The sequence below is a fragment of the Pinus tabuliformis genome, chromosome 8 (assembly GCF_031772625.1).
Source record: "Pinus tabuliformis cultivar Carrire ecotype Pingquan chromosome 8, CPIR1, whole genome shotgun sequence".
In the NCBI taxonomy this organism is placed as follows: Eukaryota; Viridiplantae; Streptophyta; class Pinopsida; order Pinales; family Pinaceae; genus Pinus; species Pinus tabuliformis.
Genome location: NC_142294.1, coordinates 738944595 through 739016683, shown reverse-complemented (window position 1 = coordinate 739016683; position 72089 = coordinate 738944595).

Genomic DNA, 72089 nt, shown 5'->3' with positions numbered 1-72089 from the left:
TAAACCCTCATAAAACCCATGTTTTACCCCTTATGCCAAAGTCCTGAGCGTAAATACATTAACCCGCCCGTTTTTAACCCCCAAACCCACATAAACCAAAGTTTACCCCCCCCCGCCGCGCCGTATTAAAATTGGAATACTCCATAGATCCCCGTCCTTTATCCCGCCCCCGCCTCGTCCTTGCCGCCAACCGTTGGATCACCCGCCCCACAGATCTACGGTGGGCGGGCCTTCCCGTTTCCCAACGCGCCTGAAGGTTAGCGTCCGAGAGATGGGCGGTATTGCCGCCGTACTCCCGCCACGCGTCACCTCCTGGGTTGTGGCGAAGCCCCCTCCCCCGAAACCACCTCTATCCAAAGGTGGTGCGCCCCAAAACCGGAAACCGCCTCCTGCCCAGTGACGTCACCCGCTTGCGTCACCCCCCCTGCCCAGTCACCATGACACGTCATCCGCCTGCGTGGCCTCTTGCCACTGTACCGCCTAGTCACCCTGCCACGTGTCCTGCCACCGAGTCACCCTGCCGTACTGCCACGTCACCTCCATACATGATGACGTCATCATGCTGACGTCATCCCACCACGTCATCATGCTGACATCATCGCTGACGTCACCTGCTGTACGAGGTCCCACTTGCTGACGTCATCATCAGTTTTTGGCGCGAAGGGCGAAAATCGCACTCTCGAAGCCCCGAAATCAGTTTTTTGAGGCAGTTTTTGATGCGCGATTTGCTCATCGCTGGATAAATTAGGCCAAAATGGGGAATCTTTAGGGAATATTTTCGTCACGCAGCCCCTAGCAAGCTCGAAAGGCGCCGAATGACCCGTTTTCCTTCGCGAAGCATTCATGAGGGAGCCGAAGACAATTTTAAGGAAGACGAAGAGCCGAACAATGACCATTAAATGTTGATTTAACGCACAACACATCAAAGCAGCAACCTAGTTTATTGTCAAAGAGTATCAAAGGAAGAAGAAGAGCCAAAGAGTATCAGTCAAGATTTTTTAGGGGCTCGAAGCACCTGAACATTGATGAGCCCCCCCAGAAAGTCAAATCAAGAGGCGTAAGCCCATCCTTTCCCTCAAATCACAGTTAAAGCTTTAAATGCAGGCAGACAGCAAAGAAGCAAAAAACCCATACACATTTATTTCAGAAAACACTGCACCAAGCCACGGAGGACAACATCATTTACTCAGTTTTGATACGACCGCCGTCAGCACAACCCGAGATATTTTCATGCATTTATTTCTGATAGAGTTAGGTCAATTAATCATTTTTTATGACCTGTTTAGGTCAAGATGTAATAAAAGCAGTTATAGAGAGTTTTTCCCTATATATACCGCCCTCTACATTGTTACAAGGGTTGGTCAATTGAGAATTTTCATTAGAGACTCGCATTGTATACCTGAGTTTTTCTATAATCAAAGATTGCTGAAAGCCTGGAGAGCAAACTGTCTATTGTAAATGAATGTTTTGAAGATCTGAAGATGGAATTATTGTGCTGCAGCCCGAAGCAATAAGTTCATCTTACCTCTGTTTTATTGTTTACCACTATCTAAATAGCAGAAAGAAAGAATAGCTTAGAATTTGTTTAAATACACTCTATGCTCAATTTCTGCTATTTCTTTATGTTTTCCTCTGAATGAATTGGTTATGAATATGAATTCCTCCTGGCTCATATTTACCCTGATTCACCTGTGTTTGCCAATTATCTAGGGATTCTTAAATTCCCCTAGGTAGAGCTCTGTTACCTCCATCCGTTAAGCTGATCGAGAGATTCTTAACTGCCTCTCATTACTTAGCATTCTTTCCATCATTCAAACCTGAAACATTGTTTCATGCACAACTACCTTGCTCCATCTTCCCTTATTGTGACCAAGGAAATGCACCAACAGTCCTCCTCCTCGACTCCACGCCCAATGGTTTGAAACACTCAGACTGTGCTCTGCCTCTCTACCCGAAACATCAATTTTCCCACCAAAACAAAACAGAAACCCTTTGAACTCAATACCTAGCCTAAAATCATTTCCAAACAAAGCCAAATCTGAAAGAGAGAGCCCTCTCTGATTGCAGGTGGGCTAGAACCTGCAATCCAAAGTTGGTTTGTGGTTACCTCGGCCGTATCCCTTACTCCAACCTGGGGACAACCTGAGTGATAACAGAGGTGAGAAGTTCTCAAGAGGGAAATCGATTAGGGAGATCTTGCAGCCGAGGGGCAATGATAATCTAAGAGAAGGAATATATGGAAAATACTAACAGAGAGGTGGAGAGAGCTTGCAGAGAGGTGATGCAATAACTAGGAGAGTTGATGCAGAAAAGCTATCAATCACACAGAATCCAAAACTATCGAAACATATGAAATTGCGGTAACTGCCAAAACAGCTGGGAGAGATGATGCAGAGGCATCGCAGTAGCCGGGAGAGATGACGTAGAAAAGATGCCTATCACGTAGAATCCAGAATTGTCGGAACAACCGAAATTGCCGGAATTACGGGGAAATGCTGGAACTGTGGGAACAATTGAGGGAGATGACATAGAGGGTAGAGAAGGTGATGCAGGGCTGACACAGTGCTAACGTAGAAATATCAAGGGTTAGTCAATCTTGTGCCGGATTAGCCAAAATTCTGCTGGGTGAAGTGAGGTGAAAATCACTCAGATTTTCTGCCAGCATTTTCTCTGTAAAAGATTGCTAGATGAGCATCCTAGATTTGTATTCAGATATTTCTCCTGCATAATAATAAACCCTTAGAATTGCTACACCGGTTTTCCCACATTGGGTTTTTTTGGGGACTATTGTGTCCAAAAATAAGTGTCTTATGTATCTTGTTCTTTTCACTATTTTTTGTTTCATGAGATCAAATATTTAATAAGTGTAGGCTTCAGAGGTAATTTGCTTTAGTATTCAGAAGAATAACTTGATGAATGTAATTTAAAAAATAAAGTAGGTGAAGTAGATTCAGATTTGCTACAGTAGGGGTTCCTTCAGTGTAGGATTTTTCACAAAGTTGTCCCCAAAATATTTGTTGGAGTTAGCAGAATTGAAATAGCGTTCAACTATGAAATAACGAAGAATATCATCGCTACACTTAAGTTGTCTCAACTCATATTTTTTGAAAGTATATGTTAATTAGTTGAAAAGGTTGGTGTTGATTATAAATCGCATAATTGATCTAATTAGTTGTATATTTAAATTGTGGGTTGTTACAAAAATAAATCACATAACATCAATCATCACTTCCACGACTTTCAATCGATAGCTAGGTCTTCTTAGGAGGTCACCCAACCTAAGACTCCTCTAGATTAAATGCACTTAATTGTGGAGTGTTCCCCACAATCAAGCCCACTTAGCTTGCTAGTCCATTTGCAAAATCCTAGCAAATATTATGCCATATGAACTATTTAGTGAGAGCTTCCTTCACTCTTTTCATTTAAGCAAGGGGATTTCATAATGCAACATATTATATATAATTTTCAGGATTAACTATGTGGAGTAAGCCATTAAATTTTGACCATATCCCTGAGCATTAGTCTCAAATAACCAAATTTCTCATGATTTGTAATAGTCCACATAACACTCATTGCGTCAGAGATGAAGTGGAATTGATACAAGAAAAATAAATTGCATAGGATCAATCATCAACTTTAGGACTTGACTTCACAAGAGATCAACCTTCCCAAGATTCCTCTAGTTTAAACATACTTAAATATAAACTAATTTATACTTTTCATAAATTATTTCTTAAAAATAGTAATTATATACATTTGAAAGATGATATTGAATAAATTGACAAATTACATATATTTCCTTTTATTTAACGAACTGATTTTGAATAGTTAGTAACCAGGACTTCCTAGAAGGTCACTTATCCCAAGAATACTCTACTACTCTGATTTACTTAAATATAAAAATAGTTCATACTTTCATAAATTACTTCTTAAAAATAGTAATTATAATATTTGAAATGTGATATTGAATAAATTAACAAATTACATATATTTCTTTTTATTTAACAAATTTAGTTTGAATAATTTAATTCATTTTAATTATTATTATTATTTTTATTTGAACTTTAAATCTAATTTTTTACTTAATATTTTAAAAAGGTATCCAATTTGAATAGGAAATGCTATTTTTTATTTTTATCTTTCTAAAGTTTTTAAATGTATTTTATACTTAGTAAGTTAACTCATATAGTTAACTTATTACAAATAAACATGTCATAAAATGAAATTTGAAACTAAATGAAAAAGTTAATAACCTTTCCTAAGACCATTTGAATCCCATCCAATTTATTTACACACTAAAAAAAATAAATTTAAAATGCCAGGTTCATTTATACCCATAGTACTCTTATACCATAAGGACCTTATGCAAGTAATCCACACACACATATGGGGATTTTATCTTAAATAGAAGGGAAAAAAGATTTTAGGCTAGTATCTTACGTTTCTAGACATCTCAGGAATTTCACTAAAAAGCCTTCTTAAAAGGAATTTCTCCACACCTAGAAGATATTCTGTTTACATTCCAACATTGGTATCGATCATATACTCCAAAGAAGATACCTAACAACATAATATACTTGCAATACACCAAGAAGATTTTCTGTTTACATTCCAACATTGATATCAACCATATACTCTAAATAAGATAGATAACAACATAATATATTACTTGCAATACATCACATAAGACTCTAGGAGTGACTTGCACCAGATGGTCCTGCTTGTGGGTCTGTTTTTCTAAAATCTGTATCTTGTCCTGAAAATTCCTGGGCTTGAACAACAACGCCACGATTCCTTTTCCTTGGCTGAATTGCTCTTGGCTCCATGTCCTCTTGATTATTCCTCAACCCCTGGTTGACAGATGATTCCAATCTACCCACTCTGATGTTTAATACTGATGCCTCCGCCTTCATGAAAGCCTGTAATTTTTCAAATTTCGTGTGGAGCAACTCAATTTTCTTATACAATAGAACCAATTGTAAATCCATTTCCTTATCTGCCAGGTCACTTTTCCTGTTGATGGGCTCCAACAGGGTAACAACTGTTTCTGACAACTTATGGGTAACAACTGTTTCTGACAACTTATCAGTCATTTGATTCGTTTAGGCCTGAGTTTTCTCAAGGGTAAGCTGGTCTAGTGACCATTGAACCAGTCTTGCGAAATTGCATCCCAAAAATTACGTCAATGGGAAGAAAGCTGGCATCACTATTGATTAACAAGTGTTGAAGGCACACTACATATGGAGCTCCTCTTATGGAACAACGATGACAACTGTGGGTAATTAATACAAGGGCAGCCCAATCCATGCCACCGATGAAGTGATCCACTCCAACAACTACCATTAATTTACATTAAGTGCGGAGGATTTTCACATTTACTTCGAAATGTCTGGGACTTGAATGCCTAATTTAATTACCGGGCATATTTAAATGGAATTGCCCCAGTTTCACTCTACAATACCCAATTTATTTCCATTTGTTTTTCTTCTTGATGTCACGTGGGGGCCTCAAAAAATGTATTTATAACCTGTGTACTCCATATTCATGTTGCCAAATGATTTCTACCTCTAATTTGTTCTACCTTGAGATTGAGGTTAAGTTTAAGAGAATTAATGATATTTCTTGTGGGATGTCTAGTGGGATTTTCGATATCGAGGATCATCATTTTTTTAAGGTTTTAATCTTGTACAGAAATCATTAGTAAAATATAAAACAGAGAATGAAAAATATACACAAATATTTTCTCTTGGGAAAAACCAGCATGCTCAAAATCAAGTGCAAAAACCATTTGTACAAAACCATGGCTCCGCCCGCCCAACATCCTTGTGTCTGCATAAAAATAATAATCTTTCAGGGTGCTGCATTGAACCTCGTACATGGGGGCTACAACCCCCCTGCAAACCCCCCATCAAAGTGAGATGGCACCCACCCCTACAACCTCCTCGATGTGCCCAACACAACGTAATAATGCATGGAGCTAGTTGTGCATGAAGCTAACAATTTCGACGACCAAAGCTCCCATTCTCTTTCTCTAAAGTTTGTCAACAATTCATGGAAGCCAGATATAAGATATATGGTGTCCATCAATCTCCATCACACGTTATTAAATTATAGCTCCTTTATGTTGATTTTTCAAGTGCAATAGATATAAGCACAATATTTCTGTAATACTAATAATTACTTTTAATGATATATATCTTCTTTTAACAATTCTAGTTTATCATTAAGTAATTACACTTCAAAAATTCAACCATAAAATCATAAAGAATATAGAGATCACAATGCACAAAGAGAACACACGATTTACCCTGGTAAAACCCACTTAGGGGAAAAACCTAACAACCTTTTTCGTAGAGAGGTTTTTCAGTTCATCAAGAGATACATCTAATGCTGCTAGTCAACTATGAGGTCAAACTGAACAACAAAGCTTATGGTCAAACTTGGTCGACAATCCTCATGTCAAACCCTTAAAACTCCCTACAACTTTGGCCTGCAACTTCAACCCTGCATTTTCAACCCTGCAACTTGGCCCTACAACTCAACCCTTGCAACTTCAACCTTGCAACTCGACCCTTGCAATTTCGACCCTACAACTCAACCTGCCAATAATTCACATGTGCGAGGTCTAGAGAGAGAAATAAGAGAGAGAGAGTTCTTCATCCTTCTTGTACTTCATTTGGATGCCCAAAAACTTATTTCTTGTGTGTGGTCAAATGGTGCCTTTGTGGAGGAGGTTGAATGCGTCTATATAGTGTTCAACCTTCGCCAATGAGTGTGTCTCTTCACTGGGGCTGATTTGACTTGAGGGGGGGACGATTTGACGATTTTGGAGCCAAAGTTCAAATTTTAAATTTCGATTTTTTTTCATTTAAATATGACATGAAGAACATGTTTTATAATTTTTTTTTCAAGGGCTAAATAATCAAAACGACATGAAGAACATGTATTACAAATTTTCTATACATTACAAAGACTAAAATATACATTATAAAGACCAACCATAGCTACAAAATTCAACACTCCCTCTTAGATAGGGAGGTATTCATAATGACTAGTGATAGAAGAGCATTAGAGCTTCCCAATCAATCATTTATTTTGGAAAAAGCTCCAAGGAGGCTTCACCATTGAAAAATAATTATATTTCCATAATTGTAAATATTCCTAGTTTCTTTTATTATTATAGAATATATGAGAAAATATATGTATAGAATTAGATGTATGACAATCTACCTTTTGAGATATGAGATATTTAGGGGATAAATTATTGTAGATTTAGAAAAAACTGTACAATGATTTTAAGCTTTAATGAAAGGTTGTTTTCTCCTTAAAAAAATGTTATTTTATTCTTTTAAGTCTACATGAAAAGAGGCGAAGAAAATATGTAATGAGGCCATAGTGAGAACAATAGTTCCTGGGTATATGCATGTACCATTTCTTAATGAGAAGACTTTTTCATTGTGTAACTGTCTCGGTGTTATGTCCTGATTACATGGCTTGAGGAAAGGCTATATTACATCTGAATGAAAGTTATTTTTGTTTGTATTGTGAGCCATTGTATGTTAAATGAAGAAGAATTTAATACACACTGATTGAACCTATACAATTAGATGATCGGACATGAATAGTAAAGGAATGAAATTAGGTGTATTCACTACCCGACTTTGTCTCTAGAATGCTAGGTAATGTGCTGAATCATCGAGTCACACAAGACTCAAGGCGTGGTTGGAAGTCACAATTATAAATAATGGATTATGAATATGCTAATTCATAATCACTGATAGATTTAGATAAATGCATAGAGCGATATTTTCCAAATATATCGGTGAAGATAAGATATGTATATTGAATTTGTATTGCTCATTTCTTTCTTTGATGGTTGCATTGAAGGTGTCAATCAGAACTTTTTCACATTTTGATGTTAATCACTATCGAAATATACATCCTTTTCTATATGTTCGCAACACATTCCCCTCCTCTATCTAAGCGCTCATATGCCTCTTAGGACTGATTTTTTTTCGCTTTCCTACCCACAAGCCTCTTTCGGGGAGGTTTCTTTCCTGTATCCAAATAGTTTACACTCGCTTTGGCATCGATGGCTAAACTCTTTCATTATCTCTCGGCCATGCAAATACTTTGGTTTTCGTATTTGTAATTGTTGGTTGAACTGCATGGGCTTCTATTTTTGTTGTTGTTGTGAAGATATTTAGCCCTCTTCCCTCACATGAATAGTGGTGGGGGTTCTTTTCTAGTATCTCCATCTGGTTCTCTAGTTTCCATCTGTCTTCGGCTCTGTATCTGGTTTGTTTTCCCGGTGCCAGAATCTAGTATATTTCAGTGGTTTTCATTTTCTTCGGTGGGGTGGGTGATAATTATTATCGGTTTGGTCTTGGATCTACCGGCATTTAATTATTCCTCTCATTCGACTGTGATCTCCATGTGAATTGGGATCCTCGTACCCCGGCCCATATCTGGTGTCCACATTTTACATTTAGTGTTTCACCTTTTATCCTGTTTTGGAATATGAACCAACGTCAGTCCTTTCCATTTGCTTGATGTGGGTTTTACTTCCTGTATGCCTTACATCCACGTGGTATGTGTATTGTATGATCCCTAGACATCGGGCGGTTTCTCCGGTACATATCCTATTTATTTCCATCTACCACTCTGACATCTTCCTTTATTCTTGACACGAATATCTCCTGTTGTCATTGTTTTCGTTGTGGTTTTACATTCCTTTATGGGGGTATGGACGTGTTGGACTCTGACACATCTACACATGAGGCATTCATACGTGCCACTATGGATGTCGAGTCACAGTTACTTCAATCAGATGGGGTGGAACGTCGAGGTGGCACTCGGTCTCTTGATGCTTGGCACACTATCCCAGGTGATGTTCCAATGCGAAATGGTGTACATGAGGCCCTTGATTTTCACGGTGTTGATCAAGCGGGTTTTGAATAGTGATCTAAGCATTGACAATGTTCTATCAAGACTACCACCCTGCCACCCGCTCTGATTTTTGACCATGAAGTTTTGATCGATCGGATAACCAATTTGCAGAAGCGTGCTCTCGTCGGTCGGTGGCATTTTGCAGAGCTAAGTGATTCTGAGATGTGTATGTGGGTGGACAAAAAATGGAAAACCATTCTGGGGTACATGCCGACTGTGGTGTGGTTGCTGTTGGGATGGTACAATTTCCATTTTCTCAGCCATGATTACCTTTTGAAAATCAAGGCAATTCCGTGGATAAATGGTAGAAGTTTCTTGGCGCTTCACTCCTGGTACATTGGGTTTAATCCTCTTAATGACATGCCACATAACAAACTTATTTGGGTTAAACTACTCGGGTTTCCTATTGAATTATGGACAAAGCAGGTCTTCATGGACATTGGAAATGCGATCAGTAAATTTGTTTATGTATATCCATGGTGTTTGGGGGATCCGGATAAGTGAGTCGCTTGTATATTGATTGAGAAGGAATATTGGGGTGGCTTTCCGGACCATATCGAATTGCATTGGGGGGAGACTCATTTATCTCAGCGTCTGGACTTCTAGGGAGTACCTTTCAGATGCTTAATTTGTCATCGTATTGGGCATCTTCTGGCTCGTTTCCCTCATCGACTGGGTGGTCGTCAACATACACAAGGATGGAATTGCTTTGGTGTGTCAGAGCAGTGACAATATGGAGATGGTCCTCTTGGACAATTTGGTGTGGTGCATCAACATGGGAAAGTCTTGTGGCGAAATACAAGTATTCCACACAACCCTTTTTCTATCCGTCCCCCTGCTAATAGATCCTTAAATTATGGCTCCTCGCCCATTACTGTTCCATCATCCCCTTTGTCCTCCATGAAGTTAGACATCCCTGTCGCTAATATTCCACCCTCACATATCCGTAATACCCCTCCGGGATTCACTCCTCCTCATTCTAACATTCCAGTTTCGTTACATGACGTTCCCTTAACCTATCATATATCTTGTGTATCTGCTCCATCACTCTCATAGGTTCCACAATGGTCCCAGGGGCATAGGCATAGCCACACTCCACCTAAATCACCACTTGCCTCACCCACAAATTCGGTTGGTAGTGATCTAAACTTTCTTCTTCAGAGAAAGTCCTTGGACTTACACACTCATACTATACATAAACCACCTGGCTCCTCTTCTCCCCACATCAACCCTACCTCTAATGGAAATATCATTGTCCGAAGAAAGCAAAATCGTGGCAGCCGACATTTCCGAGATCGACCCAGGCCATTACCTCTTAATTCCCCTATTGAATGATTCCTAGTTGAGGTACCTATTGCTGATTTACCTTCTTCTCGGGCCCTTGGAGCATTGATGCCTGCATAGGGGTTGTCATGACTTTTATCCTATCTCTCAAAGTTCGGGGTTTTGGGGCTGCCCCGAAATTTCTGGCCCTCCAACAATTTTTTCTCTCTGTTCATCCTTACATTATACTGTTACAGGAAACAATGCATTCCGTTCCTCATGTGATTCAATATTTACGGAAAATGTTCCCGGATTGGCATATGGACGCCACGACTGCTGCTGGTCTATCTGGTGGTCTTGTGGCCCTATGGGACCCTCGATTGGTTAAGGTCAGGGCTTCTCATGTTTTTCTAGTATTTTTCTTGAAGGACATATCCGTGGTTTGATGGGGCGCATCCACATTCTTAATATGTATGCCCCATATAAGAATAGGGCTGTTTTTTGGGATAAGATATTTTCATCTGGAATATTGGAGTTGGTATCCCTCATCATCGTGGTATATTTAAATTGCATTATTGGCCTGGATGAAGTCTGGGGTTGGTCTAGGAAAATTTATCGTCTAGTGGGGTTGATTCGTGATGCGATTATGGAGCACAAATTTGTTGATATTTGTTTGAAAAAGATGGTTCCCACATGGGACAACGGAAGAGTGGGTTTGGCTTATGTCGCAAAGCGACTGGATCATTTTTTATTGCATGAACAGGTGGTGTAGCACCTTGCAGAAGTACATGCCGGGGTTATCAACAATTTTTTATCTGATCACTGGCCCATTACTTTACAATGGAGGAGGACGAAGTTTAGATATGGGATGCCCTTTAAGTTCAACTGGATTTGGTTGTACGACCCAGATTTCAATGCTTTGGCGCATTTTGTATGGACCCGTGACAGGGGTCGGGTATCATATCCCATGATACACATCCTGGATAAGCTTAAGATCCTTTGTGGGGAGGTTAAAGCATGGTAGAAATAGAAGAAACAAAAATTGCATAAGGAATTGCAAGATATACAATATGAACTTGATGCTCTTCGCCCCAAAAAAACTACTCATTGTCTACTTGATTCTATCCGGAAGCGTATACATGAATTAGAACTCAAAAAGAAGTAGATTCTCTTTATCAATGAGGCCTCATGGCGCCTGAAGAGAACAGAATTATGGAATTGAGAAGGGGACTGTAACACTAATTTTTTTCATCGATTTGCAAATCACAGGCGAAAAGTAAATTCTATATGGGAGATTATTGATGATGATGGGAAACACTTTCAGTGGCAGAGGGATATCTGTAAGGTTGCTGTCACTCATTTCTAGAAGGCCTACAGACGAAATGCAGGGATTGATGAGGAGGATCTATTACGGGGTGTGGATCTTATCCCACCATGTTTGATGTTGATATAAATTATGAATTGTTTAAAGTTGTCTCTGAAGGTGAATTACTTGAGGTTTTAAAATCCTTTAAGGGTGACAAGAGTCTGGGCCCGGACGGGTGGACGGTGGAGATATTTACTCATTTCTTTGATCTCTTTAAAAGTGATCTCCTTGACATGGTGGAGGAGTCGAGGGTCATGGGGGACATCCACCCACATATAAATTCCACTTATATTTCTCTCATTCCGAAACGGAGCCCATCTGCCAGTTTCTCTGATTACCGGCCCATATCACTTTGTAATCTCATCTACAAAGTCATATAAAAAACTATTGCAAACCGCATGAGGAGTACATTATCGTGCTATATTTCTCTAGAACAGTTTGGTTTTCTACAAGACATACAAATTCATGATGCTGTTGCTATAGCCCAAGAACGTATGCATTTGATTCACACAAAGCATCTAAATGCTGCCATTATGAAGGTGGATTTAAAAAAGGCTTATGATTGTCTGGACTGGGGATACCTCAGATTGGTTCTTCATAATATTTGTTTACAACCCAGATGCGTGGCATGGATTATGGCATGTGTCACAAACGTAAACTATTGTGTGCTCATCAATGGATATCCAACACATTTCTTCAGGGCTAGTTGGGGACTACGCTAGGGTTGCTCACTTTCCCCACTCTTCTTTATCTTGGCGATGGATTGGTTGAGTTTGCACATCAACAAAGCGGTTTTGGATGGACAGTTTCAGGCACTGCACATGGGAAATGACATCAATATTTCTCATAGTTTTTTCGTGGATGATGTGCTTATTATGGGTATGTTAAACTATTTTGCTTGGCTTACTCTCTTTCATGTTTTTACTAAATTTGCTAATGCCACTGGATTACATATGAATCTACAAAAGTCTATTGTTTTTCACGGCATATGTGATATGGAGGTAATTGATTTATTAAAAGTATATTTCAGATAGATGCGGAGTTGATGATGAGTAGTATGAAATACCTTGGATATCATATAAAACCATGCAACTATAGGATTGTCGGTTGGTAGTGGCTTGTGGATCATTTCTATAAAAGGATTTCTGGATGGGAATTTATATGCCTATCTCTGGGTGGTCGCATTATCCTTACACAAACTATTCTTGCACAGTTGGGGGTATATTGGGCTCATCTGTTTCATATCCCTCTCTCCATTATAAACAATCTTAATAGAATAATGGCCAACTTCGTCTGGGGGTAGTAGTCAACATTCTAAATTTAATTTGGCCAAGATGTCCCACATTACACTTCCAAAGTGTATGGGGGGTTGGAGGATTTTGAATCTTTGTCGCTTTGGATGGTCATTACTGTTGAAATCATTATGGAGGGGTATTTTTGGTGTTGGTACTTGGGGCAAGATGATTAGATATAAATACTAAAAGGAAAATGATTTTCTGTATTGGTACTGCAAAGGATGTATTGGTATCCCGACGGGCTCGACAATTTGGCTTAGTTTCCAAAAGATAAGTAAAATTTTTATACAATATCTTGCTTGGTCAATGGGTTCGGGTCACAGGATTCTCATAGGCACTGATCACATCCTGGGTGCTAGCGTGGAGTGCAACATTTCAGAGGAGTTCATTCGATGCATAAATGGACGCGGTATTTACTTTTGGAGCCAAGTCTTATCCACTTGGCGAGGTCCTTGTCTTGCTTGGAAAAGCGCACATGAGTTGGGACTAGATGGGCAATCGACGTTGGAGTGGGATCAAATATGTGCCAGTATGAAACTACTTGGTATATTTCGTGATGGGAAATGTGACCAACTTGTCTGGATGAGAAAGATGAGGCGAGGAATATCATGGTTGCTGATATATATAACACCCTCTGTGGTAGGGAGGTTTTGCCTAAGGGTATTCCTGTATTTTGTGCTTTCTGGAAGACTAAAATTCCCATCAAAATCATCCTTTTCTTCTGGCTGGTTTATAAAAACAAAAATCTCACTTTGGAAAATCTACAAAAGAGGTAGTGGAATGGACCCATTATCTGTGCAATTTGCAGAATGGCAGTGGAAAACAACGATCATATGTTTCTCAATTGCCTCTTCACGGTCCAGGTATGGGAAAAATTGGCAAACTATTTTGGTTTCCCTTACAAGCATTTTGACAGCTTTGTGGATTGCATGAAATGGTGGAGTTCACAGATACTTACATGGAGGATCATTCCCCCCATTCTTTTCTGGGAAATATGGAAGTGGCGGAACAAATACATATTTGAAAATTCAATTGATAACTACATGCTGGTATATGAGCGCACTCTATCATGTCACTCTATGTTTATCTCACTTGATACTAGAACTAAAAAAGATAACCACAAGCGACCAAACCCACAATTGGAGTATCCAGCAGACATTTTTGATGATGCGGCTCAAATAAACACTTGTAGATGTGGCTTTTGGATATCTCTATCCAAAGAACAAGAATACAGGGTGCACTGGAATGCGGGCAGTGGCACAAATACTAGGGCTAAAGCAATGGCCCTCTGGGGCCTTATATGGTTCACACACTTCCTCAACATCCCTGACATCCATATATATGGGGAATCCAAGATTATTATTGATCATGTTAATGGATGTGTTAAAATCAACCAACAACTGCTCCTTGGATGGCTATGGAAAATCAACAATCTATGGACACAGTTCAGTAATTCAACAATCAGGCATATAGGAAGAGAACACAACCAACTAGCAGATGAACTTTCAAAGAAGGGTCTTCAGGAAAACCTTGGCGGTATGCACATTGAAATCAAATTGGGGGACAAAGTACTGGATGTTGGGGAATTTCCTTTTCCTCGGTAACTATAGTAGGTTCTTTTTTGTATACTTTTGTGTATTTTTTTCCTTTTTTTTGAATATGCAGGTCTCATGTCCATGGATGTGATTATATGTTTTTTGATGAGGAAGGAACAATGGATCTCTATGTATATCCTCAATGCTGCACCACTGGATGGCTTATAACTTTTTCATCCATTTCACTATTTTTTGCATCCTTCTTTATATGGCTGCCATGCCTTTGGCCATATATGATATATGATGTATATATGCTATTGGGTTTTTTCTAGATGGGAAGCATGTCTGTTTGCCCATATTGAAATATGTGATGTAGGATATGGATGGATGATGTCTACGAATGTATTTTGATCTCATATGATAATACATTACGCTTTTTTCGTACTAAAAAAAGAAGAGAAGCCCACATTATAAAAGCTATCATTGTTTTGCATTGAAGGTGGAGATAGCAGCAAACTGATCTCTTTGTTGTCAAATAATGATTTGGGTGATCTTCCAAGTTGAAAAGGAAGACCAATTCATCGTAGTAGTGAACAAGAAAAATTGATCGCTCAAATGTGCGGGGTTGACTGTAAATTCTAGTGGGCCACATCAAAGGTAATGATTGGTTATTGATCCTGTTTAATTGTTAAAAATACAATTCCATTATGCATGACATTAGAACCAAATCAGTATGCACCTAATCTGAAGGGAGACGCACATTTTAAGTGCGTTGGAATATAACAGATCCATGGGAAGGAAATATCAGAGGGCTTAGTGCATGCATTGAGGAATGAAGACCCTGTTGGAATATACCATCCATGGGAAGGAAATATTAGAGGGATTAGTACATGCATTAAGGAATGAAGACCCTGATGGTAAAAATTCAGCGGAGAATGAGATGCAAAGGACCATTAGACCATTGAATTGGTCATTGAAAGTTTGTGTTTGGAGTACCCAATTATTAAAGCGTTGGATTTGTCATGTGCATCCCTGATCTGATTCTAATAACTAATTAGAGTGCACAACGAAACAATAACATTCCAAGGACAATTAAACATAGGTTAACTTGGCATTAAAACTGATTTTTCCTGCCATTAATTGGTATCAAAGCAAGGATATGGTCTTTGGGAAACACAGATCTGAGTGAAAAGGTTTGTTTTTTGCAGGAACATAGCACAAAGTATGGAAGAACACATCTATTGAGATTTGACATGTTATTAGTCTTGTTTTTTTTACAACTAATTAATGTACAAGTAGAAACCATTACAACAATAAAGTTATGACAGAGGGAGAAGGAGCATACAAATATATTAGGTGAACAAATTTGTGACAAAACCCTAGAAGCAAATTAGCATTGCTGAAGAGGAAGAGGACAAACAGAATTTCTCAGTAAGTGAGTAAGGTAAATGCAACAACCAAGAGAGAAAGGAGTGCTCAGAAAGAAGGTTCAAGTGAAGTGAACCATTGGCCAAGTTTAGAGGAGATAGCTTGGTGAGGTGTTGGCTAGATTGCAACTCACAAGTGGACAAGGAGAGTTCATGAAAGAAGGAAGTGGAAATGAATACTGATAGTCATGTCAAGGGTTCAGTGAGAAGTCACAATAAAATGAAAGAGAATTCTAAAGAAGTTGGCATGAGGAAGATGAGAGATGAGGAATTTGAGAAAGAGATGATTGTGATGAAGGAATGGTTGAATGTTCTTATGGAGCTACTACAACAAGAAGTTGAATACTAGAGATACACATGGGCGATACGGAAAAAGGTGTAGTGTCACAAGTTACAGGTGAAGTTGAAATATAGGTTAAGTAGTCAATAGAGGTGTGAAGAGCTCAAGGCAATTGAGAAGAATGTATGCATTTTTGAACCAGAGCAAGGACCATTGCTTGGTGAGAATGAAGATGAGGGACTTTCTGCAAGTCTCATGACCTACTTGGATAGTTCATATAAGCATGCAATTGTGTTGATAGATGAGATAAAAGAGGTTGAAAATCCAAATATTTTTGAAACTAATATTTTGTGGATGGCAATGGATAATCACCTAATACTGTCAAGAAGGCGAAGGAAGAAAAATAAATGTTTTCTTAAGGCATGAAAGGAAGAAAAACTCATAATTTCACTCTGATAGAGGATGAGGTAGCATTCTCTCTTGGAGAAAACCATACATCAATGAACAAAGAGATTGTTGATATACAATTAAAGAAACCTATTGTTGTAGAGGACAAAGAAGAATTGGCTCATGGAGATAGTCAAAGGAAGCATAAAGAGGAAGAGCAATATTCAGAATTAACGTTGACAAATTTTGAATAAGAGATAAGGATGTTGGAAGAATGGTTGATTAATTCAAGGATTAATAGAGAATACTACATGAAAGTTCAAGGCATAAAAGGAGTGCTTAAGGCATCAGATGAAGGAAAGAGTAACAATTTTGCAATTATCAAAGAAGAGAACATGAAACAACAACCAATGAGGAGCAAAAACAACAAATTTAAACAAACAAGGAGCAACATGCACCAGATAAGAGATAAAATGGACATGGAAATTGAGAAAATTGATAGAAAAAGTGCCCAGAAAGAGGTACACTAATGTAAGAAGGGCGGTCAACAACAATAGATATTTTACTATACAAGAGAGAAAGAGCAGAGTAAATAGAAGGTTGAAAAATAAGGTTTGGGATCCAAGAGGATTGTTCATCAAAGGATCATGACCAGGAGGTCATGAATTTTTTTCTACCTTGGGAGTTTGATGGAGGAGCATTAGAGCTTCCCAAACCAGTCATGTTTTTTGAAAAAAAGCTCCAATGGGGCTTCAACATTGAAAATGAATTCTATTTCCATAATTGTAAATATTCTTAATTTCTTTTATTATCATAAAATATATGGATAGAATTATATGTATGAGAATCTGCCTTTCAAGGCATGAGAGATTTAGGGGATAAATTATGGTAGATTTAGAAAAAAATGTGGACTGATTTTAGGATTTCATAAAAGGATGCTTTGTTCCAAAACAAATGTTATTTTATTCTTGTAAGCCTACGGGTATGGGAAGAGGCCAAGAAAATATATAATGAGGCCATAGTGAGAACAAGAGTTCCTAGGTATATGCATGTATAATTTTTGAATGAGAATAATTTTTCATTGTGTCACTGTCTCGGTGTTATGGCGTGTGACTACATGGCTTGAGGAAAGGCCATATTGCATTTGAATGAAAGGTATTTCTGTTTGTCCTGTGTGAGCCATTGTAGGTTAAATGAAGAAGAATTGAATACATAGTGATTGAACCTATAAAATTAGATGATCATAGATGTATAGTAAAGGAATGAAATTAGAAGTATTCACTATTTGACTTTGTGAATCGTCGATTCACACAAGACTCAAGGTGTGGTTGGAGAATTGGTCACAATTATCAAGAGTGGATTCTGAATATGCTTATTCATAATAAGTGGTAGATTTAGATAAATGCATATAATGATAGTTTCGAAATATATCAACGAAGATAAGATATGCACAATGAATTTGTTTTGTTCATTTATTTCTTGGATGGTTACATTGAATATGTCTTGACTGTGAGAAGTCCATGTTATAAAAGTTATCATTGTTTTGCAGTGAAGGTGGAGATGGAAGCCAACTGATCACTTTGTTGTCAAAGAATGATTGGGGTGATTTTCTAAGTTGCAAAGGAAGACCAATTCAACATGGTAGTGAACAACAAAAAATGATCACTCAGATGTGCAAGGTTGACTGTAAATTCTAGTGGGCCACGTCAAAGGTAATGTTGATAATACAATGTTGGTTATTGAGCCTATCAAATTGTTAAAAATGCAATTCCATTATGCATGACATTGGAACCAAATCAATATGCAACTAATATGAAGGGAGATGCACATTTGGAGTGCGTTGGAATATAATAGTTCCATGGGAAGGAAATATTATAGGTCTTAGTGCATGCATTGAGGAATGAAGACCCTCAGTGTAAAGTGAGATACAAAGGACCATTAGACCATTTAATTGGTCATTGAAAGTTTGTATTGAAAGTGCCCAACTATTAAAATGTTGGACTCGTCACGTGCATGCATGTTGTGATTCTGATAACTAATCAGAGTGCACAATAGAAAAATAACATTCCAAGGGTAATTAAACAAAGGTGAACTTGGCAGTAAAACTGTTTTTTCCTGCCATCAACTAGATAGATGTTCTTCTTACGAACAAATTTTTCAAAGAAAAGGTTATAAAAATTCATCAATAATATCAACGTCATTTAGTAACAATAATTATGGTCAAACAACTTTGACACTTGGTATGTCATCAAAATCAACATTATACCATCATTATGGTCAATACCTCTGACACATGGTGCATTCTCACCATAATTCTAGTAGATGCTCTTGACACATGGTAGCTCAACCATAATTCTTGTAGCTACCTATGACACATGGCTCATCATTAGCATCAAATAGTAATCTATTTGTCACATAAACACCGACTAGTCTTGGTTCACCATTATTCTAGTCGGTACCATGATGCATGGTGAATCTTCAAAGGCTACACTCTAACTGATTAATCCTAGGCTTGATGCTAATGAGTTTGATGTTGGAAGGGACAGACTCTATCTAAGTAATTTTGGGCCTCTAGGACCATTCCTCCTAATTCTAGTCAATATGATTGATACAGGAAGAATGTCTATCCTCTTTCAGACCATTCTCCCGAATTCGGGTCAATGTATTTGACAAAGGAATAATCTTCCTAATGTGGGTCACAATACTTGACACAGGGATAATGTAGTCCTTGATGCTATCTCATCAAATCTCCCTCTTAATGAGACAGGAATTCTCCACAAGTCCAAGCTTGTCCCCTAAGTATACAAGCTTTGCTCGAGACAAAGGATTTGTAAGAATATCAAAAATCTGCTCATTATTAGAGACATACTAGAGCTTCACTGCTCCCTTTTTCACCATATCATGGATGAAGTGGTACTTGATCTCGATGTGTTTAACCTTGTCATGGAAAACTTGATTCTTTGTGAGTTTGACAACTTTGATTATCACAATACATCACGATTAATTCTATCGCATAATCAAACAATCCCTCTAGTAGCTTCTGAAGCCACACTACTTTACAACTCACTAAGCTAGATGCAATATATTCAACCTCAACAGTGTTGAGTGCAACTGATGTAAGCTTCCTTTTCATCCACATAATCATAACAGATCCCAAACTGACACAAACTCTGAAGGTACTCTTTCTATATTCAACACTCCCTTTCCAATCTGCATCTATATAGCCATGCAAATTTATGCCATCATTTGAGACATATCTCAAACCATAGTACAATTGTACCAGGTAGATATCTCAATATGTGATTTTCTGCAATCCAATGATCATGTCTCGGTTCCACTAGGAACTGGGTTAACGTGTTTATTGTAAAACAAATGATTGGCCTAGTATTAACAAATACATCAGCGAGCCAATCGACTTCCGGTACATGGATGGATCTACCAAATCAGACTTTGAGTCTCTCAACTTTCTCAAATTTTTCACCATGGGCCCTGACATCAACTTACAGTCCATCATTCCAAAATTTTGCAAGATCTTGATAATATAGTTTCCCTTACCAAGAAATATTTCACCAATCTTCTTCCATACTTCTAGCCCCAAATAGTAGTGCATAAAACCAAGGTCCTTCATATCAAGGTTAGCAACCAACTCCCTCTTATATCAATAATTAGATGCTCCATATCTATCAGAAATAAGTCATCAACATATAATAACATAATCACAAGTTCATTCTTCTCGACCTTGAATTACATGTTTGGATTATTATTGCTTTTGGAGAAACCAAGTATTGTCATATAATTGTCAATTCATGTATACCAGGATCTCAGTGCTTGCTTAAGTCCAGAAAAGTCTTTCTTCAACCTGGAAATGTGAGACTCTCTACTTTGGACCTCAAAACCTTGAGGTTGCTCTATAAGCACTTCTTCCTCAATCAAGCCATTAAAAAATGGAGTCTTTACATCTATTTTATTTAAATTCAAACCCATAGAAGAACCAATAGACACAATAGTTCTAATGGTAGCGTACATGGTAACTGGAGAAAAGGTCTCATCATACTCCTCTCCCTCTTTTTGGGAGAACCCTCTAGCCATAAATATTACCTTGTATTTGTCAATGTTGATATCCATTGCATGCTTGATCTTGTATACCCATTTGGATGACACCACCAATTTTCCTTCAAGTATAGCACAATTTCCCATACATCATTCTTCATAATCGATTGATATTCTTCCAACTTCGCATCCTTCCAAACTTGCTGGCTAGCTACTTCTTCAAAAGTGGAATTTTCAACATCAATAAGATTAGTCGTGAAATCTGCATATCCAGAATACCTCTTTGGCCTCTTTCTTTCACTATAGGAGCCACATGGTGTTGCATATACTGTTGGAAATAATACTGAGGGGGGGGGTGGGGGGGGGGGGGGTTGGTGGGGGTGAATCAGTATTATCAAATCACTAAATTTTTCTTTTCATAATCAGATTTATATATGCTACTTCAATGAAGGGAACTTGCGTGTGCACACAACTGTTCTTAAGGCAACCAACGTATATCCATTGAGCTTATGATTCAATTAATTCATCATATGTTGATCTTTAATCAGTGCATCAATACTTAATTAACCATTTAAACAATAATCATGTGCAATAATAACAAAATAAGCAATCACACATAAGAAACACAGATGGACACCAAGATTTAAGGTGGAAACCCAATGCGGGAGAAAAACCACCTGCTGTTGTAGTCTCTGTCTTCTTTTAATATAAGAAAAACCTGTTTACAATCTTGTACTGGTTCAGACTCATACCACTATGCAGGCACCAACCTATAGAAGGATACAACCTTCTCTCGTTCTCCAACTTATACTAGAAGGGAGCTACAACCCCCTAGCTCTTGTACTAGCCGATATGTTTACCAGAACATAGGCGCTGTCCTACAGAAGGCTATGAACTTCACTCATTCTCTAGCTGCTACACGAAGGGAGATCCAACCCCTTGGCTGTTGTACTGGCCGATATGTTTACTAGTAAGTAGGCGCTGACCTATAGAAGGATACTACCTTCTCTCTTCCTCAAGGGAACACGTTTCATTAATTTTCAGACTGGATACTCTTGGTACACAACAACACAATATGAAGGCCACGTTTCATCCAATTTTCACCCATCAACAACACTGAAGCTCAATATCAATCACCACTGCAATACAACCAATCACTGAAAACCCATCAACACTAAAGCAAATCACAACCAATCAATTTGAACATTCACAACATTGTCACCTGAACACAGTCACAAGAACATAGAGTAGAACCCAGAACTATGCATCAACAACTAGAACCAACTGAAACTTCAAACATCATATCTCATAATGTATACGCTACTTTGAAGTACCAAATCAACGTGTATATGTGCCTTCACCAAGGCGAACCAACATATAGATCTGCAAATACCAACTTAAAAACTTCATAGCTATTCCAGACTTCAGTCATACCCAGATCACAACATTTACAGAATAAAACATGTGTTAGCATTCAGATCTATACCATCCATTATCAGATCATACAATGATAATTCATTTTAGGTCTTATGAACCTAATCCATCATTCATCATCCACCAATTATGTGCATACTTAGTTCAGATTAAGCAAAGCACCAGAAACCCATAACATGCATATTTTCTTTTGATCGAACTCTTCATTAGATATTCATTACTTGCACACATATCGCTTTGATCTTCTCCTCCTTATATACTTATATCCTTTGTCAATACCTCAGACCAAAACCATAGTTATGCTACTGGTATTCTTTTATGGTATCAAGATTATTTTCTGCGCTCATTACCATGGTAGGAATCCCTGGTATTCACTATCCTTGATTTTCCATCCCATATGCGCTTTTCCTTCTGTGAAAGTGCGTGCATACGTATATGCTCCTTTTTTTATGTGAACCCATGTGTATATAGTACTTTGAAAAGGTGAACCTGCGTATACATCTTAAACTATTGTCTTTCTTCAATCTCTGGAGTCTGACCTGTAATCCTTTGCTGTTAACCTATTGCACTATGAATTGTCATCATATATGTGAGTTTCCATCAAGGACAACACCTGTACCATAATGCCAACAATCTCCCCCTTTGGACTTGATGGCAACCATATTGGTGTATATATCAAACAACACCAAGATACTCTCCCCCTTTGACATCAAGGGCAAAGGGCAGACCAAGATATTCTCCCCCATAGGGATGCTCTACACATGCTGAATTATCTGATCATGATCCCTCTGAGCTTTGACCGAAATCTCCGATGGATGTGAAATGAAGTACAAGACTATCACTCAATTAAGTGAGTATGACCTTCCTATCACCAATGACTCATACAAACATCAATCACCCAACTAAGTGGGGATATACCAAATGTTCATACATGACTAAAAATTTGCAATTATTACATCATCCTTCCCATGCATAGTGGGGTTACAAATTACATCATAGGTATTTACATGACCTTTACATCAAATGATATACATGAAATTTATAACAAGGAACAATGATCTAAACAAGACCATGATAGTCATCAGCAACTATGATATGCCATATATGATCTGCACCATAGGCATCCGTCAGTAGCATCAAGATCAACAACTTGTATATGTCCATCATCAAAAGAGTCATCTGAATCAAAACAACTATGTGAATCAAGAAGTATAAGTATCATCATGTACCAAGGTATTCTATTGTAATGCAAACAATGCATGCTTAGAAACATATGATCCCCCTAAACCTGTGCCAATTGTTCAATGTCAGATCTGATCATTGCATTTGTCAGTAAGAATCATCAAGGAATCATCATCAACCAATTATTCATCAAGTTATTAACAACTTACGAGGGCCAAAAAAACTTCTACATATCATCAATAGACTGTAATCATCATCAATCAGAATAGAAAAGATAATTGATAATTGACTGAATTATTTAAGACCCCTTTTCCCAAGTCTGTCCCACTGCTTCTTCAAAAAAACAACATATACATGACTTTGCAGCTTCTAACTTGCGTATATACATGACTTGTCTTCATAATAACTACGTATTGGAATTGGAATATTGAAGTTTCACATTCTCATCTCCCCCTGGGTCTGTTATGTCTGTATACTGAGCTATACCACATGTTTCTAACAACAATTCCTTCTTCGTCAATACCTTGGATTGTGATGATGTTTTCTCCTTTTGGTATGGTGGCCGAAATTTGATCCTACATTCTTTTTCTATATGCCCAAACTTTTTACAAGTATAACATCTTATATGTTTCATATTCCTTCTATAGAAATCAATGGTTTTGTGACCAAACATATTGCAAGAAAAACAATATATTTTTAAAGTGCCTAGAAACTGATGGTCTTTCTATGTGACAATTATTAGATTGAACCATTTTACTTCTTCATCTGGCTGCAACATGTCCAAAATTATGACATATAAAACAATCAACATTATTCATCTGAGGAAAGCACTGATTATCATTTCCATAGTCAAGAGTAAATGATTTTCTTTGAAGTATTTCTTTCCTTGGTTGTTGATGGGGTTGACCTCTTATCTCCTTGTTGAGCATTTCAGATTTTGCATTAGAGTTCCCTGCCTCATCTTGTGAGCTGGATTCACCTTCAATAGTTTCATGAAAACCAAGACTAGATTTGATGATAGGATACCTTTGACTACTAATATTGTTATCCAAAATCTTAGTACTATCTTGAAATCACAACAATTTATCCTTTTCTTCTAACTTACCTTTTAGGATATTTACCTCAACCCGACATTTCTCTTTCTTTTTCAGATACTGCTTCTTCATGATTTCTTCAACTTTTCTTCCTTCTTCCACTTGCTGTTTTAATTTGAGAATATTATTTTCTTGTTCTTCATCTGCTTGAGATAGTTCTTCATTCTGCTTATTTGAATTTTCAAGGTCTTCTTTTAGAGAGACTATCTCATCTTCAAGAATTTTATAGTAACTGGATTTTTCTATAAGTTTCTTGATTGTTGCATCCTTCTCATTTACTTCATTTCTCAATGATGTTACTTCATCCCACAACCTTTGAAATTTATCTTCCTTTTCCTTGTACTGCTTCCTTACTTTGTTTCCTTCCTCCAACGGAACTTTTAATCTGGTAACTTCTTCTTTGTAGGCACATTCCCTTTTATCAATTAGATCTTTTTGATCTCTAATTGTGTCTATGGGCTTTTTAAATTCTGCGTCTATTTGATTTCTTTCTCTTTCGCCCATAAGAGAAAATTCAGTGGTTTCACTGTCACATTCATTATCTTCAAATGAACAGAGAAATGTATCACCAGAGGACAACAAATTTGTACCTGATAATGCTTTTGATTGTTCTTATTCATTCTGAGATGATTCTGAATTTGAAGAGTTACTTCCACATAATGGCCAATTGTCTCTCCCTCTGTCATAGTTCCTTTGAGATGTCTTCTTCTTTTGAGGTGCTTTCTTCTTTTGCTTCCTTCCCATTGTTACTACAGATCTCCTTCAAGTGATTAATCTTCTGCCAAAGGACCTCCTTTGATACCAATTGTTGGAAATAATACTGGGGGGGGGGGTGGGGGTGAATCAGTATTATCAAATCACTAACTTTTTCTTTTCATAATCGGATTTATATATGCTACTTCAATGAAGGGAACTCACGTGTGCATGCAATTGTTCTTAAGGCAACCAACGTATATCCAATGAGCTTATGATTCAATTAATTCATCATATGTTGATCTTTAATCAATGCATCAATACTTAATTAACCATTTAGATAATAACCATGTGCAATAATAACATAATAAGCAATCACACATAAGAAACACACATGAACACCAAGATTTAAGGTGGAAACCCAATGCGGGAGAAAACTGATGTTGTCGTCTCTGTCTTCTTTTAATATAAGAAAAACCTGTTTACAATCTTGTATTGGTGCAGACTCAAACCAAAATGCAGGCACCCCACCTGCAGAAGGCTACAAATTTCTCTCATTCTACAGCTTCTACTGGAAGGGAGCTACAACCCCCTAACTCTTGTATTAGCCGATATGTTTACCAATACGTAGGCACCAACTTACAGAAGGATACAACCTTCACTCGTTCTCTAGCTGCTACTGAAGGGAGCTCGAACCCCCTGGCTCTTGTACTGGCTGATATGTTTACCAGTATGTCGGCGCTGGCCTATAGAAGGCTACTACTTTCTCTCTTCCTCCAGGGACCATGTTTCATTAATTTTCAGATTGGATACTCCTGGTACACAACAACACAATATGAAGGCCACGTTTCATCCAATTTTCATACTGGACCCATCAACAACATTGAAGCTCAATATCAATCACTACTGCAATACAACCAATCACTGAAAACCCATCAACATTAAAACAAATCACAATCAATCAATCTGAACATTCACAACACAGTGACCAGAACACAGAGAAAAACCCAGAACTCTGCATCAACAACCAGAACCAACTACAACTTCAAACATTGTATCTCATAATGTATATGCTACTTCTAAGTATCGAACCAGTGTGTATACGCGCATTCACCAAGGTGAACCAGTGTATAGATCTATAAATACTAACTTAAAAACTTCACAGCTATTCCAGACCTCAGTCATACCCAGATCATAACATTTGCAGAATAAAACATGGGTTAGCATTTAGATCTAGCCCATCCATTATTAGATCATAAAATTATAATTCATTTTAGGTCTTATGAACCTGATCCATCATTCATCATCCACCAGTTATGTGCATACTTTGTTCAGATCAAGCAAAGCACCAAAAACCCATAACATGCATATTTTCTTTTGATCTAACTCTTCATTAGATATTCATTACTTGCACACATAGCCCTTTGATATTCTCCTCCTTATATACTTATATCCTTTGTCAATACCTCAGACCAAAACCATAGTTATGCTACTATTATTCTTTTATGGTATCAAGATTATTTTCTGCGCTCATTACCATGGGTCAATACCATGGTAGGAACCCCTGGTATTCATTATCCTTGATTTTCCATCCCATACACACTTTTCCTTCTGTGAAAGTGCGTGCATACGTATACGCTCCTTTTTTTTTCTGTGAACCCGCGTGTATACGCTACTTTGACAAGGTGAACCTGCATATACATCTTAAACTATTCTCTTTCTTCAATCTTTGGAGTCTGATCTGTAATCCTTTGTTGTTAACCTGTTGCACTGTGAACTGTCATCATATATGTGAGTTTCCATCAAAGAAAACACCTGTACCATAATGCCAACATGTCTTTCTTCTTCCTGCAAAGTGGATCTTAGCCAAGCTGGCCTCTTCCAGATTTTGAGAATAAAAACTAGGTCCATTCGCTCGTTAGGTCCTTCCAACTCTTCTTTGTGATCAACATGATGTTGTGAAGGATTCGATGGACCAAAATACTATTCTTCCTTGGGAGATTAATGCTTTTTGTCCTCATCAAAGTCCATGGGAACTTATTTGGATTTCCGATAGGCCACATTCTCATCAAAGGTCTCATCCCTACTAAATTTAACCTGTTTTTGTCTTCGAACATATATTCTATATGCCTTTTATGATTCAGTATATCCAATGAATATTCCTTTCTTTCTTGAAGGTTCTAACTTCCTTATATTATCTTTAGGTACATGAATATAAAAAAATACAACCAAATATTCTTAAATGACCAATATGAGGTTTCTGCTTGGTGAATTCTTCTTTAGGAGTCTTGTCTTCCAAAATTAGACGAGGACTTCTATTTTGAATGTAGACGACTGTCATAGATGCTTCACTCCATAGAAACATAGGCAAGTTTGATCGTGCATCACTGCCTTCACAAATTCTTCAATAGATCTATTTTTTCTTTCAACAAATCCATTTTTTTGCGGATTTTATGGGCCTATTAACTCCCTCTTAATACCAACTTCTTTACACAAGTAAATGAGCTCATTGGAGGTGTATTCTCTTCCATTTTTAGATCTCATATTCTTGAACTTCTTTACCTTAAAATTTTCAACTTTTGCCTTGAATTCTTGGAACTTGTCAAAGACTTCCTCGTTGGTCTTCATGAAGTAAATCCACGTCTTGCGAGAGAAGTCATCAACAAATGTTACATAGTACAAGGAGCCTCCAATGATTTTACTAGCATTGGACCACATACATCAGAACATATCAAATCTTGGATTTCCTTAGATGTACTTTCACTGCTTGGGAAAGGATTCTTGACATTGTTCCAAAGCACACGTCCTTTACAGAGTTCATCATGTTCTACTTGCAACTCTGGAACACTAACAACCATTTTATTTAAGGCTAGCAAAGCTCTATAGTGAAGGTGAGGATATCTTCTATGCCAAAGCTGACATGGACTAATATCATTGTGTATAAGTGCTTGGGTATATTTTTGGAAAAGTTTTTACAAACTTCCTTCACGAAATCCAATCACTCAAGCAGAATCTATACTAGAGTCTTTGGGCCAAACAATAACTTTTCCATCAACAAAAACTACTATATCTCCTTTATCTTCCAAGCATGAAATATAAACCAAATTATTTTTCATACTTAGTACATATAATATGTTGCTAAGATGAACATTATTACATGATTCTAGCTCAATGGATATCTTCCCAATTCCTTTGACTTCATAACTGTTGTTTTCTCCAAGTTCCACCTTTTGTGATAACCTTCTTTCCATTAGAATTGCGAGGTTGTTATGATATCCCATCATATGCCTTGAGGAACCACTATCTACTAGCCACAAGTCTTCACTATCTGCAACATAACTAGTAAGAAAATACAAATAGAAGAATTCTTTATTACCCGAATCTTCATTCTTAGGATTCTTTGGAAGTTTTTCCAAGTCTGTGATGGTAGCATGATGGTTTCCCTTCCTCCTTCTATCATTCGATCTTTTGGAACAATCACTTCTATAATAACCAAACTTGTGACAATGATAACATTAAAATTTTGACATGTTTCTCTTTCCTTGAGGAGTGGATCTCCTTTCTTCAGGTCTTCTTCCTTCATTTCTCCTTCCTCCATTTCTTCTTTGAAATATAGAATTCTTTCTACGTCCACATTTCTTGAAACATGCTACATAAGCTTGAGAGTCACCTTCTTCGGATCTCTGAATCTTTCCTCTTGATATGAGTCTTTATTTTTCTTAAGTACATGTAATCCATAGTTCATAAAATGTTGGCACATAATTTATGGCACATATTCCTACTACAAATGAGTCCCATGATTCAGGAAAACCATTAAGTGTTGTCATCACTAGTTCCTTTTCAGGAATGATTTCAATTGCTTGAAGTTGATCTCTCAATTGAGAAATCCTTATAAAATATGAGGCTATGGTATCATTCCTTGTCATTCTAATATCACGAAGCTCATTCTTAAAACTCATGGATTGACCAATATTGTTGATAATATACAGACCAACTAGGGCGTCATACATTTTCTTTGAAGAGTCAAGATATGTGATATAATGGATCAAATGATCTATGACATAATCTACAATAGTACTTCTAGCTGTAATGTCATCTTTCTCAAATTTTGACTTCTCTTCATCTTTCTCAGGTTCAGTGATCTTTCCCTTCACAATATCCAAGAGATAAACCTTTGAAAGAATAAGATCAATTCTCGTTTTACAATACCTAAAGTTTGTAGCTCCCTCTAATTTGTTTTCCTCCTTCATATGGGAATCCATAGAAAATAGATTGTAGATATAGGTCTTCCTCAAGAGTTTTCTCTTACAAAATCTTCTTGAAGAGTGATATCAATATCCTTCTCGTCACCAAATCTCTAATACCATGTTGAGTTTTCAAGTGCAATATTTATGGAATATTGACAATTACTTCTAATGATATAGATCTTGTTTTAACAATTCCATTTTATAATTAAGTAATTACAATGTAGAAATTCAACCATAAAATCATAAATACATCTGAGATCACAATGCACAAAGAGAACACAATATTTACAAGATAGAGTTATACCTTCAGGAATGGGTGTTTCTCTTCATTAGGGAAGACTCGATGATTTTGGAGCCAAAAATTGAAATTTAAAATTTTGAAATTTTCTCTATTAAATTCGACATAAAGAACATGTGTTATTAAAATTCTTTCAAGGGCTAAATAATGCAAATGACATGAAGAAAATGACGTAAAAATTCTTTATACATTACAAGGGTTAAATTATACATTATGAAGACCGACCATTGCTACAAAATTCAACACTTTATTGGATAATGCATCTGCTTTTGTATTCAAATGTTGAAGAATATGAAAAAAAATGGCTTCCTCAAATAACCTTAGTTGCTTATAGATTCCCGACAAAGTAATATGAATATCCTTACTTCTAGGTTCCTTAGATTTTTGGAGTTGCTTAATTGCTAAGATTGAACCCCAAATACTAGTAATCGACGGATCCCTTTATTTATGGTGATTTCAAGCCCTTTCCAAAGATATATATATTTTGATTGGTTAATTGTCATAGTGCCTAGGCCCCAAGAAAATTAAATCTCTCTTTGTTCATTGGGGCGAAGGATTACTCTTCCCACTCTTGTCAACATGGGGTTTCCCTTTGAAGCCCTATCAAAAAATAGCAGTTGATAGTCCTTTATTCTTCTCCATTTTTGGAATTTAGGAAGTTCCATCCGTATACAATAAGCTTCATTGAAGACTGGGTGGATTTTGAGGCTATTTATTTTCTATTTTAACTGAGGAGGAATTATCTCCCTTAAATACAACACTTCTTCATACTAACCATATTGCCCAATAGAGGTATTTCAGGAGTTCCAAGCTCTATTTCTTCAAGTTTTGTTTCCTAAAGGAGTAGAATTAGAGGTTTCTCCTTCCTTACTAAATATTTTATAGATTGGGATTTTTTTGGGCTTCCCATACCCCTCATGTTCGAAGAAAATATTTTCATTATTGACTTAGAGGAATCTTGGACTTACCTCCTCCATTTGTAGCACCGTCGTAGTCCTTCATTGACGTTCATTTGAGAATTTTAGTAATTTGGGGTTGATTTCCCAATTTCTTATTTTTCTTTGCTTCATTTTCTCTGACAACTTACGTTGAGTGTCTTCCTATATATATTTTTTGTTTCTCTATGTTTCTTGGTAATTTGTGTCATAATCCCTGTTGATTTTTTGAGCCATATTACTTGTTAGGATCTTGCCTGATTCACCCATTTTCCTTCAACTTCCTTGGAGTATAATTTGTTGGGCTAAAAGATTTTGGCAAAGGGATTTTTTCTACTTCGTGTTCAATTGAAGATTTCCCTTCTTCATGCATTGATGTAGGGTTTTGTTTGGTCCATTTTGTCTCTTCTTCCTCATCTCTTGCTGACTCAGGGATTTTTCCTTCCTCCTGTTTTGAATTTTCCATTTCTTCCTTTGGGGCTTCTTTATCTCTATTTTGTAATGGTTCTTCTTTTTCTAATTCCTCTTGTAGATGCAACACCTCAGATAAGATTGTAGAGGTTGAGGCTTCATTTTATTTTGAATTGCATTTTTTTTTAATTTTTATTTTCCGTTGCTTTGATTTTATTTCCTCCATTTCTCTGTGTTTTCTAGTGCTCCTTCTTCTTCGCTATTGTTCCTTCATCCTTGCTTGACTAGTCATTCCTGTAGTCTCTCACAAAATTTCTGTAATCATGGCATATTAGACACATAAAAGGGAGTTTCTCATAGTCCAACACTTGGCGGTGGTTCCATTTTCCCAGGGTAAGATTAATCTTGGATGGTAGACCTTTTTTTAGGACTACTTCCACACTTATTGTGGCATAAGTGAAGGAAGAACCCTTTGTCTTGACTCTGTTGAGATATTTCCCCAAACCATTTCCAATCACCCTTAGGAAGTCATCCCTCCAAAATGATAATGGGAGCCAAGGGAGCTTAATGAAAAAAGGTACCGCAATGGGAATATATTCATCTGGGTCTAAATCCAAAGTCCATTTATTCAAGTACATCCCTCCAGACCTAAAGAAATATGAGCCATTCCTGAATATTAATATTTTGTCTTCTTTATGTTGAAACAAGAAAGAAAAAAAACCATTTCCATAGGCATATAAACTTATGTTCTCTTTCATCATAGATTTCCATGTTTTCTCCAAAAATTGCTCCATAGACCATGGGGACGACCACATACTTAAGAATTTACCAACTAAGCCATGGTAAAAAAATGCTAGAGAAGTTCGTCGGAAGCTAGGCGACAATGTGACAGAGGGAATAAAGTTTGCCTTCTTCACAAATTTAGATTGTTCCTGCTTCATATATGGTTTCTTAGGGAGAGATGAGATGAGTGCTTGAAAGGCTTCAACCTCTTCCGTCGGAGTGGGAGGGCCCCCCTATGCACCAACCATCACAGGTTGATAGTTAGGGTTTTATTGGGTTAAAAAATTTGCAAAGCAAGTTTCCACCAAAGTTTTTACCACTTTAAATCAAAATATTAATAACCTTTTGTTTCAATATGGGGAAATTTTAGAATGAATTTCCTCAAGTGAAATCCAATTACCCCAAAAGAAACCAAACTACCCTAAGAAGAATTCAATTTGGTTAAAACAAAATATTGTTTTTGTTATTATTTTGGAACTCCTCTCACCATTATTTAATGTGAGATAATTCATTTGGGAAAGAATCTATGTTGTCTTCAATATTAAGGCACTTATTAGCAAATTATAAAGGTCTTCCTCAATTCAGACTCATTAAACTGAAGGGACAAATTGACACAAGTTTAGGTCAGCTCCACTAATAGTAGCACCATTTCACCCAATCAAAAGTCTATAAATTATATCGCCTTGTGGCTCATTTGATCACAAGTACAAAACATATTTTGAGAGAGTCATCTGAGGTAGTCGTAGGCTTGAGAGCCCTAGCCAAGTTGGAGCAAATATTTGAGGTCACATTCCTATGAATAAGTACAACAATTAGAGGTTATATTATCTATAAAATGAGAGTTTGTTTTCTATGGAATGCAAGCATATCCTTTGTGGAATGTGAGCAAGTTTGAGGACATATTCTCTATGAGATACAAACTACATGTGGTTCTTGTGGAAGAGGTCCAAATCACCATACCTGAGGTATGTACGAGTTCAACAGAGTTCAAGAAATATTCCCTTGTTCTAGTATTCTTATCATTTGATGATTGCAACTAGGCTGAGTACAAGGAGAGTACATCGGGCCTTCCTTTCTGTCGTTTATGGTTTGTAGGAGAGGGATGTTTGTGTCCTTGGTTAAAGGTTGCCAAATGTAATAGGACCATGCCTTAATATGTAACTGTTTGGACCTATGTAAGGCCTATCTTGGAGGGTCGAGATTCCAGTTGGGTAGTTGAAGGTATGTCGAGTTTCCTCAAGTTATAACACAAAAAATTCCATGGAAAAAAGTAAAGGTTTTGAAAAAGTTATGAGGTTTGCTTGAAGCCTTAGTTAGGTCTCACTTGAAGCTGTTACAAAGACCTTAAAAGGAGGGCCAAAACCTCAGAGGAAAGTGCATAAGCCGTGGGTAGAGGGCAGAAGGAAGTAATTCTATAAATGGTATGTATTTGTATTCTCAACTTGATATTTTTCATGTTTAGATTGGGAAAGTCTATAGCAACTTGTGTACAATGGTAGAGGGCAGTCAAAAGACGTAGATATATCATTGTGTGTGGGAAGTCTTGTGGATCCCTAAGGTTTGAAATTTGAAGGATATAGTTCATTGAGTTGTAGAGATGTTAAATTCTGTGTCTGATAGTGATGTATGACAATGACACTTGCACTTATGAAAATGATGTATGTCAGTGACACTTGTGCTTATGAAAATGATGTATGGCAGTGACACTTGTTTACTTACAGTGATATGGAGGAATCCCTATAAGTAGTATTATGATTTCCTCCTTGATAGACTTGTTTTCTGCCATCTTATGAGCATATTGCATGATTTAGGGTTCGCTATAGGAGGCCTAATGAATTGTTGTTGAAAGGCTTATGTCTCATTATAATTTTACTTTATATCTCAACTTCACAGTGATTGACTAATAGAAGAATAATAATTAATTTTGGGTTTTCCCCCTTGTGGGGTTTTTCCCTGGTGTTCGACAAAAATCCTTGTGTCTCTATTGTGTATGCTTTTCTTCTAATTTTCCTTACTATTTCGATGCATTGTTGATGTTGATGTTATCTCTATATAATTTCTTATGATGATATGGGAATGAATGTAATGTGAAAAATGTTTTAAAATGCAATTATCTACAGTAGAGAAGTATCTAACCCTAAAATTAACATGGAATCATATTTGGACTGAAGAAAAGTCATCAAATATCACCCTCGTGTAGACATCTATGATGGATTTATAGATCAAGCAGAGTGAAAGAGATGAAGATGTTGGAGACCTAAAAGAATGCCAGGGTTTGGAGCTCACAAATAAAGGTTAGGGTTTGGGAGAAACCCTAGGAGTGGCCTTGGATATGATAAATTATTGGGTTCTATAACATTGGAACCCTAGTATGATTCATAACTTTTATGATTAGATATGTATCAAGTGGTAAATTTAGTACCTATGATAGATTAAAAGTAATTCTAGATGGGTATGTCTCCCAATAAGAGATGGTATGACATAGATCCAGTGGTCATCTTGTACATTGAAAATTGGGCTTGGCTGCCAATGAAGTGGATTAAGGATCTAGAAATTAGAATACAAGCAGTGCTTAAGAGAAAGCATTTATTCTTTTGCAATCAACATTGAAATATGTGATGAACAATAGAAACTCATGGCTAAAAAGGAGGCAGGGTCAAGAGGGAGCTGATAACTTCCTTCAATCCTCATTAAATATAAGTACTTGCAAGACTTATGTCTTTGTGACAATGTTCTTTTTTAGATTGTTTTATCTTCTTAATATACTCCATGCATGAGTAATTGGCCAATGATATGCTTCTTTCCATGTGTTCTTGAATGAGGGTGTGAGCAAGAAAAGTGGATCCATATTGAGGGTCATCCAGATGAATAGTAGTGCATGAAGAGTTAAGTCCAAGAGGGAGTTGGTGCAAGATAATGAAGAAGCCACTCCCATATCTAGAGAAGAAAGACAATAATGTCTTCTGAATGAAGATTGCAACATATGATGATATAGTGTAGAATATCAAATGTAGAGGATTCTACTAATACATAGATTGGACTGTGTAGAGTCCTGCTTCATCATCAAGTACACTTTCATTATATTTATTTACTTTTCTATTATTACTATTGATCTTGTTATTGGGTCAACAGGTACATCCAATATATGTAAGAACCAATTCCTCAATATTGAGATTGAGGAGGATGTAGAGAAACCCCATGATTAAAGTGATGTTGGAGAATGGAAAAGAGCTCATACCTCAAGGGAACAATTGCAGTTTCCCAGGTTTGACCATGACTAAAGAGGTTTCATATTTAGAGGGAGTAGACTATTAGATTGAATGTAACCATTAGATGAGGTTTTAGGAGAAATATGTCCTTCATGCAAGGACCATTCAAGAGGAAAAGATGTAGCAATGTTTGATGATTTCATGATAGAAAGTTCAACTATGATAAAGAATATGCTCTCAAAGAGAGAGGACTATGATGAGATCATAACACATGTTGCCAAATGCTCTATTATTAGATATATGTTGGCTTCCTCCATGATGTACTAAGAAGAAACATACTTAGATCTACCTCAGGGATTTTAAGCACATGAGAAAGAGTCTCATGATTATAGACTGAAGAAATCCCCATATGGACTCAAGCAAGTCCTTTGTGTTTGGTATGCTTGGATTGATGAACATCTGATGTAGACATCAACCTCTCTTCAAGGTTGAAGATATGTCTTTGATATGATAATAATTTATTTCTAACAAGATTAGATCATCTTATTGTTCAACATCAAAGGGAGTTGACCTCTAAGCCTATTGACCATGTCCATGTCAATAGTCCAAGAAGCAGGGTATATAACAGAAGGCATTTTTTTGGGGCCATGTCATCATTGTAATCGCAAATTCTGCAATTTTATTGTAAAAATGATTCTAGTATGACTATTAAACCATATAACAACACCTACGTAAGCCTATGATTATTCTCAAAGAGTTTCGTTCTAGGGAGTTTTCTAACCTCACCAAATTATGTGTGTTTGTAAACACAGATAATTGGAAAAGTTTTTCTCCCATATATACCCCAAAGCTAGGGTGAAGCTCATTGAAGAGGTCTTAGGTGAGTCCTAGTGATTATCAAGTCTATGTAATTTTCAAACTAGATTATGTATCTCATCACAAAATTTGGTTGAGTCTATGTCTATGTGTATTCCCCTTGCTAAGGGTTGATATTGGAATATTTTGATGTAAAAGTGTTATCTAGGATATATTTTTGGTGAATGATTCCTCATAATTATAATACCATTACCAAAATGTTTTTAGTTACACTTATAGGGTGGAAAAATAATTAATCCCCTCTTGACCTTTTTTTTATATTTTAATTTATGGAAAAAATAAAAATTAAACTATCCATAAATTATCTAAAAAATAAAATGAAGGGAAAACTAATTACCCTCCAAGTGGAAAATTCATCAAAAAATGATTTGAGGCTATTTTCAAATGAAAAATTCAAGTCAAATATAAAATGCCTCATTTCCAAGGCAGAAGGACCTAGTCCAGAAATTTGTTGGGGCAGAAAAGACTATTTTCTTAGCAATTTATTTTTTTTGGGCCAAGAAGAGAATTGATTTGCACAAGTAACGATAATTATTTTTTTAGACGTCCTCTATGGTCCAAAAGTCAAAATTTGATTGCTCTAGCACAATGAACAAGGAAAATCTATTTTTTGTTTTGGAGATTTGTGCCAATTAATCAAGGTTCAAAATTTTTCCTCCAGGATCAAGCCATGGATCTATGTAACTAACCATTATTTCCACTTGGAGGGGTTATTACCTCTCATTTTTTTTATATAACGAAGTTCTCAAGCTTCTCTTTGATCTTGATCTCACTAGATTGAAAACTTTTTGTACAGAGCTAAGCTCTGTTGGAATTTCTACATTAATAAAGACTTTGGGGTTTCAATTCAAAGTGTATCCTCACTTGATGATTCCTGATATGTGTTAGATTAAGTTTAATGCTCTAATTATTTAACTGATGATTATTTTTCCATAGACAATAGTTGGATTATCTATTAACACATGTATCTTTCTTTAGGTATTGGGTTAGAGTAAGCACATTGTACCTAGTAGATCTAGCAAGAATCTCTAGGTCTCTAGAATTCTTGTGTGAATCAAGCCCCTCTGGAACTAATAATCTATCTTAAGTGTAGATATATTTAGATATTCAACCCTTGGGTATGACGCAAGTACATGGACTTCAAGGTGATTGCATTTTGTTTGGACCCTGAGCTTATCTAACAAATCTGTTTTGCAGAGTTTGGGTTTGTGCATTAAAATTAAAACTATTTCCATCAAATTATCTTGCAAAATTTATTCTTGGGTTACTAATGAATTATTTGCTAATTAAAGCCTATATTATTTTTTAAATTATTGTAGATAATTTGTAAATTATTTCTAACCCTTGTAAATTATTTTTTCTCATTTTGTAAATAATAATTTTGGGGTTTTATTTTAAAATTTTCTAAACATTGTGTCTTGGGCTCTATTTATTTGACTTGCAGGTACTTGATCTCCAAATTTCAAAGGCAAATACGAAGCAAAGGTGATTAGCCATCATTACACCCAAATTGCTGGGTCTTTAGGGAAAATGTCAACCTTAGAAGGGGCTGTCCAGCCTTTCAGGGGAGTGCATTGGACATTTGAGGGTGGATCTAGGCCTTTTAGGGCCTGATCTACAAGACTTAAGTGCCAAAAATTGGACGTTAGGCCTAGAAGAGAAAACGCTAGCCCTAGAGGGATTTTCTGCTGCAACTAGGGTTTTCTTGAAAAATTATTTTATGAAGTGGTTTGCAAGTGGTTTCTCGAGGTTATAGTCAAGTTTTTTAGCACTCTCTCAGTGTTTTTGGCCTTGATTGGCCTAGTTGCAAGGGTTAGAGGCCATTTTTGGCCTGGTCGTGGGTATTTGAGGGCTAAAATCCCTAGCCGCAGCCTATTTGAGGCCTTTCTTGGCAGGCCACAACCCTAATTAGGCCTCTAAGGCCTAGCCACATCCCTAGAGGGGTCCATTCTCCTCTTGGCAAGTGATTTCTAGGGATAATTCTTTGTTTTGAAGTTTTGAGGCATTTTATGGCAATGATTTGCAGTGAATTTTCAGTGTATTTTGTAGTGTATCACGACTCTTATAAGACCCACAAGTACCCATGGTTCTTGACGGGTTTTATAGTGAGATGGATCACTTGCATAAAACCCGCAGTTTCTACCCGTACTCGCCAAAGCCCGCATAAAAATCGGCTACCCACATTGAACCCATTAAGAACCACATATGACCTGCATAATACTCATGGAGACACTCATTTTTTTTTTCTTTTTTTGTGCTTAAAATTTACCTTATTTTAAGTTTTTTTTTGTATTTTTCCGAGTCTTATACGGGTTGCTGAGTCAATAGCCAGACGATTCTTATACAAGTACGGGTCGTGCAACATTGGTATTTTGTCAATTTGAGGGATAAATCCGTTCCTAAATTTTGTTTTAAGGTTGATTTATTTGCGTTGCATGTCTTCTTGAAAAGGCTACAATGTAAAAACTTCAAATTTTCAAGCCTTAGCCTTGCTAGCTAGTGTTGCACAAGTCCGATATATTATTTGCATAAGTTTTTGGGCTAACAAATTGTATTTGCAGTAATCTAAAAACTTTGTGAGTGTAGGTGTTGAAAGAGCTATTTATTTTCCATCTCCAAACTTGGCATATGCCACTAGTGTTGAGAAATACAAGGGACAACAAATAATATGATTTCTCCTACTTTGATAGCTACTTGTGTTGTATTTTTACTTTTATTAGCTTCTTCTTTCACTTGATTTTATTTAGTGTTGTTTCCATCAAAAAATTACCAAACCATAAAGAACAACAAGGTAAAGGACATAAGATGTAGGCGATCAGCTAGGGCCAAAACCTCTCCAACTGATAGGAAAACCATAAGAATCCTTCTCTTCTTATATAACTTTAATTGACGAATTCCAATACCTAGACCCTTGACCAAGACTCCTCTAAGACCAAGTGAACTTGCCTTTTTCCTTTCCAAGTCAAACAAATTCAACTTTGCCTTAATACTATTGCAAATTCCTCTCTGTCCTTGATTGCAACCCTGCAACACTAGTATGCAATTTTCATCTTCTCTCCTTGCAATTCTTGACCTCCTATAGCTTCCTGCAACTTTCACACGTGTGATGGGATAAGGGAAATTTTAGCCCTTATTTTCCTTCAGTTTCCTTGAGCTGATATCCTTGTAACTTTGCTTGCAAGTGGGATCTTATTCTTACCTTGTTTCGGCCTTCTTGAGGTGACTTTAATTCTTATCTACTGCAATAATATGTATCCTAGTTTCCTCGCACGAGTGAACAAGAATAGCCTAAAACAAACCCAAAATTACTCCGATCTTTCTATCTTATTGAATTCTTCTTCTTCGCTTGATATGAGGCTTCTTCTTCTCCCTTGATTGGGGTTCTTGATGAGTGAAAATGACTATCTCCTTGAATGAGGCCAAGTGCCTTATATATAGGCTTCCAGTCACTTCAAAATAGGCTGACTTGTCACTGTTTGGAAGGCTAAGTTGTTGCTTAGATTTTAACTTGGTCTTGGAGGGTCCTTTAACTCTATTTTGACTCAATTAATTTTTATTTACAATATGTAACATGCCCAAATGGGTCTTCAATGCATGACAATGACTCAATTGACTTTATGAAAAACCTATAAGCACTCAATGGGTGCTTGACCTAAAAATAAATTTCCTTTGAGAATGAAACCCATGCCTCAAGAACAACAACAATATTTTTTTTTTCATTTAATACATTAAATCATGATTACACATGTCATTATGAAGACCGTACCTAGTTACATATTTCAACACTCCCTCTTAACTAGGGAGGTATTCATAATCCATAAAAGATACTTGGACATTCTCAATTTGAAGAATTCTCATAAGAAGATTCAAATTGGTAATCCATCTATTTAGCATCATAAAAACCAAAATTGTCACATATCAAGGCCTTGACTAACAACTCTATCTCTCCACAATATCATAGCACAATGTTGGCGATACCAATGATTGGAAGACACCATAATCATTATCTCTCTGGGCACATACCCCACCAAAGTGTTCACAACGTATGTTCTTCCAAGACTATTCTTATATTGGATTCCCAACCCTCAAAGAATATCAGTCCTCTATGACTACTCTTATCTTGGATGCCCTACTTCATCATCAAAGAGTATTAGATGCCAGATACTTACCCAATTCTTCAAAAAGTGAAGACAAGAATGATGTGCTGCCTCTCCCTCTTAACTAGGGAAGATACGCCCATTCCTATAAAAGGAATGTACCCAAGCTCTCTCTTAACGAGGGACTTGTCCAAGCTCCCTCTCAATCAGGGAATTTCTTCCAAGCTCCCTCTTAAAATAGGGACTTGTTTCCAACAACAAATTTCTTCCTTTTGTGGAGATCATGATACCTTCAAATACTTATAAATATCCTTGCATTGGATGTCATGAATTTCATCTTCATATTTATGAAGCCTTGATTTTGTAGGGCATTGACCATCCATCACTTTCCTTCATGAACCATGTCATTCATGTCATCCTTCTCTTCATCACAAAGTGATCCTCTAATCCACATCTGGATTTTCTTCATACAACTACTTCTTCCAAGTCATGTTTCCTTTAGGATTCCAAGTCATGTTTCCTTTAGGATTTTCCATCCAACAACATGAGTGCTAGTTGTAGGTGACATCTAAAACTCTCTTTTAGTAGCCCTGCATTAACCCAACCATATGTTTGTTCAAAAATAAAAAATGAGCATCAAATCAAAGTTAACCTTTTTGTGATGGCCTTTCATCATAACATCTTCTTCTTGCAACATCAACATCCTACACATTCATAAACACATCTTCAAGAATTTCGATGTCAAGGGTCTCCTTTATTTACAAAACTTATCAGGGTCTTCATACCTTTTTCTATGGAGATGTCATAGCCAAATCTTTTAGTCATCAGATTTTGAATTCGTGACCATAGTTGCATATTTCACGATCTCTTTTTTCTTTCTTCACATATTTCTCCCCAGGAACTTTCATCCATAGTTCCTTCGTCTTTGTCAACCACCTCATATTCCATATGAGGACATATTATGTTGATTTTATCTTGTCAATATGTGAACCATGTCTTCATGCATCTTTCGAGGGAATATATCCTTTTCTTCAATCATGCTCATGATGTAGATCATTTACTCATGCAACCATATGACGACATCACCCAATCAAATACATGCATACATACCTCTTTCCTTATTTTTTCCATATAGAATTCCTTAAGCAACTTCTTTTCCTTGATTGAGAGTACTTTAACCATCTTGACATGCTGCATCCCTTAGTCATCATACCATCGTTATTTCAAATGATGAATCCCATACTAGGTGGAATTCTCAGCGAAATACTTGATTCTTCCACAAGAGGTGAAACTTCTAATTAATATTCCAATGAAGGATTTTTATTATCCTCATCTTGCAAATGATCCTTCCTAATGATGATGATGTATGATGAATTTCTATGCTATATGACTTTCTTCTACCCATAAGTAGTAATGTTTTTCAGTTTGGTTACCAAGAGCTTCTTCCGTTCTATGATGACGACTACTTCCATGTAGAATCCTAATTGAACTAGCTTTCAAGCTTCTATAAATATGCCACGAGCTCTTTCTTTAATTGTATGCCATGATTACACTTCTTTCTACCACGATAGTTATATTTCATGAAAAACTGAAAACGAACACAATGAAGGGGATTATCTTAGTCATAGTAGAGATATTTCACTTCATCCTTTTTTGATTTCTTCTTTTCAACTTATTCCACTTCTTTGGTGACATGAGATTCATCCCTTCCTCATTTGTTTTTGTCCTTTTTGAACTTAGGACAATCTCTTTTATAGTGCCCATATTCCTAACATCCATAACATTGGATCTTTGATATATTATTCTTCTTTTATATGAGGACCAAACTTTGCAAACTTTCCTTTTCTCTTAGCCATGGCAACAAATGCTTGGAATTTCTTGTTTGATCCAACACCACTTTTTTCACTCAACCCGGTTTCTTCAATTTTACATAATGACCAAAGTGAATTGAATGGGGTAACTTCCTTCTTTCCATAGATGCTTGATGTAAAGTTTTCCCATTCGTTTGGTAGTGCATTGAGCACTATGTGGTCATTTATTTATTAGAAATTATTTCTCCCAACTCTTGTAGTTGTTCTCTTATTTATGATACCATCATTAAGTATGAGGCTATTCCATCTTCCTTTCATATCTCCATCTTGTAGAGTTCTTGTCTTAATGATATCACTTCTCCAACAATACTTACGTAGAACAATTCTACTAGCTTCTCATATATTTCTTTAGATGTATCCAACTTTTCTACATATGTTATGAGGGGATATTTGATGGATTCTATAAGGATCCTTTGAGCCCTTACTTACCCTTTCATGTACTTCACTATAGCTTGAGCTTATTCCTTTGGAGGTTTAGTGATTGAACCCTTGGCATGATCAATGACTTAATTTCCTATGAGGATCCATTAGGGGAATTTTGAGGTACAACCAAAATAAACTTTATAAGAAAAAATAGGATTCAAGATGATAGGGGATGATTCACCATTTTTGGATTAAAAAAGTAAAAAGTTTAAAAAATAATAAAATAATAAAACTACTTTTTCAACTCATATTTTCAACTTATCTACCTAATGTTTTACTCAAATTTCGAATAGGATTACTCATTGGATGCAAAATTTGATTCATTATCCAAGGAGTACCCATTTTTCATACTTTTGATGGACCCTGCTACACAAAAAATGAGAAATACATGAAAAAACATGATTGCAATCACGCTTTTCATGTATTTCTCATTTTTCATGTAGCAAGGTTCATCAAAAGTATGCAACATGGGTACCCCTTCGATGAGGAATCAAATTCAGCATCCAACGAGTGTTGCTACTTGAAATTTGAGTAAACCCATAGGGAGATAAGTTGAAAAAATAGTTTTTTTTTTGTCCCTCTAAAATTTGAAGATGTAATCTAACCTTATTTTATTATTTCCACTATTATTTTATAATTTAATTAGGAGGCCCATTTTTGACCTCAAAATTCCTTAATGAAATATTTCCTCTTCTTCCATGCAAGAAATTTTGATGACCCAACAAATTTGTGGCTTTCCTTGCAGAATGAAGTCTTTCTTGATAATAGAAGATGTCTTCTTGATGAAGATATCTTCCTTCAAAAGTGATCCTTGCCTCAAAGAGAGTGATATCACCTTGATTCCTTTATTATGATGACAACACCTCTTCTTGCTTCCTTGGATGATAGAGTAGAATGTGGTGGCTGTCCCACAATGCTTCAACTATAGGGTCTTCCTTTGTTTGAGTGGATATTGGGTCCTTGAGGTCTTCTATCCTTTGTAGATTGTAAGCTTCCCAAGAATTCTTTAGTTGAGAAACCCTTTCCTTGAATGAGCTAGGGTTTTGAGGTCTTCTTTCTTTGAGATGTGATGATCCTTGAGATGAATGGTACTTCTTGATGATTGATGATTTTGATAATATTTTCATACTTTGGGCTTTTAGTGTCCTTCTTTAAGCTAAATTTCCTTGTCTTCTCACCTTACCTATGATAACTTGGTGAGAAATCTAGGGGAGGGGGGAAATAAGATGATTTCGCTTACTTTGATAACTACTTGTGATGTATTTTTACTTTTATTAACTTATTCTTTACTTGATTATATTTACTATTATTTTCATCAAATATTTACCAAACCATAAATAACAATAAGACAAAGGACACAAGATGTAGGCGATCATCTAGGGCCAAAACCTCTCCGACTGAGAGGAAAAACCACAACAATTCTTCTCTTCTTATAGAACTTTAATTGACGAATTCCAAGACCTAGACCCTTGAGCAAGACTCCTCCAAGAACAAGTCAAACATTTAATTTTCCCTTTCCAAGTAAAACATAGTCAACTTTGCCTTAATGCTACTGCAACTTCCTCTTCATCCTTGACTTCGGCCCTGCAACACTAGTCTCCATGCAATTCTTGGCCTCCTGTAGCTTCCTTCAACTCTCTCACGTGTGATGGGATAATGCAAATTTTAGCCCTTCTTTTCCTTCACTTGTCTTGAGTTGATATCCTTTTAACTTTGGCTTACAAGAGGGATCTTCTTCTTACCTTGTTTCGACCTTCGTGAGGTGACTATACTTCTGATCTGCTGCAGTAATATGTACCCTAGTTTCCTCACACGTGTGAACAAAATAGCCTAAAACAAACACAAAATTACTTTGATCTTTCTTTCTTCTTGACTTCCTCTTATTTTCTTGATATGGGGCTTCCTCTTCTCCCTTGACTGAGCTTCTTGATGAGTGAAAATGTTTGTCTCCTTGAATGAGGCCAAGTGCCCTATATATAGGCTCTCGGCCACTTCAAAATAGGTTGACTTGTCACTGTTTGGAAGGCCGAGTTTTTGATTTGATCTTAACTTGGTCTTGGAGGGTCCTTTGACTCTATTTTTACTCAAATAATTTTTATTTAAAATATGAAACATGCCCAAATGGGTCTTCAATGCTTGACAATGAATCAATTGAATTTATGATAAACCTTGAAGCACTCAATGGGTGCTTGACCTAAAAATAAATTTCCCTTGAGCATGAAACCCGTGCATCAAGAACAACAATAATAAATTTATTTTTATCTTTTCATTAAACATATAAAATCATGATTACATATGTCATTATTAAGACTGAACCAAGTTACATATTTCAACAACTAGGCTTAAGGGTTTGTTCCTCTTATCCTCATCCTTTTTATCTCTCTGTCAAAACACATATAAGATCTGGGCTTTAAAACATTAGTGGCACAATTAACTGATAATCACTCTAATGAATCCCAAAATCAATTCTAAATAAGCCTAATAACTATAATAAGTAACATTCATCTCTTAAGGGCTTAAATCTCTATTGTTTCTTATCATTTTTTGGGATCGATTCACAAGTATAGCTTGCTGATATGATTTATTCAATTCTAGTTCATTTCTTAAAAGTGATTACATTGTTAGAGATCCATTGGTGAGTTGACCATATAATTCTTGCATTTACTTGTCTATTGCATCTTGCATCATTGCATTGTTTTTTGTTGGCATCCATTATTAGTTAGATGCACTTGTTGAATTCATATCGCTGTTAGCAATCTCATCTCTCATTTTTGCTTGTCTATATTTTATCATGTTATGCTTAATTGATTCATGGTCTAAGTGGAAAATGGATGTTGTTCTCATCATTTTGTTTCTTGTGCCTAATTTCTAGTCAAATTGTAATGCATTGAGAACATCTAATAAACATCTTGAGTATTTTAATTTACTAGCCTTATTTCATTATGATAAAGTTCTCTAAAATTTGTTCTTGAGTTAATCTTATTAATAACTGGAATTACTAATCTTGTTTCATTGGAAATTTCTAGTTTCATGTTGCTTCATTGAGATAATTGCTAAATTTCTCTAAAGTGATTCATTTACTTGTTCTTGTTATCTAATGTTGAATATAATTATGACCATTTTGATTACAAGTTGAAGTACTTAATTCTCTTAATAATCTCATAGAAGCTACCACTCACATCTTGCATTTCATCCTAAATTAGAAGTACATTTCTAAAATAGACCTCCAAGCATAAGCTTGGTTGTAAGAAGATAGGAACACCTTATCCAAACAATTTGAAGACGCTAGACCCTCATTTGCAGTTAACGCAAGTGAACTTGTAGTTCTCTTGTGGGAAATCCCTTGTAGGAATAGAGGCACCTATGTGTTTAGAACCCCACGAGAGGTATCATTAATGAGGCCATAACCTCCTTCTTTTAGGATTCCCTCTACAACTTGAATTTGTGACTAGTTCCGAAAGAATTGAGGAGAAGGAATCACTTATAGTAGGTATATAATTAAAAGTAAACAAGAGCTTGCATTTCACATAGTGTAAGTTTTGCATTTCATAGAGGATAGAACTTGCATATTGCAGCAATTGTTCATCCTGTAACTTGAAAATTCAATTCTAATTGAGAAAGTAATCAATCTCCTAAGGCACTGGTCTCTGACTTAAAATATTAAGGAATCTAATTAAAGTGTCCTTGATAATCATACTTGTCTCTTATTTCCATCCAAGTTGCTAGGCCATTCATTTGTGTCTCCTTAACTTGTTGGTTCCCAACGGGTTGTTCATCATCTTATCCATAGGGAATAACCCACTTAGTCTACAGTTAGGAGACAAATTAAATGGAGAGCAAAGGGATCAGAGTGGAAAGCCTTACCATGAGAATTGTCACACTTTGGTGTACAATTTGAGCGATCACAGAGCCCAAGGTGATCCACTTCTTGATATTAGAAGTGTAATAGAGAGATGATGAGGAATTCCTTGTCAAGGGAAGTATGTTGTTAGAGAATTAGCATGATGGATTACAATGAAGCAGTTAAGAGACTCCTCTTTAGATTCATATTTGGTGGATCCCACAATGAGACAACAACCAGATGGATTCTTGCTTTGCAACATGTACCCGATAAAGCCTGTATAGGTATATTGGAATGCTGCAAAGCTTGTATTGAGATACCTAGATGATACAATCAATCATGGATTGAGATAATGCACCGACTAGAGAGATGTTCCAATGCCAAGTGAACCAAGAGTGTTTTAAATAGGAAGAACACATTGAAGTGTTGCTTTAATATGGGTCTTACTTTGATTTATTATATGAGTAGGTAGCGGAATTCCATTACACTCAATCTAGTAGTGGCTGATCATATTGCAGCATGACCACAAGATTTTCAGACATGGTGCCACTAATGGAGCATTGAGGCTCCAACACAAAGGGAACGATAAGGATCCAACACAAAGGGAACGATAAGGATCCAACACAAAGGGATCAATGAGGCTCCGAAAATGATTTGTTGTAGAATTGAAGCAGTGAGGCTTCAACAAATGAGTAGGTTGCAGAAATTCTCACCAAGCCATTTCCGAAAGAAAAGTTATTATTCTTTAGTGAGAAACTTGGACTATAGAAAAAATAACCCCTCTCTCAGAGGGAACACTTCTGATTAAGAACACTGAGATATGCTCATGCCCCCAGTATTTTAACTAGCCATGGGCTTGGTGAGGGGGGAAGAGAAAGAGAGATCCTGGGTGTGAGGGTACTCCTTAAATCCATGGACTTGGATGAGTACATACCCCAATATGCATCCTATGCATAATTCACCCTTATAAAGGGGTCGTGGACTCAGTTAATCTTAGGTGTGTGTGATATTTACCAAGGGCATACACGTGTACCATAGAATTGGTTATGGTAAATTGATCTCCCCTAAGTATTAGATGCATGTATTCTATCGTTTGATTACTGAGGATCAAGTTGGGTGAGGGCCAGTCAGTGTACAATAGGGTTTCAATGATGTTTACCAAGGTCATTTATGACTACCATGGACTTGGTTGTGGTAAATCGATCTCCCTTATTTTCATGTGGATCATTCTTCTTCTTTTATGGATCGAGTTATCATTGTTCAACTGAGATGAGGTCATGGAGCTTGACCTAGAAACCCACAGGGTATGTATGATCTTTACCGAGGTCATTTAAGATTTTCATGGACTTGGTTGTGGTAAATCGATCTCCCTTATTTTCATGTGGATCATTCTTCTTCTTTTATGGATCGAGTTATCATTGTTCAACTGAGATGAGGTCATGGAGCTTGAACTAGAAACCCACAGGGTATGTATGATCTTTACCAAGGTCATTTAAGATTTTCATGGACTTGGTTGTGGTAAATCGATATCTCGTATCATTAGTTTTGGATTATTATTTTTCCATGAGATGAGTTGAGATGAACTTCTATGTACATTTGAGATGAGACACATAGTGCAACCAAAAATTCCTCCCTAGATGAGAGGGAGTGTTGAAATTTGGGGAAACTTTGGGATGATTTTCCCCAAGAGAAATCCAATTACCCCAAAAGAAGCCCAACTACCCCCAATAATAATTCAAATTGGTTAAATATTTTTTTTTTTTATATATGGTATTATTTTGTCACTCCTCTCACCATTGTTTAATGTGACATATTTAATTTGGTCAAGCATCTATGTTGGATCCAATATTAAGGCACTTATGATAAAATTATAAAGGCCTTCCTCAATTCGGCCTCGTTAAATTGAAGGGATACATTAACACAAGTTCAGGTCGGCTCCACTAATAGTGGCACCCTTTCACCTAATCAAATGTCTATAAATTAGATCATCTTGTGGCTCATTTGATCATAAGTACAAAACATCTTTGGAGAGAGTCTTCTGAGGTAGCTGCAGGCTTAATATCCTTAGCCGAGTTGGAGCAAAGATTTGAGGTCACATTTGTAAGAAGAAGCACGAAAATACGAGGTCATATTATTTGTGAAATGCGAGTTTACTTTCTGTGGAATGAAAGCATATTCTATGTGGAACACGAGTGAGTTTGGGGACATATTCTCTGTGAGATAAAAACTGTATATGGTTCTTGTACAAGAGGTATAAATCACCATCTTCAAGGTCTATTTGAGTTCAACAGAGTTCAAGAAGTATGCTCTTTTTCTAGTATTCTTATCATTTGATGACTACAACTAGGCCAAGTACAAGGAGAGTAAACCGAGCCTTCATTTTTGTGGTTTATGTTTTATAGGAGAGGGTTATTTTTATATCTGGTTAAAGGATGCCAAATGTAATAGGACCATGCCCTAATATGCAACTGTTTGGAGGGCTGAGATTCCAGGTAGGTAGTTGGGGTTATGTTGAGTTTCCTCAAGTTATAACATAGAAAAATCCATGGAAAAAAGTAAAGGTTTTGCAGAAGTTATGAGGTTTGGTTTAAGCCCTAGTTAGGGCTCACTTGCAATGGTTACAAAGAACCTAAAAGGAGGGACAAAACCTCAGAGGAAAGTGCACAGGCCGTGGGTAGAGGGCGATAAGAATTCGTTCTATAAAAGGTATGTATTTGTATTCTCAAATTGATATTTTTCATGTTAATATTGGGAAGGTTTATAAAAAATTGTGTACAATGGTAAATGGATGTTTGAGAGCTACTAGGAGATCTCTAGTTTAGTGTGGGAAGTCTTGTGGAGCCCTAAGGATTTACATTTGAAGGAGCTAGTTCATTGAGTTGCAGAGAGGTCAACTTCTGTGTCTGACAATGATGTATGGAATTGACACTTCTGCTTATGACAATGATGTATAACAATGACACTTTACTACTTACAGTGATAGGAGGTATCCCTATCAGTGGTCTTATGGTTGCCACCTTGATAGACTTGTCTGCAATCATATTATGAGGATATTTAATGATTTAGGGTTTGACCTAGGAGGCCTAATGAATTGTTGTTGAAAGATTCATGTCTCATTATAATTTTACTTTGTATCTCTAATGAACATTGGTTGACAAATAGAAGAAGACAAATTGATTTTGGGTTTCTCCGCTTGAGGGGTTTTTCCCTAGTCTTTGACCAAAATCCTGGTGTCTCTATTGTGTATGCTTTTCTTCTAATGTACCTTACTATTATGCTATGTTGTTGATGTTGATGTTCTCTATATATAATTTCTTATGATGATATGTGATGAATGTAATGTGAAAAATGTTAAAAAATGTTTTAAAATGAAATTATCTACAATAGGGAACTATCTATCCTTAAAATTAACACCTTATGTGACATTTTATAATCATTCTAATAAGTCCACTCTTTGTTCTAGGCATGTGAACAATTCTTGTAATATAGTATGATGATTGCAAAAACTCCTTATAATTTTTTCATCTCCACATTTTTAGTCATGTATGGGAAGCAATCAAAACCTTCTTTTCTTTATTTCTTTCTATTTTTGGGGTAAAAATTTCATTAACTAAGAAACATAGAATTACATAACAGTTCCAAAAATTAGGCCAACATTTCACAAGGGAGATCAGATCAAAGCCAAAGGTGGACTCTCCTTCATGTGCTTCTTGATGCTGTTTCTCACTTGTATTTTGTGATTCTAGACTCAGTGTTGGTTTTTGATAGACTAAGGGTTATGTGAACAATTCATCTACCTTCTCAATTAGTTAATCAATTCATTTTCCATGGTAGTCAAGTGCCTTGGTAGTTTTTTCCTTGTCATCATTTATTATTTTCTATGCAATTTTCCATCAATCTTCGGACTGCATGATCAGAATATCAATTATGTCTCCCTTTTCTATTATTTTATTCATTTTGATATATTAATACCTTTTTTCCTTCCCCCAACTTTCTTTGTGCCTTTTCAACATTTTTGAGACGATATGTTACGCTATTAACCTCATCTCTACACTAGTTCACTTCAACATGTAATTTGTCATTGCTAACCATCTTGAAGTTGGCCTTTTTACTTGCGAACCCCCTACCCCCCGCGCTCCTCCCCTTCCCTTCACACTGCCCACCCCCCTTCTATTTTTAGTTTCATGTTTATGTTTTTGCTATTTATTTTTCACTTATATGTGTGTGTGTATAATGATTTAAAAAATGATTTTTTCCCTTAAAAAAGTTATTTTTTTATATATTATATCTTTCCATAAAAATTAAAAGACATCACTTTATGAAGCATTTTAAAAAATTGAAGGAGTATGGAAAAAGTGCATGAAATTAGAAAAGATGATTGTCTTAGCATCTAGTGTCTGTGGCATGATTAGGAGCTCAGGACTAAGTGTCGTAAAATGGTAAAAATTGAAAGTGCTCAGAACTGGTTTGAACCTGAACAACCGAATAGAGCTCATCTTCTTGATTTCGGCGCCGTGAACGGTTTGGAAAACGGTCGCTGTATGAGAAAGTTATGCCAAAAAGAAAAATTGCCCAATAACATTGAAATTTTGAATTTTTTCAATTTTTTTTTAAATAGAATATTCTGTTTTGGGCAGCGAATGGCAGGCTGCCATGTGGCAGGCCCAGAGGTCGCCACGTGGCCCGGTTGACATCATCATGATGTCAGCATAGCTTTTTGGCATACGTTAAAAGGATGGCATCGAAGAGGCTTGAACACGCGACCTCCCTTTCAACACTCCCGCGCGTTACCGTTGCACCATGAGCACCGGACTTGTTCAAGTTGTGGAACAAACTTTTGTTAAAGTTTGAATTTCATTAAGGGCGGAGCACAAGGGGGCCAGCCCCTAAGGGCCAACCCACATGCATACGACCACAACGCCCAGAACCGCGGGCCTATTACCTAAATTGCGCAGCTATGTAATGGTCACCGCTTTATATGTTAAACATGGTCACATTCCGCAAGTCCGGAGTTAACAAATGGTTAGACTGCCCGTCAATCCGCATGTTCTGGCGCGGAATCCAAGGGGAACTACCAGTTACATTAACTCAGTCACATGCACGTTAAAGCCCAACGGTTAACTGGCAGTCACAGGTAGTTTGGCGGCGGAATTGGCGGAGGCGCCAAATTTGGGTGGGCCCGCCATATTTGGTGGCCCTAACTGGCCCAAACTAAAGTTGCTGGAGTCTTTCTAGGACAAATTGGCAGTTGGGAGTAAATGGCCATAACTTTGGCTAGGAAATTCCTTTTTGGACGATTTTTATTTTTTTATTTTTTTTTATTTTGGGTCTCTTCGACCTCTGAAGCCATTGGCACAGGTTTCATAGCCATCTGAGGTCGCTTGCAGGTGTTTTTGCTTCGTGGAAGTTCCAGGAGCCACTAGGGCCAAATTAGCTTGGGAAGTGTGCAGCCATTGGAACGAAGGTAACTTCTGAAGGTTTTCAGTGTTCTGAGTCCATTTCTAGAGCTCGTTTCTCCTGTTGAGTCATTCTTCTCACTGTTTAGCTTCAGATAAGCTTTCAGGGCCACTAGGGCCATTTTAGTGATTGAGTTGTACTGGGCTAGCTTCATCTGTTTGAGGTGAAACAAAAGCCTATTTCTGCTATAAGGAACCTTGTGAATCCAATGAAGGTGTTTTCAAAAGCATTTGGAGACTTCTAAAGGCCGAGATGCTGAAGAGAAGTTTCAGGCAGCCCAGAGCCATCCATGGGAGAAAGCCTAGATTAGGGATGCAGTGCTCATTTTGAGCAAATGAACAGTAATTTGTTTATGTCAGATATGTGATGGAGACAATAGCAGAGGTTTCAAAGACATTTGAATCATTCTGAAGGATTTTGTGCCATTAAGAAGCTCAGGGAAGCTTAGTGCACCTACTGAAGGAATCAACTCCAAGGGAGCCTAGATCTGCCTGCACAAAGTGGACAGCCATGACAGGGATGTATATGGTTTTTCTAAACCCATAGGTTCAGTCAGTAACCTTTTGGATTTGAGTGTGGAACTTGTAAAAGAATTCAAGCCATAATCCCAAAGAGCTAAGTCTAGTTGACTAGAGCTCACAGGAGACGTAGCCCACGAGATTGGGGTGAACTCCTTATTAAATTTGCTGTTATGTGTGATGTTTATTTGTTGCCTTATATGTTTAATATCAACTGAAACAAATCAAGTTAAAACACCTAAACAGAAGAAAATACATACATCTCTTTCAAGCTAAGATTCCACATAATGTCAAGTTCAAGCAAGGTCTTGTTTTTAATTGAATCTGAGTGTTTACTTTTTATTTCTTTAGGCAGAGTCTGTAGAGGGCCAGGTAGCTTCTGGATCTCATCCTCTCTTTAGAGGTGACATATCCAGTAAATGCCCCTACAGTCAATCTCTGTATTAGAAATAAGAAGTGCACATATTTGTAGATTTAAACTTGGAGTATTTGTGCACTCATTTACATAATTGAATAGATACCTTGCACCCTTAAACAAGTGCATTCCATTTTCAGATCATGGTAGGCAAGGTTGATGGCTACACTACCATGGCAACAATGGTCGACAAGGGAATGATACAAGGACATTGTTTCAGCAGTGTTGGATAAGGCGACAAACAAGAAACATGGTGGCATGGAATGGTGATGGGACAAGGATAGAATGGGTGGGAGCCAGTGAATGCAGACAAAAAAATATGGGACGGGTATGGGAATCAGGCAACAATAGGACTTTGGTGGTAGCACGCTATTAGCAGGGGCGGTCGGTTATGGACACGAAAGAAGGATGAAGCAGGTAGCAATAGTACAACATGGTTGTTGGTACAAATGTTGAAGGTTCAGACAATGGTTTGGATCTGATACCATTGTAACAACTAACTTTGTTGTATATGTGTAGACATAATTGTATTAAAGGATATGTACTTATTAATGGAATGAATAATGATGATTACAACACCATCAAGATGGTATACGTATAACATTGGCTGTTCACAAGGTGAAAGGATTCACGCCCCTTGAATTTTCATTACCTCATTAAATTATTGTTATTTATAACTATCATTATGTTCATATCATAAACCTAAAGTAATTATTACTAGTAAAAATTTAGATGAATTTCCTAAGGAAATTCATGATATGTTAGATGAGTTTTATAATATAATAGTTGATTAATTTTCAAGTAATCTACCTCCTGTAAGAAACATAAGTCATCATATTGATTTGATCCCTGAAGCATTTTTTACAAACAAAGTAGCATACCAAATGAATCTAAAGGAGAATGAGGAGATCATAAATCAAGTGAAAGAGTTGTCGTGATATGTATTGGATCATTATATTGTTTTCTATCCATATTTATTCTTTCATAGTGTTAAAAGTGGAGGAATAAGCTCATAGGAAATATTTTACCAGTGGGATCCAATTTGGAAAATTTGGGTCTAAAAACTTCTAGGAGAATTTAGGGAATCAAAGATGTTTTTTGGGGGGTCAAACTTTTTTGCTTCAGTTCAACACATTTTTAACCTATTCTATACATAAATACGTTTCTAACGACACAAGAATCACCTCAATCAAAGTTTGCGTGCAAATGTTATGCCACTCAGAAGTTGACCTTCCTATTTTCCCCACCATAATTTGAGAGGATGCCACGTTAGCCCTAGTACTCATGGAAAATGGGTTTGCCATGTATTAATGATGAATATGAATCTAGAAGAGTCAATTATGTATCTCTAGCTAAGATTTGGAGTCAACCTAACCCGCTAGTAGGCTATCAGGTTGTGTTATAACTGGGCCATTAGAAGGAAAATGGATTCCATTCTTTTCGAGAGTATTTTGTTCCATAGACACACAGAGAAACTGAGAGGGATATGGAGAGAGTACAAAGAGAGTATTTATGTATTTTACTAGCCCATATTCCATAGGCATTACTTCTTTGTACTTTCTACCATTTTCTATTCAGAGAAAGAGAGCATAATGACCTCAACTTCTAGCTGAGTTTTATCTCGAAAGGGTTTCCTAGGATATATCTCGTGTCAATTTCGTTCTGTGAGTTTTTATTTCAATAATATATATTTTATGCATACACCATAAAAAATAATTTAGATATCCATAAATCTAAAGAGAAATAAACTCTCATATTGTAGAGTTTGGAATTTTGAGTATAATTTTATCATATCCATTGTGACGAACTACCTAGTGGAATATCCATGGCAGTTTAGGGAGCATGTTGGATAAAGGGTTGATTGAATAAGGCTTAAGCCCATGTTTTATGCCTATTGTTGTAAGTCTAAAGAAAGGCGTTGGATGGAGGATGTGCATTGATTCTAGGGCCATAAACAAAATCACAATCAAGTACAAATTTCCATTACCTCATATGGATGATTTAATGGATTGTTTGGGAAGTGTAAAATACATCTATAAAATTGATTTGAAAATTGGCTACCAACAAATTAGGATTATAGAGGGAGATGAATGGAAGACTACTTTTAAAATCTAAGCATGGATTGTATCAAAGGTTAGTTATGCCTTTTGGATTAACTAATGCATTAGTACATTCATCAAATTAATTAATGAGGTTCTCAAAGAATTCATTGGTAAATTTGTGATTATGTATTTGGACGGAATATTAGTTTATAGTCAATCCAAAGAAGAACACTTAGGAGGAATTTAGAAATTCGTTTGAAGGAATTACAACATGAAAATATTCTAATAAATTTGAAGAAATTTTCTTTCATGACGATAGAGTTGGTTTTTCTTGGGATTTGTTATATCTCAAGAAGGGTCAACTGTAGATCTAGAAAAGATAAAGGCCATTATCCACATAAAATATTTGAACTAAGGAGATTTCATGGACTTGTAAGTTTTTATAGGTAGTTTATCATGAGTTTCAACAATATACGTTCTCCAATTTTGGAGACCATAAAGGGTCGGAAACCATTCAATGGAAAACTACAAAAGAAGGAGGATTTCGGTTCCTTAATAAGAAAATAACCAAAAATCCAACTTTAGATTTACAAGAATTTAACAAGTTGATTTAGGTAAAGCGTGATGCAAGTGGAGATCCTATTGGTGTTATTTTAAGCCAAGATGATAAAGCCATAACATATTTTAGTGTAAAGTTGAATGATGCAAAACAAAAATATTCATACTAGGATAAATAATTTTATGCTATAGTTTAAGCATTGAGGAAATGGAGGCATTATTTAATTCCAAAATAATTAGTTTTTTTATTCCGACAACCATGCATTGCAATTTATAATTCCACAGACTAAGCTTAACTAGAGACATGCTAAGTGGATGGAATTTCTACATAATTTCACTTTTGTTAATAAACACATTAGTGGGAAAACTAATAGAATTGTGTATGCCTTGAGTATAAGAAGTTTGGTGTTGCAATAATATAAAGTTTAGATGTTGGGGTTGAAATTCGAATGAACGTGTACAAGATGACCTAGATTTAAAAGAAGATTTTGAAGCATGTGAAAAACTAGTTCGCAAAGATATAAGGTTATGGACAGACTACATATTGCAAAATGGACTATTATTAAGAAGGGTTCAATTGTGCTTTCCAAAAAGTTCCATGAGAGATTTTTTATTGAAATAAAAGCATAGTGGTGATTAGGTCGAAACTTTGGGTAAGATAAGACCTATGCATAACTCAATTTTTTAATTATTGGCCAGGGATGAGAATGGAAGTCAAAAGATCTATTGAAAAACATAAAATTTGTCAACATGAAAAAGGTGTGGCTAAAAAAAAGGTTTATATCAGAAATTACCCATTCCAAGAAGACGATGGGATGCTGTAAGTATGAATTTTGTGTTACAAAATTATATATTACAGAGCAATGGAACACATAAACTATTGCAAAAATATAAACACTGAAAACACATAAAACAAGAGAGATAGATATACGTGGTTCACCCAATTTGGGCTATGTCCATGGAGAAAGAACCAATCCTTCCTTTTATATTATCCAGCAAAATGAAGAGATACAACCTACAACAGATCCGCTGTAATTCCCTCTTCACTCTCACACAACCTCCTCTCTCTTGCTTGCTCAGAATATAGATCTACATAGCCGCAATACAGTTCCATCATATATAGCGAGGGGTTTCCTTCTAGGGAAAAAAACCCTAAATTAAACATAAATTCTACCGTCATATTTTCGCCTAATGAACAACCCAAATTGACTACGAAATTACAACATTTTACATGACAATTTTACATCTATTGTTAGCGTCGGGGGTGCTATCCCCGATCCCCTACCAAGGGGGGACTCTAAACCCCCCGGACCCCCTTGGACCCCCCTGGCGGTGCACATAAATGGGCGGGCTTCCGCCACATTATGAAATGGGGTCCAATGCGGTGATATCTCTGAATAAAGAAGATAACCAGGCTCCACACCCAACAATCTCCCACTTGGAGACTGATTATAGCAACCCCACCACTGCTTCATTTGCTAGACAATGACTCCACTTTGGACCTGACTATTTCAAATCTTCACCATCATACTTGAAGACCAACTGAAACATAAAAGAATCTCAGTTTCTCCCTAGTTACAACTTTTGTTAACATATCTGTAGGATTCTGGCTAGTATGTATCTTTTCCAACTTCAACTGTCCATCTTCCAACACTGGCTGTATGAAATGGTACTTGAGCTGTATATGTTTAATCTTGGAATGAAATGCAAATTTATTTGCAAGATGTATGACACTTTCACTGTCACTGTATATCCTGCCCAACTCCACCTTCTTACCCAATTCATCCAGAAACCTTTGTAACCAAATCATTTCTTTACTAGCCTCTGTAGAAGCAACATAATCTGCTTCTGTCGTTGAGAGTGCAACAACAATTTGTAATTTTGAAACCCAATTGACAGCTGTTCCACCTATATTAAACACATACCTTGTGGTGCTCCTCCTATTATCTCTATCGCCCACCATATCTACATCAAAATATCCATATAGAGCAATGTTTGAACCAACAAAGCATAATGCTTGATTTGTGGTACCTCTCAAATACCTGAGAATCCACTTCACCGCCATCCACTATTCTTTTTCTGGATTGTTCATGTATCTGCTTACAACTCCCACTGCATGTGCAATATCAGACCTTGTGCAGACCATTGCATACATTAAGCTTCCAACTACTGATGCATATCTAACTTTAGACATATAAGCAATTTCTTCCTAAGTCTTGGGACACACCTCCTTACTTAGTTTGAAATGGATAGCCAAAGGTATACTAATTTTTTTTTCATTCTGCATATTAAATCTTTTCAACACATTTTGTATGTACTCACTCCGAGACAATGTTAATTTGTGATTCTTCACGTCTCTAGTTATTCTCATACCAAGGATTTGTTTTGCAACACCCAAATCCTTCATTGCAAATGAGTTTTCCAATTTTATTTTGAGCACATTTATTTCCTGCATGTTAGAACCTACAACAGGCATGTCATCTACATACAATAACAATATAATATGACTTCCATCATTTTTCCTTTTGAGATAAACACAATGATCAGAGTGACATCTAGTATAACTTTTTTCAGACATAAACCTGTCAAATTTTAGATACCACTGTCTTGGATCCTGTTTTAAGCCATACAAGCTCTTCTTCAACCTGCACACTAGTTTCTCCTTCCCTTTTACCTCATATTCTTGTCGTTGATTCGTATATATTTCTTCCTCCAAATCCCCATTGAGAAAGGCCGTCTTTACATCTAACTGCTCAAGATGCAAATATTCAGTTGCTACTAGACTTAACATAGTTCTCATTGAAGTCATTTTAACAACAGGAGAAAATATCTCATCAAAGTCTATACCCTTTTTATGTGCAAACCCCTTCACCACAAGTCTAGATTTATACCTTTTTCTACCTCCATCTTCTTCCTTCAACCTGTAAGCCCATTTATTCTGCAATGCTGTTTTACTTGCAGAAAACTTGACTAAGTCCCAAGTTTGGTTATGTAATAAGGAGTCCATCTCTTCTTTCATGGCTTTCTCCCACTTCTTCCCGGTTTCTACCTGCACTGCTTCTTCATAACATTCTGGTTCACCAGAATAAGTCAAAACTACATAATATAATGAAGGAGAGTATCGTTCAGGGGGTCTACTTATCCTGGTAGATCTTCTAACACCACTTTCAGGTGTTTGAGGTGTTTTTTTTGTGTGGTTGTAGTTGTTGTTGTTCTGGCTGTTGATCATTATGATTTTCAAGCACCTCCACTTTTTCTGTGATCTCATCAAGCACTATGTATTCCCTATTTTCTTTTTCCTGTTTCTTTTCCTGCATCTGATCCTTATGCAAAACCTTTTCATTGAATATGACATCTCTTCTCCTAATAATTTTGTGTTTTTCATAATCATAAAAGCAATAACCAAAATCATTAACACCATATCCAATAAAGGTACATTTATTTTATTTTGCCTCAAGCTTTGTTCTATTTTCTTTATTAATGCGGGCAAAGGCTTCACAACCAAAAGTATTTAAAAATGAGTATTTTACCTTTTTAGTTGTCCATGCCTCCTATGGAATACCACCATCCAAGGAACTTGAAGGCGCTTTGTTTATTAGATAAACAACATTATCTACAACATCTGCCCAAAATTGTAAAGGCAATCCTGCATGTAATCTCATGCACCTTGCACACTCCATGATTGTCCTGTTCATCCTTTCTAACACACCATTTTCTTGTGGTGTTCCTGGAACTGTCTTCTCTCTGTGAATTCCATTCTCTAAATAGTACCTATCAAACTCTTTGCTGCAATATTCACCTCCATTGTCTGATTTGAGACACTTCAACCTTTTTCCTGGCTCATTTTCAACCAAAGATTTCCATTTCTTGAAAGTATCAAATACATCAGATTTATTTCAAATACAATAAATCCAAGTTTTTTTGGTTGCATCATCAATAAAAGTAATATAATAACGAGAGCCATTGAGATATTATACTTGAGCAGGTCCCCATACATCGGTATGCACAAGCTCTAATTTTTCGGTCTTCTTTTGTTGGGTCCTTATAATACTAGTGATGACCCCATTACTATTGTAGTTATACCCCTTATTTATATTGATGTACCCATATAGTGCCCATATTGTTACTATTGTGCCACATAGAAGCCCACTATTGTTATTGTTGTGCCCTACAATATTATTGTTATGTAGGCTTTGATTGTATTGGGACCACTTAGACTCCTATATATAGAAAGGAGGTATTTTCATTTGTATCATCGAAGAATTGTTCATTTATGTAATGTAAAGGAGGTTTCCCCCTCGAAGAGGCTGAATTCTAAGGCGTGGATCTCTCTTTTCTATCTTTTTGTGAGCTGGTTTCATAACATTTGGTATCAGAGCTTTGGATTCTAGGGTTTCGCTGCTCCAAACAGGTCATCGTGGAATTTTCGCTATAATTCTTTTTCTGTGACGTTTCAGAAGTCGCAAAAAAAACCCATTTGAGAAGAAGTCTTGCTGAACCTTGGGTACGAATTTCAGATATTTTCGCGCGATATTTTCGGAGATATGATCTCAGGAAGTTGGTCTTTTGGTAGACTCCTGAATTACACTCAAAACAGGTGACCTGGGGAAAATCGTCATAACTTTCTTTCTGAGCATCGGATTGAAATTTCGTAAGAAGTTACAGAAAAAGGACGAACTGTAGTTTTATTTTATATATTTTTCAGAGTCAAGGGTTGAAACAGTGACACGTGGTACTTCATACAAGTTCGCTCTACTGAACCAGTCTATAATCAGGTCACTGCGGGAGATTGTGCATAACTCTTTCTTGGAGAATCCAATTTGGTTCAGACTAGTGGCATTGGAAAGAGGACACATAAAGCTACTACAGATCACAATTTCAGAACTGGATGATTCAAAATTACAGAGGTACATCAGATTCAATATCAGGCTTCTACAAAGTAGAAAAAGGTGTGTAGTTTTTATTTTTTATTTTTGCATAAGCTTGGTTTGAAGGAATTCAAAGGGCCTAGTAAAGCATTATTATCGGTAACTGATGCCCCGAGGAAAGAAAATTCAAATGCCTAGTAAGGAACCTGAAAGCTCTAGCATGACTCATGAAGAAGAAGAAGAAATGCTACATGATATATCAAAATTACAAGAACAAGTGCAACAACTGTCACGCTCACAAAAGCTAACAGATGCTAAGATAAAGGGCATAGAAGCTAAGATGGACGATTTGAAGACTGATTTGAAGATAGATTTGAAGAAAGACATGGCAAGTTTGAAGACAGATTTGAAGACAGACATGGCAGATTTGAAGACAAATTTGACAAATTTTCTACAAGAGATACTTACTAATGGTGAAAAGGTTGTAAAGGAAACTCATGATGTGAACAAAAGTAATGTTAATTATGATTCCATAGATTCTAATGTTGGATCGAAGACCCACCATATTCCAAAAATCGATATGAGGAAGTTTGATGGGAAGGATCTCGCCACATGGATATTACAGATGGAGCAGTTCTTTGATCTCAATAATGTGCAAAACACACAAAAGGTACGTATGGCAACTTTATATTTGGAACCAAATCAATTTGTATGGTATCAATGGCTTTGCTCTCGTAAACAATTTATCACTTGGGCAATTTTTACGGAAGAATTGACAGCACATTATGAGGATACAAAAAGCAACACTTTTTTTAGCCAATTGATAAGTCTCAAACAAAAGGGTTCAATAATGGAGCACATTGAGGAGTTCCAAAAATTGAACATAAGGGTAAAAGATATTCCAGAGCAGCATAGGATTGATGTGTTCATAGGGTCTTTAAAGGATAATATCCAACATGATGTTCGCCTTTGGGAACCTGATTCATTAGAGAAGGCATTCAGGTTAGCAAGAAAAATGGAAAGCAAAATTATGGCAACTAGGAAGCATACCATTCACAACTATAAAGATGGAAGTGTTGTTGCCCATAGTCTTCCACAACCTACAAGGTTGACACCACAACAATTGGAAGAAAAAAGAGCAAAAGGGCTTTGTTACAATTTTGATAGCAAATACACAAAGGGTCATAAGTGTGGTGAGAAGAAATTATTCTACATAGATTGTGAAGAGGAAGAAGAAAAGGAGCAAGAAAGGTCAAAAGAAGAAGATATACTCCAGGAACAAAGCCTAGATGAAGAACAAATAAATCCAACCATATCTTGTAATGCATTGGCGGGAATTACCACTCCTCAAACCATCAAGATAGAAGGACAAATCAAGAAGAAAAAGGTGATAGTGTTGATTGATTCAGGAAGCACCCACAATTTTATTCATTGTAGGGTAGCAAAAGAATTGAATTGCTTCCTATATCCAACACCAGAGTGTCAAGTGATGATTGCAAATGGAGGAACAATAAATTGGTCTGGAAAGTGCCATAATATCAAGCTATCCATGGGAGAATATGTATTGACTAGCCCAATGCTTTTCATTCCAATGGGAGGTGCTGATGTTGTACTAGGAGTCCAATGGCTACAATCCTTGGGTACAATAGCTTTTAATTTTCAAGAACTTTTCATGAAATTTTCTGTGGAAGGAAAGGAAGTTGAATTAAGGGGTATTGCAGGGAAACCAGGAAAGATAATCAGCTCTAATGGTATGACAAAGCTTCTAAAAAAGGAGCAAAGGGGTGTAATTGCACAATTATGTTCGCTAGATGTTTCCACATTAGAATCATCTATTTCTCCAGATCTCCAAAAAGTCCTGGACAATCATTCCAAGGTATTTGAGACTCCCAAAGGTCTCCCACCTATGCGTGATCATGATCATGCTATTCATCTGATTCCAGGAAGTGTTCCTCCAAACATCAGGCCGTATAGATATCCCTATGTCCAAAAAAGTGAAATTGAACGTATGGTTGCAGAAATGCTAGAGGCTGGTATAATTCAACCGAGTCAAAGTTCTTTCTCTGCTCCAGTAGTATTGGTGCACAAGAAGGATGGATCATGGCGCATGTCTCCGGATTATAGGGAGCTCAACAAGCTCACTATTAAAGATAAGTTCCCCATTCCTGTCATTGATGAATTATTGGATGAATTGCATGGATCAATTTACTTCACCAAGTTGGATCTTCGTTCATGATATCATCAAATCAGAATGAAGATTGAAGACATTCCGAAAACGACATTTAGAACTCATGAGGGTCATTATGAATTTTTGGTCATGCCTTTTGGCCTTACCAATGCACCTTCAACATTTCAAGGTTTGATGAATTCAATTTTCAAACCATTCCTTAGAAATTTTGTGTTAGTATTTTTTGATGATATACTTATCTACAGCAAGTCTTGGAAGGATCATGTTGAACATGTCGACAGGGTGCTACAACTATTGGAAGAGAAACAATTATATGCCAAAAGATCCAAATGTTTCTTTGGAGTCCAGGAGGTGGAATATTTGGGTCATATTGTATCTCATGAAGGAGTTAAGGTAGACCCTACCAAAATTAAAGCCATTAAGGAATGGAAAATCCCCACATCCATAAAGCATTTGCGCAGATTTCTTGGCTTGACAGGGTATTATCGCAAGTTTGTTAAGAATTATGGGAGAATAGCAGCACCTCTAACGACATTATTGAAGAAAGATGCATTTTCATGGACTCCGGAAGCAACAAAGGCCTTTGAACATCTTAAAGAGGCAATGTGCCAAGCACCGGTCTTAGCTACACCGGACTTCACAAAAACCTTTATTGTGGAATGTGATGCTTCAGGAAATGGAATTGGTGCTGTTCTAATGCAAGATGAAAGACCCATTTCTTTTTAAAGTCGTCCAATCAAGGGAAAGTTTCTAAGCAAAGCTATTTATGAGAAGGAAATGTTGGCAATACTCCATGCACTTAAGAAATGGCGACCCTACCTAATGGGAAGACACTTCAAGGTAAAAACAGATCATGATAGCCTTAAATACTTTTTAGAACAAAGATTATCCTCTGAAGAGCAACAAAAGTGGGTCACAAAGATGTTGGGTTATGAATTTGAAATCATCTACAAAAAAGGGAAGCAAAATGTGGTGGCAGATGCACTCTCAAGGAAGGATGAGGATGTGGAAGCATTGTTGTGCGCTATTTCTTTCATCCAACCAGATTGGATAAATGAAGCAAGGGAGGAATGGAAGAATGACGAAGAAGTGTGGGCACTTATTCGAAAGCTACAACAAGATTCCAGTACGTCTGATACATTTAGCTGGAAAAATGATTCGTTATGGTACAAAGATCGCTTATACCTCTGTAAGAATTCCCAGCTAAAACAAAAGATTCTTATGGAATTGCACACTTCTCCCTTAGGAGGGCACTCAAGATTTTTAAAAACTTACCACAGGGTTAAGAAGGAATTTTTTTGGGATGGCCTTAAATCAGATATTCAAAAGTTTGTGGCAGAATGTTTGGTTTGCCAACAAAATAAAGTTGAAACAATTAAGACACCGGGTCTATTACAACCTTTACCCATTCCAAGCCAACGTTGGGAGGAGGTATCAATGGATTTTATCACAGGTTTACCCAAGTCTGAGGGAAAGAGTGTCATCATGGTGGTAGTTGATAGACTTACCAAGTATGCACACTTTTGTGCATTATCACATCCATTTAAAGCCAGCACAGTTTCTACTGCATTTATGGAAACAATTCAAAAGCTACATGGAAACCCAAAGATTATTGTAAGTGACAGAGATCCCATTTTCACTGGAAATTTTTGGACAGAATTATTTTCTTGTCTTGGTACTCAGTTAGCTCATAGCTCATCTTATCATCCTCAATCTGATGGGCAAACTGAGATAGTAAACAAATGTTTGGAAGGATATCTTCGTTGCTTTGTATCTGATAAACAGACACAATGGGTCAAATGGTTGCCTCTGGATGAATGGTGGTATAACACTTCCTTTCATACAGCAACAAAAATGACCCCATTTATGGAACTTTATGGGTATCAAACACCATCCATCACATGATATTTAAGAGAAAATTCTAAGGTTCAGGCAGTGGAACATCACATCGAACATCAACAACAAGTCCTCCAACTCTTAAAGGATAACCTTGTGTTGGCACATAATAGAATGAAACAACAGGCATATCAGCATCGCAGTGAAAGAAGTTTTGATGTAGGTGATTGGGTATTCCTACGGCTACAACCATATAAGCAAATGTCCCTCAAGAAAGCTAAGAAGGATAATAAATTATCACCAAAGTATTATGGTCCGTACAAGGTGTTGCAAAAGATTGGTACTATGGCATACAAATTGGAGCTTCCTGCAGCTTCTCGATTGCACCCAGTTTTCCATGTTTCATGCTTAAAGAAGGTTATAGGCGACAAGCTCCCAGTTCAAACAATATTGCCAGAACTTGACGAAGAAGGAAAAATTATATTGGAACCGGAAGCAGTTATAGAAACAAGAACTCGACAGCTACGAAATCGATCAATTTCAGAGTACCTTATCAAGTGGAAGAACTTATCCGCTGAAGATTCCACATGGGAGGATGAGAATTTTATGCAGAAGTATCCTGAACTACTCAAGCGTCGAGGACAACACTTTTTTGAAGGAGAGGGGCATGTTGGGTCCCTATAATACTAGTGATTACCCCATTACTATTGTAGTTATACCCCTTATTTATATTGATGTACCCATGTAGTGCCCATATTGTTACTATTGTGCCACATAGAAGCCCACTATTGTTATTGTTGTGCCCTACAATATTATTTTTATGTAGGCTTTGATTGTATTGGGACCACTTAGACTCCTATATATAGAAAGGAGGTATTTTCATTTGTATCATCGAAGAATTGTTCATTTATGTAATGTAAAGGAGGTTGCCCCCTTGAAGAGGCTGAATTCTAAGGCGTGGATCTCTCTTTTCTATCTTTTTGTGAGCTGGTTTCATAACATCTTTTATTTCCCAACTTTGAGGAATCTGACTCTCTTCTATTTTCCATAAACACAATTCTCACAGAATTCCAAATCAACATTCTTCAAACCTGGCAACAAGTTTCTTGAGTGAAGAATCTACATCCCCTTTTCACTCATGTTCCCAAGCCTATGATGCACAATGCCGTATCTACTCCTGTAGAGGTTAAAGCATTAACAAAATTAGAAATACCATTGCATAAATACAATGTAACAACGTTTTCTCCTTTTGATATTACCAGGGCTCCTTTAGTGACCTTCCAGGTTTTATATGTAAAAGTAGTTACACAACCTTCACCTTCCAAATGCCCCGTTGAAATTAGATTTTTCTTTAGATCTGGAACATGCCTTACCTCCTTCAACAACCATTGGTTTCCATTCTGCTGTTTTATGAAAACGGTACCCATTCCAATGATTTTACAGGGTTTATCATCACCCAATTGAACTTGTCCAAAATCTCCTTGAACATAATCATGAAAATGTTTCCTATCAGGCGTGGCATGGGATGAGGCCCCTGAATCTACCACCCAGGCATCAATAATATGTTCTAATGAAAGAATCAAAGCATCTTGCAACACATCAACTGTCACATTCACTTCATGATTGTTTTGTTGTAGCACATCTCCTTATTTTCCCTTTCGAGACTTGCAGTCTTTCTTCAAGTGTCCTTTCTTCCCGCATTTCTAGCACACTATCCTCGATCTGGAATTGGATCTGCCTTTCCTTGACTTGCTGCGTTATCTTGGGATTTTTCCTCTTTCCATTTTTCTTCCCCTAGTCTTTGCAGTCAAATCATTACCTGATGTCACACCAGAGCTTTTCCGTCACATTTCCTTGCTAAGAATTTCACTGACATCATCATCAAACTTCAAAGTACTAGATCCAGAGACAAAGTTACTAATGGCCGTAACTAAACCATTCCAACTTTTTGGAAATGAGCACAGAAATAACAGAGCCCTAACTTCATCATCAAAAGTTACCCCTATAGAAATTTACTGACTTGTAACTGTATTAAATTCATTTAAATGATCAGCAATAGATCCGCCTTCTGACATCTTCATATTAAATAAATGCTTCATCAGAAATACGTTATTTGAGGCCGAGGATTTTTCATATAATTTGGCCAATGCTGACATTAAACCCTCTGCTGTCGTTTCCTTTGAAATATTAAAGGCTACCGACGCTGCTAGGCACAACCGTATTGTTCCAAGTGCCTTTCTGTCAAGAATATCCCATTATGTGTCTATCATACTCATTGTATTCTTTGTCTTTCCGCTCAATGGTAGGTACATATATTTCTCGTACAAGTAATCTTCCATCTGCATCTTCCATAGATGGTAATTTTTTCCATTAAAATTTTCAACCCTAAACCTACTGTCTTCCGCCATTTCTCGCACTCGAACTAGGAACCCTTCTCTCCTATGAGTTTATCAACCAAATAGACCTTTGGCTTTGATGCAAGTTGTTATAAAATTACATATTACAGAGAAATGGAACACATAAACTATTGCATAAATATAAACATAGAAAACACATAAAACAAGAGAGACACAAATATACGTGGTTCACCCAATTTGGGCTACGTCCACAGAGAAACAACCAGTCCTTCCTTTTATATTATCCAACAAAATGAAGAGATACAACCTACAATAGATCCATTTTAATTCCGTCTTCTCTCTCACACAATCTCCTCTCTCTTTCTCACTAAGAATATAGACCTACATACCCGCCATAAAATTCCCTCATATATAGCGAGGGGCTACCTTATAGGGAAAAAACCATAAGTTAAACATAACTTCTACCATTATATTTTTTCCTAATGAACGGCCCAGATTGACTACAAAATTACAACATTTTACAAGGCAATTTTACATCTATTTTTAGCTTTGGTGACGCTGCCCCCGATCCCCCGCGAGGGGGGGCTCTAACCCCCCGTGGACCCCCCTAAAAACACACATAAATGGGCGGCGTTTCTGTCACATTACGAAATAGGGTCCAATGCGGTGATACCTCTGAATAAAGAAGATAATCAGGCTCCACACCCAACATTTTCTATTGTGTTTGCCTAATGTTGAAAGAAGTTGTCATTGATGTCAAACATTGCCTAAGAAAAAAAGGAACTTGATACCCTTTCTTTGAATTCATTTTTACTCCATTTAATTAGCTCAAATGGAACCCTAATATAAATGGTTGGAAATCTTATTCCGAGACTATTCCAGTGATATATGGCACTCTCTCTAACTCCTCCCAGTTGAGGAGATATTAATTTTTGAAGTTTAATTATGCTGCCCTTGACAAGTCGACTCCACAATGATGGTTTAGACCTTGAAGAGCACTATATATAGGCACGAGGAGGAGGAATTTTAGCAATTCACTCAACGAAAATTCAAATATTTTTAAAAAAGTGAAGAAAAAAAGGGTTTATGGGGTTCATATCTCATGAACGAGAAATGAGAATATACCAGATTGGAGAGGCTATCTATGGAAGTATTTTGGCACATTTTTAAAGGGTTTTGGCATAATTTTTTAAATTCTTTTTGGCACATTTTTAAAAAGGTTTTGGCACACTTTTTGAAGGTTTCTAGTTCTAGTTAGAAGGCCATTACAAGCCTGCACTTTGGACAACATGTACTACTATAGATTTTTCTCTTGTGCAATGTATGTGATAGGAACAATATCCATGATATGGGAGTCCTTATTTATATTTATTAAAGCAATGGTGGTAGGGTTGAGCATGGAAATGGAGTTGTAGCTTCCTTTAGGTTGAAGCATGTAAATTAGGGGGTTAGTGCCTCCTTCTAGTAGGTGCTAGTAAACTAGGGGGTTTTTGCCTCCTTCAAGTTGGTACTTGTAAACATTGGTACTTGTAAAAATTGAAACTATTTAAGATAAGTTTCATGCATTAGTTAATGTGTTGTTGATAAATATTATTTGCATGTTGTATTCGAAGCTTCAAAAATGGTTAGAAGTGTCCTATACTGATTCACCCTCCCCTCTTAATATTGGTAATATTTCCAACAACTGGTATCAGAGTAGGTTACCTTTAGAACAATCTAATCACTTGAAGGAAGATCGAATAAATATGGATGAAATGAAAGGCCTCTCTCCAAATACAATTTAGGTGTTTGATGTAAATGATTATCCATTATGCAGCAATAACATGGAAATTCACTAGAATGCTTTAGGAGTGAATGTTTGGATTTCTATTATTAATGACTACAAATTTCCAAAAAGTCCTCCAATTGATCATGATGAGAAGAAATTATTTAGTTGTAATTCAAAGTCTCATCATGCTATCACATGTGGATTGTAAAGAACCATTAAGACTAATGTGATGGGGTGAAAAGTTGCAAAAGAGTTTTGGGATAAAATTAAAAGTCTTTATGAATGAGATCAAAAGATTAAACAAGTCAAGCTTCAAAAACACAAAGCACAATTTGAAAATCTAAAAATGGATGAATCAAAAGATATTGTAACCTATTTACTCAAAGTAGATGAATTTGTCAATGCTATCAGAGGATTATGAGAAGAATTCCAAGAATCTTTAATTGTACAAAAAGTACTTAGATCGTTTCCTTTGAGATATGATGCCAAGGTATCTGCCATAGAAGAAACCAAGGATTTGAACAAAATGACTGTGGATGAACTACATGTAACCCTCACAACATATGAAATGAGAAAACAAAATAGAAGATGGATAACTGAACAAAGTAACTTTAAGTTTTTGAAGCAGTCAAGGAGGAGAGAACACAATGTAGAAAGAAGACACGATGATGAATCATATGAAGAAGTAAATTTTGTAAGGAAGCTACAAAAGGGGAACTCGAAGATACAAAGGTATGTAACCCTTTAAATGTTTTAATTATGGTAAAATAGGACAAGATTCTAAGAGATGCCCTTTTGAAGAAAGAAAAGCTTCTTCAAGAATAAAAGTCTTTACTCTAAAGAGAAAAACAATTATTTAGATGAAAGTGATGGATAAGAATGCAATGCAAGGGAGGTTCTCTTCATAATTCAAGAAACCTAGAATGGAGACCATAATTTTTTTGAAAAAAATGACATTGACTCTAAAGAAGATCATAGACAATACAATTAAGTATGATCCAGAAGAAACAAATATGGAACTAGACATCTTTTGGGGAATCAAAGATGATACAGAAACCAAACAAGAAGATGAAGAGAATCTTGAAGAAAAATTTATATGCTGAAGAAGCAAATATCAAGATCAGAAACAAAAATAGAGAACTGAAAGGCCAAATGGAAAGGTGTGAAAAAGAGAGTCATGAGCTTGAAAAGGAAATTAATAGTTTGAAGGACAAGTTAGGTAAAGATAAAGATTACGAGGAACTGAAATAAAAATTTGATCACACAAGAAAGGAGCTGATGTTGACAATAACAAAGTTAAATGATTACTTGAAATTTTAAATAAGTACTAAAGTATTAGATGAAATGATAAACACACATAGACCACATATTGATAAGATGGGACGTGGTTATGCCAACAATTTAAAAACAACAATCATAGATAAAGCACACATGAAACCACTAGTAAGGGAAAATGTAGAAAAGTCTATAAGATATGTCAATGCTTTGAAAGGTGAAGATGAAAAACAAAAAAGAGTTGAATAATAATAGGAACATGTCACCTCTATATGAAATAGAAGATCGTAATTCAAGAAAATTGAACCACCAAGAAGGTCCGTTCCTACTATGTATATTTTTCTTGGTCACTATTATTCTTGCAAAAACTTTGGACATAAATAAATTCATTGTAAAATAATGCAAAAAATAACTATACAAGAAATATAAATGATTATGGAAATGATGACCATAGAGCTAGAAATACTCATGAATTTGTTAACAAGAATTACAATCTATTTGATTCGCTGATGGATCAAAACATGGTAATATACAAATGCAATAATCTTGGTCACAAGGCACAAGATTTCATAAATATAAAAGAAGATGCTCCTATCATAAAGAAAGAGAAATCAACTACAATATGGGAAAAGAAAAAGAAGGAAGATTGCAGAATAAATCCGTTTACTGAAAATAAAGAACATGAATGGTACATACACAGTAGGTTGTCAACACACATGACTGGGGATCAAAACAAATTCATCATTTTGGAGAAAAGAAAAAGTGGTAGTTTTTCATTTTGAAATGACTCCTCTGTCAAGATACTTGGTAAGTCTTGGAAGTGAAAATGTAAAAGTAACAAATGGCTTATTGTTTGAATATTTGAAGCATAATCTCCTTAATGTTAGAAAAATATGTGATCAAGGATATAATCTCATGTTTGATTCTTGAAAATGTGAAATCATAGAAGAAGACTTAGGAAGATTGATTACAAATAAGAAGATAAAATAACATATATATCTTAGAAAAAATGGAGAGAAAGAATATTAAAGCCACACACAAGAGCTTCAAGGATTAAAAGGATGGAAAGGATAAGAAGACAAAAGAAATGAAAAGTAATATTGAGTGCCATAAGTTCAGAAGGAGAAACCCCAAAGAGAATAATCACCCATTTCCATTGATGTCAAATAGGAAGAGAAAGACTAGGAAGCATGGAGATAGTGGGAGCATGATCACAAAGGGAGTATATTGGTTTCCATCAATGACAAAAGGGGATATTTTTGAAAAAAGTTGTTATTTATGTCAAAGATTGTCCAAGAAAAAGAGAACTTGATACCCTTTCTTTGAATGAATTTTTACTCCATTTCCATAGCTCAAATGAAGAATAACATATATGGTTGGAATACTTATTTAGAGACATTTCCAATGGTATATGGCACACACTCCAACTCCTCATGGTTGAGGAGATATGATTTTTTGAAGTTTATTAACTAGGCCTCCTTTGACAAGTTGGCCCCACAGTGACAATTTGGACCCCAAAGAGCACTATATATAGGCATGAGGAGGAGACATTTTAGTAATTCACTCGAGGAAAATTCGTATCTGTTTAAACAAGTGAATAAAATAAGGGTTTCTGGGGTTCATATATCATGAATTGGAGGTGAGGAGAGGTTATATTGGAGAGACTATGTATGGAAGGAATTTTGGTTCATTTTAAAAGGTTTTGGCACAAGTTTTGAGTTGTTTTGGTGCATTTTTAAAAAGGGTTTTGGCACAATATTTAAAGTTTTTTTTTTTGTTATGGCTAGAAGATTGTTATATGCATGCACTTTGGAAAACAAGCACTACTGTAGATTTTTCTCTTGTGCAATGTACGTGAGAGGGCCAATATCCCTAGTACTAGAGTCCTTATTTCTCTTTATTAAAGCAAGGGTGGAAAGGGAGTTGTATCTTCCTTTAGGTTGAAGCATATAAATTAGGGGGTTGGTGTCTCCTTCTAGTAGGTGTTGGTAAACTAGGAGGTTGTTGCCTCCATGAAGTGGGTACTTGTAAACATTGAAACTATTTAAGATAAGTTTCGTGCATAAATTAATGTTTTGTTGATAAGTACTAATTGCATTAGAGAAATTTTGAGGTCTAAAATGGGCCTCCTAAGGAATATTATAACATAATAATGGAAAAAATAAAATAAGATTATATTACATCATCAAATTTTAGAGGGAAAAAAAGAAAAAACCACTTTTTCAACTCGTATTTTCAACTTATATCCCTATGGTTTTACTCAAATTTCGAGTGGGAGCACTCTTTGGATGCATAATTTAATCCTCATCCAAGGGGTACCCATGATGATGATGTCAACCATGGGGTATGATTCACCATTTCGGAATTAAAAAAAATACATTTTCAACTCATATTTTTAACTTATCTCCTTACAATTTTACTCAAATTTCAAGTGGGACCACTCATTGGATGCAAAATTTAATTCCTTATCCAAGGAGTGTCCATGTTCCATACTTTCGATGGACTCTGCTACACGAAAAATGGGATTGCCACTTGAAATTTGAGTAAAAAGGTAAGGAGATAGGTTAAAAATTAGAGTTGAAAATGTGTTTTATTTATTTATCTTTTTATCTTTTTACTTTTTTACTCTAAAAAGGGTGAATCATCCCCCATGGTTGACATCATCATCTTGAATCCTATTGGTTCTTATAAAGTTTATTTTGGTTGTACATTTTTTTTTAGGCCCATTTTTGACCTCACATTTCTCTAATGCATGTTTTCTTTGAATTTTAAACAATTGTTAAGAGTGTCCAATACTGATTCACTCCCCTCCCTCTCATTTTTGGTAATATTTCCAACACCTAAAACTCAAAAGAACTATG